This window comes from Parasteatoda tepidariorum, chromosome 9 (genome assembly GCF_982258835.1).
Source record: "Parasteatoda tepidariorum strain Cologne lab strain chromosome 9, Ptep-v5.0, whole genome shotgun sequence".
Classification (NCBI taxonomy): Eukaryota; Metazoa; Arthropoda; class Arachnida; order Araneae; family Theridiidae; genus Parasteatoda; species Parasteatoda tepidariorum.
Window position 1 is genome coordinate 90,506,172 of NC_141763.1, and position 72,089 is coordinate 90,578,260.

General features: G+C 28.6%; 1 protein-coding gene across 1 annotated transcript; it reads right to left on the minus strand.

The window, feature by feature from the left end:
• Window positions 1-1,216: 1,216 nt before the first annotated feature.
• Window positions 1,217-48,251, minus strand: LOC107437266 (uncharacterized). The gene is made up of 3 exons (XM_016049199.4): window positions 47,151-48,251; window positions 15,028-15,200; window positions 1,217-2,332 (listed from the first exon to the last, which is right to left on the minus strand). The coding sequence occupies exons 1-3, from the start codon at window positions 47,698-47,700 to the stop codon at window positions 2,096-2,098; spliced, it is 960 nt and encodes a 319-aa protein (XP_015904685.2). The 5' UTR covers window positions 47,701-48,251; the 3' UTR covers window positions 1,217-2,095.
• Between the last annotated feature and the right edge of the window lie 23,838 nt (window positions 48,252-72,089).

Consider the following 72,089-nt stretch of genomic DNA (forward strand, 5'->3'; position numbering starts at 1 on the left):
TTGACATAAGAAACAAATGACGTCTCCCAGACGTCTTCGTTCACTTATACCGCTTTCTGTTCACTTATACCGCACAAGCCTTTCCACCACGCCTTTTTGTCCACTTTGTAAATCTGGAGAGAAATTGGGCAGGGACCACCTGCTTCCATGTGGGGTCCTTCATGGACACACTGAGTCCTCAAGATATTGGGAAGCAAGAGAACTTTTAATGCAATGACTTCGGTCTTCTTTCTTTGTTATCCTACATACATTTGTATTCGTTATTTATTTCATCTTTCTATTTGTACCTTTTGCCTTGCCATTGGAAATTTAAAAAAATTTTCGGAAGAGGAAAAAATTATTATTACCTACATCAAGAGAGTGGTGCTTTGCCAAAATAAATAAATAAATAATTTGATGCATAAATAATTGTATAAATAAATAAATAAAACTAAAAAAAACATTCTTCAAAACAATTAGAAAGTGATGCTCATTATCATAAATTTGGTTTTGTTTTTAAAAAAAGAGAATTAAACTAAGGAATAGGTTTGACGAAATCTCATTTCTTAGCTTCTAAAAATGTTGGAAATTTTGTTTCAAAAGGGGAAAAAAATATTATTGCCTTTTTCAAGATCATGGTGCTTTGCAAAAGTAAATAAATAAATGAAAGAATATATAAATAATTTATTAAATAAATAAATAAAATTCAAAAAAAGACTTCGTCTGAACAACTAATTACAAAGTAATGTTCAAATTTTAAATGTGGCTTTGTTTTTAGAAAACGAAAACTAAACTAAGGAATAGGTTTGACGAAATCTGATTTTTTAGCTTCTAAAAAATTTGGACATTTTGTTTCGAAAGTGGAAAAAATTATTGACTACGTCAAGAAAGTGGTGCTATTCAAAATTAAATAAATGAATAATTGAATACATAAATAATTGTATAAATAAATAAATAAATAAAACTAACAAATCTTCTTCTGAACAACTTGAAGGTAGTGCTCATCATTTTAAATGTGACTTTGCGTTCAGTAAACAAAGTTCTAAAGTTTTAGTGTTTCAAAGTTCCAGTGTTTTTCGAACAAAACAAAAAAACATGTCCTGTACAATTTGAATTTGATTATTATTTTAAAGTCTCAAGCCTTTCAAAGTAAATTGTGCAAAAAAAAAACCTATCTGTTCGATTGATTCGTAGCTCTAAAAATTATGTGAGTCGTTAGGAAATTAAAACAAAATACTTCATTGTAATATTAGAATTTATTTAAACATGAAATGTCAGAAAGATTGCAAAAGAAAAAAAAATACAAATTATACAACATAACATATAAATAACTTTCAAAACGAAATAAATTCATTTCAATTCATTTTTAATATGATTTCGTCTGTGAATATCTGTATTCACTCAGTAGAAGCATGATAAATGATAGGAATCTGAATGAATCAAAAGTAAATCACGTGACAATCATGCATCTTTGGTTTTTTATTTTTCCTTGACATTGTAAACAAGTTCGTAACACTTCAAGCTCCTCAAAAAAATATTATCTTAATGAAATCACTGGAATGTAAGAGTAAAACAATTGCATCGAAGATCAGCATGTCCCTGGCAAAATTTAAGTCCACTCTACGCTTGAAAGTCCACAAATGTTTACAAACAGTTGAAATGCGAATCTGGTAAAACCAAATCTGTAGTTGGCATAATCTCTCGTAGACAAAACTTCGCTCGAACAAAACATTTCTGGGTAAGATTTCGGAGTAAGATTTTATCCTGACTAGATTATGTCCATGTGGGATTTTGCCCTGAAAGATTGTATCTGTTGAAACCTATAACATCCACTTTGAAAAGCATCAGTCTAAACTCGTACCACGTGATTAGTTTGGCGAATGAGAGTCGACGCACGACACAAATGAATACTGAAGTATATGTGACGTCATTTTCACCAGTGAAACTTAAAACGTGATACGAGAATTGGATTTTTACTTCAGTAACATTTTTTCTTGACTCTTAATGCTAATTTGGAACAGTGCACAAAAAAGTGTATTAGAGCTCATGACAGCCCATTTCGCTCGAACAGAAATTATTCGACAATAATGGATTATTTACAAAAAGGAGAGTGGCATCATGAGGTAGGATTTTGGTGATGTTCGAATGGAGCGTCATCGCATTCATCATCGTCATCTTCACAGGGATATTCATCAGAGTCTTCCATTCCTGGGGATAAGGGTGATGAACGGCCATCTTTAGATTCATCGTCTTCTTTTCCTTCTTTCTGCCCGTCGGAAGGTCGAGTATGTTGCTCTTCCTCTTGCTTCTGCCTTTTGTGTTTGGTTCGCCTGTTTTGGAACCAAACCTTCACCTAAAATACAGAAAAATGATTTTGTAAGTAAAACTCATTAAACATAGCAAAAATCAATTTTAATAGCATGATTATAATAGTTTTAGGAACACAAAGTTAGAACTGTTATAAAAATAAAATAAATAAAAATCATGATGGGGAAAAAAACTGCTAAATAAAACTTGATATTTTTAATTATATACATCAAAATTTGAGCATTAAAAATAAAATTGACGAATTTAACAAAAATTAACAATTATATAGAATAATATGATATAGGCTTACGAGCTCTGAAATTTTAACTTTGATACATGATATCCATGCATCATGCTTCAAATCCAATGAAAATCATGAATTTGATACATTATCTCGTATCAAGTTCATTACTTTAACTAAATTTCCAGCCTAATTAATCTAATTTAAAAAATAAATTTGATTTATGTTATAATAAAGGATCGCTAGAATAATTATTAAGCAACATTTTTCATTATGAGTATTTGTGTTTTTGAAACTACGAAAAAAATATTTAAAAAAAATATAAGAAATCTAATTCATAAATTTTTTGTACTACTAATAAAATTTAGTTCAGTTGATTAAAATTAGATTTTTGAATACAAGTAAATATAATTAGTGCCTCATAAAATTTCTATATTTGCTTTAAAGTAATAATTTTTTTTAAAGCTACGTTACTCTTTTTAGGTTTGACAAAAATAAAATTATTTTTTTACTTAATATTATACTGCTTTAGTATTTACAAGTAGCTCTTCAAATTTTAAACGGGTTCATTATTTTCTTCTTTTTAGTCCTGTGTCATTTGGTTTTTGTCAGAAAATAATCGAAATTTCGATTGTAAAATTCCCCCTTCCGGTAACGAGTCAATAGAAACATAGGTAAAGAGATTTTATTTTATAAATTTTATGTTAGTTATTTAATTTTCTAGTTATAAACTTTATACCAATGAAATACTTTTAAAAAGTACAGTATCACAGTATGCTACGTTAAATTTAGTTGGCACATAGAGAAAAAAAATCTGGTGAAATTGCAGTATTGTACGGTAAAGACATTTCTAGTAAGAAAAAAAAAATCCGGTCAATAAAATCAAAATGCACGACATTTAAACCATTCATTTAACAATTTTTCCGTTCATGAGGTAACGGTTTACCGGAAATTCTGGTTTTCAAAATTATAGTTCTTATTGCCACACATTCAGAAAAAATACAAAATTGAAGTGTAAATTTAACCAAATAAATCATTTTTACGTTGCGTTCTAATGTGTCTATAATAAAATAACCAAATTTTAGTACATTTACCAAATATTATTGCACACAATCAAAATGATATTTTATTGTTAATTTTATCAAAATCATTACCTAAGATATTCGATAAAAATTACCGAGTTTTTTAAAGTACCCTTAGAGCCAGAAACATAGTAGGCTTCACCATATTCTAGTAGTTTTAACCATTCTTTTTTTCTCTATGTGATACGATACGTAGTCTGTGGAAAAAATAATACAATAATTAAAAATGAAGATTATTTTTTATTAATTTTATTTTCCACGTATAGTAATTATTTTTCAATAAATATATTAAAATGAAGTAATTTTTTGTAAAAAAAAAAACTAATATAATTTAATAATATATATTATCAATTAAAAAAACTAAAAAAACAATGGGAAATATCCTTTTAACTTAAACAACAACAAAAAAAGTATCATAGTTTCGCCTATAAGGTTAAAACTATAAGGGCAGTTAGCTTACTCATGCAAGTAGATAGATCAGCGACAGTTACAGTTATGAGATAAACCAATACAAGTGATGTTACTTAGAAAACGATTACCACCTGTAAGATATTATTTCTCGTCTGCCGTATGGTGTTGAGAGGGGAGGCTTGAACTTAAAGTAGGAAAATTGTTAGCAATAAATAAAGAAAGGAAACAATACAGGTAAGTTTCGGGCACGGTGTAAACGGATATTAAAAAACAATACAATAAAAAAAAAGTGCCGTGTGAATCACTTCCGAAGATAGTGGGAAAATGATACTCTATCTTCCGGTTCGAATTTTGTGAAGAGATACAATGTTTGAGTTCTATTAGATTTCCAGTTTAACAAAATTTATATCTTCAAATTTTGATGTCTTAAAATGTTTCAATTTCTTTGTTTGCGAGATTTATATAATCATTTGCTATTTCTAAAAGCAAAAATTCATATTTTCAAGCTATTTTAAAATTTAGCTGTTTATAAAACTTCAATTTTGGGTTTTTAGAAAGAAAATACGTATAAAGTTTGCTGATTACAAAAGAATTACTCATTCATGTTTGAAATATTCATGATGTTGTATTTTTCAGGTTGGATTAGTGAAGATATGCAGCTATTTATTGTAAAGCAAGCACTGTTTTTGAGATTTATCATATTTCCTGTTTACAAAATTGATTTCTTCAAATTTTGATGTGTACAAAATATTTGTTTGAAAAAACTTGCACACCGAAAAAAAAAAAACATTCAAGGAAAAACTTATAAGTTTTACGTATAGTTTCAACTCATAATTTAAGTTTTATGGTTCAAATATTTAGTTTTTAACTTATAGTTTGATCCTTTCATCAGGGACTTATATAGATTTTGTTTACAGTCAAAGAGGAAGCCATATCACGAAATAAATTTTTCGTCGCAAATTCTCTTTCACCTTTATTACTAATTAAAATTTAAAAAAAATATAAAGTGAATTCCGGCCAACCTAGGTTAAGCCATGAAGTTTCAATAGCAGAAAAAAAAATTCAAAATATCAAAATACAAACAAATTATTGAAAGAGAACTTCTCCATTGCGTAATTCTAAATTATCTTCTTATAATTTATTTTCACTTTGATGATTTGAAATTTTTTTTTCAGTAATTGAAACGTTTGTCAGAACTCATTTTTTCCTTCTTTGAAATTTTAAATTAGTAATTGAACTGAAAGAGAATTTACGACAAAATGTTTCTTCCGTAGTATGGCGTCCTTTTAAGATTTATAGTTCCATCGAATAGCTATGTATTAGCAGTTCTGACTTATAGCCATCTACTAGTAATTCTCACTTATGGTTACAGCTATATAGCATGGTAGACATATATAATTACCCTGAAATATTTCCCTTTCTTCACTGAATTTAGCCTTGAAAAGTTTATTTTCTATTTTTTTGACTTACTAATTCTATTACAGTATTTGTCTAACTATTTACATTGAAATATATTGTTTAACTACTTACATTCAAATGTATTGTCGAACTATTTACATTTAAATACGTTGCTTAACTAAGTACATTTAAAATAATTATTTATTTTGAAATTGTCTAAGTAGATTTAAAAAATTTATTTATTTTGAAATAATTTTTTTTCGTTGCTAATTACACATAAAATATTTTTTTAACTTACTTAATTTTATCCATTTTTTTTGTAAGCTTTCGTAAAATATTTTGTTTATTTGAGCATAGGTTATTTGCATACAGCATATTAAGATTGTTATAGGAAACAATCTTTAAAACAATTTTATCCATTACAAATATAAAAGCACATTAAAAAAAAGTATTATTTTCAACACTATACATAAATTTTAGTACAAGCACTCTTAAAACGATAACTATAATTTTATGTTCTATGAATTTTTGAAACATACCTTCTATTGATATATGTCTTAAAATTTGCCAACATTTGGTATATACACTTTTTGAAATGATAACAAATATTTTAAGTAATGTCATAAAATTTACCAATATACTCTTATTAGAGTAATAGTAAATATTTGAAGTGCTATACTATATCAAAACATATTTTCAACAGATTTTTTTAAAAATTTGTTAACATAAAGGATAAATTTTTTTAAGTGATACAAATAATTTAAATATTATAACATTTTAGAACTTATTCTCTGCTAATTTTTTTTTTTTTGAATTTACATTTATTACAAATATTTTGAGTGATAACAAATATTTCAAGTACTACAGAATTTTTAAACACATTCTTCAGAAAGATAAAAATGTCGTAAATTTGCCAACATTTATAATACAGTTTTTGGAGTGCAATTATTTTAAGTAAAGCAGGATTCTATAATACATTCTCTACGGAAAAAAATGTACCTTAATATTTTCTAGCACTTTAAAACATTAAGATACCACATCCTTAAACTAAGGCATAAACCATATGGAAGTATCTTATTTGCGATCGCCGCGATATACATTTTTACTTAAGCGAATCGAAAACAAAATCATAGTCGCATAATGTCATCGATAATTTTTCTTTTCCTAAAAACGCAGCATCTGCAAAAGAAACTTGATAAGCGTCAACTAAACTATGCTCTAAACTTAAGTGGAACAAATCGTAATAACTCTAAAATGTCAGCAGATCCATTAGCCGAATCATCGTCATCGCCTGAATCGGTTTTTCGCGCCATTTGGAGAGATATCGTCTGCGTGAGTTACGGGCATTTAAATTTCATTTTTGGCAACTTTGAAAAAGGTGGATGCAAAAAATCGGCTATGTTCTCATTAAAGAGATAAAAACCTCCATTCGGTACTGAAAGCTTTTTTCATATCTGCGCATAAAGGATCGCAGAACATGATTTTTGCATCAAAAGGTTTTCATTTTTTTTCTTAGTCAAGATGTAGTTCAGCCCTCCGAGATAATTGTAACTGTAACAATTGATGAAGTTATTCGCACCACGTAAAATATGAGTTAGATAGCAATCCAGATGTGTTTATCATTCTTAAAGTATGTTGGTTTTATATTCTCACCTTATTATAAATTATGTGTTAAGTTTTTAAATGATTCGATTTGTCCTTTTGAGTAATTATTGCCAGTTGTTTCCTAAGACGTGTGGCGTTAGAATAAGCGAAACTGTGAATATTAATTTGTTAAATTAATATATTCCCTTGAATTCCTTTGATCTATTTAAAGGTATTATCTTAGTTTTAGTTTTCAAATTTGAATTTTTTTTTATCCTTGATTTTTTTTACATGCATGGCAGAAATGTTTAATGAATTAAGTATGGATAGATCTGTAAATATGAATTTTTGAGATACAATTGCTAAGCAGATATCATAAAATGCAGTTAATTTTCAGCTGCTCATTCTGGCGTCGTTGTTTCCTCAGATTTTATCATTTAAATTTGCATTTTAACTTCTTATATAATCCATTTAACATAAAAGAGTAATTCATTTAATCTAATTTAATTGCTTGTAACATTTACATTTATATTTTATAGTACAGCTTAACTATTCCGAATTTATGCAGAGTTATATAAGGTTTTAACCTACTTTTAAAATGTCGGATATTTAACAATCAAAATACAACCAAGTTCATTGAAAATAATTAAATTAATTATAGAAAAGAAAGTATACGAGTAAAAATCATGCGCAACAATGCAACAATTATTAACTTTATTTTAACTGCCAAAATTGATATTCTGAAGAAAAAAATATGTGAAGAGAAAAAATATGCAAATACAAATATTTTTAAGACTAATGATTTTTCTTGTAAAAAATAATAAAACTTTTTATTCCACTAATATAAGGAACGTAATTGTCTTCGTTAAAAAAATTTTTTTGCAAAAACTTATTTTTAAAGGATTAAATATTGTTTACTAAAATAATTATCTCTACAAAACTCTCTTACATATTAAAATGTAAAGATTTGTTGGTAAAATTCGAATGTATAAAACTAAACAAGAATGTAAAATTTTATCTACAGCTGCAATTTCAAACAAAACGAGGAATTTTTTTTTTTATAAACCTGGCCGTCTTGAAAAAAATATTGAAAGCCATCAACATTTTATGTTTTTTATTAATTTTATGTTTATTTAATTTTTCATTAATTTTATATTTTTAATACGGCTTTCTCTAAGAACAGACCCCATCATTGCCTTACATTTATCGCTAATTCCTTTTTATTTTTAAATTTTCTATTTTTATTTTTCTTAAAAAAAGATAATTTTGTTTAAAAAATTAGAGTTTTATGTTAGAACATTTTGTTAGTTTGATATTTAGAATATAATGAACGATTACTTGTATTTGGAAAATGATTAATTATACTTAAAAAAATCTTGTTAACAGAATGTATAGCATAATAAAAAGTGATAAATGATAAGAAATAATACTGATAAGTAATTTTCTTGTAAACTATATATAATGATAACTTTATATAAGATCAAATAGAAAATAGCTTTTATTTTTCTTATAAAAAAATGATTATAAATGTTTATAATTACATTTGGCAAAATATAATGTCTTTTCTTAAACTTTATTTGAACAGTTTTTTTTTATTAATTTTGACATCAAGTGAGAAGTTATCAATGGAGATAATTATGGTTTTCTGCAAAAATGGGTACATAATCATTATTGAAAGCAATAAAAAAAAAAAAAAGAAGGAGCTTAAAATTCAACTTCCGAACAAATTAGAGTTAAACAAACTCCTAGCGTGGAATTCATAAACGAAAAAGTTTCTTTCAATGATTCGAATTTCTACTCTCGAATTGCATTTCAGCGGGCTGCAGATCTGCCCGGACAGCATTGCAGTATTTTAAAAAGCGTTTTAAATATCTAAATAATGATGCTTTTTAAAGCTTTTTAAGTTCATACTACTTTGTGCATCAGTTTGAAACAGGATATTAAAATAAATGTTCAAAAGACTATATAATCTCTCAAAATCGTAAAGGATAATAAAAAAAATGAAGTTTTTTTTTTGTTTATCTTCATAGTACTTTAAGCATAAATTTGAGACGGGATATTAAAATAAAAGTTCAAATCATCGTATTCTCTTAAAAACGTAAGAGACATTAAAGATACGATTTTTTTTTTCAAATCTTCATATTACTTTACGCATAAGCTTGAGACGAAATATTAAAACAAAAATTCAAAACGCTAGAATCTCTTAAAAACGTATAAGTTATTAAAAATGTGAAGCTTTTTTATTGTTTATTTCCATAATACTTTGCGTATAAGTTTGAGGCAGGATATTAAAATAAAAGTTCAAAACGTCATCATTTCTTTAAAGTATAAAAATATTAAAAAAATGAAGTTTTTTCTTAATCTTCATACTATTTAAGTTTGCATAAGTTTGAGATGAGATAGTAAAGTAAATCTTTAAAACGTCATAATCTCTTAAAAGCGAAAAAAATATTAAAATTATGAAATTTTCTTTCTATTTTTAGACTACATCTACATTACACATCAGTTTGATACGGAATATCAAAACTAAAATTTGAAGACATCATAATCTCTTAAAAGCATTTAAGATATCAAAATTATGAAGCTTTTGAAATTATTTTTTTTTATCTCGAAACTACTTAGTTTCTCTCGTGTTTTGAAATATAACTGCATTAGCCAATACACTAATTCAATTAAAATCATTTGAGACTAAAATAAATTGTTGTATTTTTAGGATCAAGGAGTCCGAAACTTTCTTTGACCTTAATTGATTTTTGATCATTTTTCTTTCAAGGTCCTTTAATTGGATTTTAAAAAGAATTCAAGAAATCTACTATTAATCATCTAATTTAATGATACATTGATGGATTTATAGCTAGATAAAATGTGTAAGCATTTGAAAGTATACCGTCTGAATATGTAGCTAACCCGCAAAAATTTTAAGAGTTTCTGTAAAAATGCAATCTAAGCAGTGAAAATCTTTTTTCAGTAATCATAATGTTTTCTAGTAATCTAAATTCATGGCTAGTTAAACTTTTTACACGGAGAAAAAAATGATCTTAAAATTACCGTACGTACAGTACGGTAATTTACCGTAATTTTTTAATGGTAAAATGACATATTTGGTTAAAAAGAAACAACATAATTCTGGTAATGAAAACCAAAATATACGGTATTTAAACCATTTATTTGGTAATTTTTCCGTTGATAAGATGACGGTACACCGAAAATTATGGTTTTCAAAATTATAGTTCTTATTACCACACTGAGCAAAAAATATAGAACTGAAAAGTGAATTTAACCGAGTAAATGGTCTTATGCCATGTACTAAGGTATCATAATAAAATTGCCAAATTTTGACTGGTTGACGAAATTTTGTCACATATTGTAAAAGCATATTTTATAGTTAATTTTACCACAATCATTGCAAAAGTGCTTTGGTGAAAATTACCGAACTTTTTGGTGTTCACTTATTGCCAGAAACACGGTAAACTCTACTATGTTCTGTTAGTTTTGACAATACTTTTTTCTCAATGTATCAAGAATTTTATAGCGTTATCTTTATCTGCGAAACTTCTGAAATTAAAATTTAAAGATTCAAACCACAAACAAATATAATTTAAATCAACAGATGCTGTCTAATGATGAACATCTTGCCAATTAAATAACAAACTTGCCGGTTAAAGAAATTCTAAGACGAATGTCTTGCCGAGTAAGCAAATTACATGACGAATATGTTGTGCAAAACAGTAGACTAAGCAAAACAGTAGACTAATGTTTTGCCAGTTAAGTAAATCCCAAGATGAATGTCTTTCCGGTAATCGAAATCACAACTAAATCACAAGACAAATATCTTGCTGTTTAAGTAATCACAAGACGAATATCTCGCCGGTTAAGCAATCGAAAAACGAATATCTTGTATGTTAAGTAAATCATAAGACGAAAATGTCGCTGTTCAAGTAATCAAAAGACGAATATCTTGCCGGTTAAGTAACTCATCGGTGATGAAAATATGTGAAGCAAAATATATTCTTTAATTACCATGACATTTATAAATGACATTCCATATCTAAAGGCGTATTTAACCTACATCATTCCCTATTACATTAATTTGATACATAGATCTTGCACAATTCTTATCATAAAATATAATTTTAGACATATAAACTATTCAATTTAAAAGCAAATTCCTTTTAAGTGGTCGTTACAATCTTTTTAAAGTAACAGGTATTTTCAAATAGCGGGTATTTATATTTGCCACGTCTTCCACATAGGTTTGATAGACGTTTAAAATTACTAATTCGTGTAGAGGCTGCATATTGCTGATGGTAAACATTCATTTCCATTTATCTGACTCATAAAAGCTTTAGAGATAGAATGTTATTAGGATGGGCTTTTAAGTGCATGACTCTGTTTAGGTTACCAGATGTTTACAAAACAAATACTTAACACACGATTCATGCCCATGGAATAAATACCCGTTACTTAAGATAATCTGAAAACAGGTAAACGTTGGCTTAAAAGAAGATGCGTGTCTTGAAATTAGGAGAGTAATTGGAAAACGTGCAAAAGTTTTGACGTTCAACGCTTCGAAAAAAATAACCGTTACACAAAAAATAGTGTGTAAAAGCCTTTAAATGCAACAGTAAACAATGAGTAGCTCAGATTATATTCCGTTTTTATGTTTGTACAAGGGCTAAAACAACAATTATCGTAATTTCGATTGTCTTTTTTGCCATAAAGCACTTTTTTTTTGAAATTTTTTTTTTTGAAATTTAGGTAATTATTAAAAATCATAATATAGAAATGAAAATTGTACAAAAATATTTTGTAATACTGCGAAAAGGACATATGGAATAAATTATCGAGATTTTTACAATGGTTCCCAATTTTTTTCGACTATAAAATCTTTAATTATTACCCTTTGCACTGTAAAAAAATCGGGATCAAATTAAGGTATAAAGTACCGGCAATTCGGGTGCATCATCCGTAAAATTGATTCTACCGTAAAATACTATACTATAACTTTTAGAGTTATATTTATTTAATTAAAAGGATTCAGTGTTTTTACTGTAATTATCACTGAAAAAATGTCCCTACTTTTTACTGTAATAATTACACTACATGTAACCACTCACTAACATTTCTCTAATTTTTCCAGATTGATAAAATTATCTGACTTTTCCCTGTTCAGCATGATTTCTCTGTTCTGTGACCACCCTGGTATGTGATCTCATCACAAATCCTATTAAATTTCTTTTTTCGCGCTGGCAATGAAAAAAAAGTTTATTGTCCAGCTAGACGTGATAAATTGAAATTGAACTGTTCATATAAACCAACAAACTGGGTAACTGTGCTACATTTTTGTTTCAATTATGCTGATTAAATTACACATGCAACAGAATAATTCAGAAATAGTTGCATTTGAGCATTAATGATTCCTATTAATTTGCGAAGGTTGCATTTTATTTGGAATAGTAGCTGCATTTTTATGTAATTTTAAACAGTGTTTATTCTATAAAAAATTATTAGTTTTTTTTAAAAAATTTATTAATCTATTCTTTGGATTTCATTTATCTTATGAGTTAAGTTAATAAGAAAAGGAGAAACTTAAGACTGCTGTGGTTTATGCATTGAAGTATGAACTGCGCATATAAGGGTATTTTTTTGTTTCAAAAATTAAATTGAAATAGAAATAAAATGCACTAAAATTGAATTATCTTACTATAGATAAAAATCTAAGGAAGGTGTCGCAGTTTGCCATAGTTGTCCTTGCATTTTTTATTGGTTGGAATCACGTCATTTTTCCTCATTCATTTCATTATTATTTTGGTTATCATCAGCATAAAATTAATAAAAGTCATAAAGACATTGTATTTCTATAAATATTTTTGTATCCTTAACACTAGATTGCCTAAGGAAGTCATTTTGACTGCTTTTTAATTTCAATTAGAAAAGCAATGGTGTATATGTAATGACGCAATTTCTTAGGATTTTGTGACTTTTTGTACAGCATATATTTTTTGTTATTGTTAATATTTACTAATAACTTGTTATATAACTGTAAATAATATAAGAAATATTAAAAATTAATTTTAAACAAATTTCTTTATTCTTTCACAATACAGTCATTTTGACCTCTGTTGGGTAATATAGGTATATAGGGGAGAGTGGGGTCAATTGTAACAGGGTACGATTGTAACAGAGCAAAAATTTCGAGTGTCGGGTTCTAGATTTGGTTCCTATGTGGCGCACAAGGTGTATTTAATAAATCTACATGTGCACCCTTGATGGCAACCATTTTTATGTACTTTTGAAAGAGTTACATCACAAAAGATAATTTCACGCCGCGCAAGTACTTTTTTTGGTATTGGAATATTATATTGTAACAAAGTAATTTTGTTTAAACAAATAAAAATTAGTAACAGAATATGTAAGTGGACACCTTAATTAACATTTCAATAAAAAAGTATTAGTTTTGCTAATTAACTAGCATTGTTTTTAACAAATGAAGCTGAAATGGCGTCTTGGGGACAATTGTAACAATAAGTAAAGGGACGATTGTAACAGCTGAAAATAAATAATCTTACGTTTACAAACCATTACTTAACTCTTTAAGAACCACCAATAGTTTCCTATATCATTTATATTATGTTGCATGTGCATTATTTTATTTGTCATCTTTCACAGCATAAATTAAAATTTTTAACCCCTTAAAGTTAAAAGTTTAACCCTTTAGGTCTCTGCTCATTATTATTTTGACTCCTAAAATATCACTACTATTTTGATCAATAAAAAAATATATCACAACTATGATAATATGTATAATTAAGCATGTTTTAGTTGAATTTATGAACTGTTACAGTTGACCCCGTAAGTGGGGACAATTGTAACAAGTGCACGACTGTCAAAAATTGTTAATAACTAATATAATAACATTTAAAATAAGGTTTTTTTTCTAGTAGAGGATAGTCTACTTTACTCGTCTGTCAATTAATACTAATAATATATTGGATTTTTTGTTAGTTAAAAATAGTTAAGTAAAAAATGTTACAATTGACCCCACTCTCCCCTACTGAATTTCCGTCTTTCTAGTGTTCATTTAAAATTATTTTCCAGTACTGCTATTATTACGCTTTTAATTCAAGAGTTTAACACTAAGTGAATTGTTTTCTTTTTCATTTATTCTTATTATTATAATGTAACTCAGCGCTACATTACAAAATAAAGTTATTTAGAAAAGTGGTCTAACCTTATTAACCGCTTTACTAATATTTTTGTCCAAATAACATTAATATATTGTTATAAATTACAGTTAAAAAGATCAATTAAATAATTTAGAAAACAATCGAACAGATTCATGCACAATGAGAAACAAGCAAAAATAGTATAGAATAAATCCGCCCGTTTGGTAAACGAAAACATTAAATTACGGTTGTAAACGCATCACATTTGTTTGAACAATATAATGTTATAGCAATATAAATGTTATTTCATAAAATGATGGCATAGAAAAATTACTTCTGTTCACCAACAGATCTAAATATTTATAATAATAATATTTGAGCGTAGAAAGTGGAAGCACAAGCGTAAGCCAACAGAATTCATTTTAGTTCAGAAATGTTAAGTGAATAATTTTGACTTGGGTAGAAAAACTGTTTTCTACCAAGAAACAACAATTATTGCGAAGTTGGGGAGCGGGGTTGGGGAGCGGCAGCGAACAGGAAGCTTGGACCCCCTAGTAATGCATATAAGTTGAATGAAATGCATATTAACTAAAGGTATCCCTTCCTTTTCTTATTGCATATTTTTGAAATTTCATTTTAAAAAGCTAGACTAAAACACTTGAACAGTCACTGAGCAAGCAAAATGATCCAAAGGGAAATGTGAAAGCAGCTCCAGTGATTGGCGAGCGCAGCGAGCAGGGCATTGGCCCGACGTCTTAATTACATACAAAATTGTATACTTAAAAAGCATTAAGATCTTTAAAAAGATCTTAATGCTTTTTAAGTATACAATTTTGTCGACAACAAATTATATATTTACCTGAGTTTCTGTTAGATTTAGACTCTGGGCTAATTGCTTTCTTTCTGTTCCCACAACATAATGATTTTTCTCAAAAGCATGTTCTAAAGTTAGGAGTTGAGATGGTGAGAAGGCCGTCCGTATTCTTTTAGGTTTGCGAAACTGATGCAGAATAAAGCTCGCACTTTGTGAACCTAAAATAAAGGAGATAAAAAAAACTGAATAAATATTTAAATTTTAAAAATTAAAATTGGATTAATGACAAAGCACTTTAATTCTTTTCCACAGATTTAGAAATTATTTAATTGTTAGTTTATAGATTTAGAACTACAATGTTAAATTGTAGAAAAATATTGAAATATTTTGTATAATTGTTTTAATAAATATGATAAGAATAACTTGATGATTTTGTCGATATTATAAACTGCTAGACAACTAAATTAATTTGTTGAGCAACAAAAAAAAACTTTATGCATTTTATTTTTGAATTAAATGACAGTTAAAAAATTTAAAAAAGAGCATTATTTCAGATGCAAACAATTTTTTAGTATAAGTTCATGACAAAGTTTTGGATATATTTTTGTAGAGGGGTGGAAATAGACGGTGTAACTTTGTTTAAGCGAGGGGTTGCAAATATACAATTTCAACAGCTTCATTTATTAAACAAGATAATAAATATTAGTAAAATATATTAATATTTATTAGTAAGGTAATATAGATTAGTATATGAGTAAAATTTAGTTTCATTAAAATTTCAGAATACAAAGAGTCAAAACAGCAAACTATACACATTTAAAAATTCCGAAACAAATTATGGTAAAAAGGACTGGCACTCAGGGTGCCAGTACTTTTTATCATAAAATATATTTTTACCGCTAAGTTTACGGAACAAAAAAATTACGCACCTCAGATTTCACAATATTTTTTTTTAATACTAACTGTAAATCACTGAATCACTGTGATTAAATGAATATTACCGTAAAAAGTACTGCATAAAATTTTACGGTAAAAATTGATTCAACGGATCATGCACTACAGCAATTTGATTTAACTAAGTATGAAAAAAATCTGAACATATTCATACACATTCAATATTTTGCAAAGTATGAACATATTCATGCGCTGTTCAATAACTATGGCTGCTTGAAAAACTAAAGGGTGGGGATAATTGTCTCTTTTTTTTTCTTCTTTTTTTTTTTTCTAAGAGACGAAACTCTGTGAGCAGTGAGAAGAGAAGATTTCCTTTCCATAGTTCAGTTCAGTAACCACGAAAATGTTTAAATAAATCTCAAATTCACATTCTTCAATTTTAATTAATAATTGATGCTATTTATGAATTAAAAAGAATTTACAAATATTAGAAAATTTGTTTTTTTTTCTTCGAATAACACCTGCCTTGGATCCCCTAGATAACTACAGATAAAGTTGATCCCCTTCCTAGAAATGAGGGTCCCAGGGAAAATGTCCCGTTTGCCCTACACTTGCATTTCTATTGTTGCATTTTAATTCACCAGTTGTTTTATAATGATCAATTTTTTTTAAAAAACTAAAGAACAAATATTTCGGCATTGAAATGTAGTGTAATGCAGGCGTGACATCACAACAATCATGCATTTATGTACCACATTTCAATATCAATGTAATTTATGCTAAAAAAATTCTACATTCACCCCCGCAAACAAATACTGCACCCAAGTCAGAAAAGTAATAAAAAGTGAAGTCATAAAATAGAAGCATAGATGAACCCATCATCCATATTAGTAAGTCACGACTCCCTCTATGAACCTGTTTATCTATTTAATGGCGCCTTAATAATGCCCGGGCCGCAAGAGGTTGTCAACAGGTGTTGTGCTAGGCATCTGCCTCTTCAACAAACAAAGGCCCAGATAATTTTGAGTGAGGGGCTGCTTGCTTTTCTATTGATACACACTACAGATGGAACAATTACTATGCAAGAGACAAATGCGTGCAGACGATATCGCATTGATTGAGTTGCAGACGTTTGCTGATCTGAAATTTTGTTTTAAATCCAAAAAAAATTATAACTAAATATCGTTTGCATTTTAACTTCTCAATCATGCACATTGAAAATTTAAAACAATCATACTTATTATTATTATTAAAAGTGATTCAATATTCAAATTTTTATTTTTATGCATTTTCCGTAACATTAATACACGTCAAGACTATAGTAAATTTCGTTAATTGTATTTTGGATTTTTGGAATAATCCATTCGAAGTAGAAATATAATTCTAAAAAGTTTCTGCTCCGAAATTTTATTTTAAGGAAATCAAAATTCTATTAGTGGAAAATCTTTTGCTTTTTCTATTTACAATCATGCATATTAAATAAAAAATTATTTTATTATCATGAAAAATTTTACTATAGCACAATTTTAGCTTATTAACGCTAATCTAAATATCAACACAAGTCTGAACTCTGTACTGTAATTAATTTAGTTATTTGTATTTACCTTTCAGTTATTTGTAGTACCATTTGTAGTTACCTTTCAAATAATTCATAATGTGTAAAATTAAATATTAAGAAATTCTAAAAATAGACAATACTTTATTGTTCGGTATGAAACCAATAAAAATATTAAAAACTAATTTATTTATTTTATTTACACCGATTTTTCAATCACTCTTTCATTTATGAATTGTTAATGACTGAAAAAATAGTTCTTGAAATTATTCAAATAGCAAATATGCTAAAAGAAATATCAGAAAATTGCGAGCTTAATTATTGCCTATCATGTCTGCATCAGTTTTTTTTCCTTTAGAAAAAGTATAAAATTGCTTTTGTGAAATAAAATGTGATTTTTAAATAAATGTAATCATAAAGTTTGAGATCATTAAAATGATAAATTTTGAGCTAAATTATCATATTTGATACTAAATGACGCCACTGTCATGTAGTGTCTAAATTAAAAAGCAGAAAGTGAACAATTGAATCGACAGTTTGAATATTTTAAACTATATTATCAAATTTGATAATAAATGACGCAAAAAACAGAAATTGAATAATTGCATAAACAAAATCTGAATATTTTAAACTATATTATCATATTTGATACTAAATGACGCCACGGTCATGAAGAATCTAAAAAAAAAATTTAAAAAAAGGAAACGGAAAGTCAATAATTAAATCAACAAAATTTGAATATTTTAAACTATATTATCATATTTGATACTAAATGACGCCACGGTCATGTAGAATCAAAAAAATAAAAAAAATAAAAATTAAAAAAAAAATTTAAAAATTTAAAAAAAAACAGAAAGTGAATAATTAAATCAGCAAAGTTCTAATATTTTAAACTATATTTAAATCCACTACTTAATTTCCACCAATTTTAATTTATTATTAAAAAGTCCCAAATGGCATTAATTTTAAAGGCAGAATATATAAGGCCATGTAAATTATATTTATCAGTTAACAAAAATTTACCCTTTCTCACGCCTGAAACTCACTATTGATTTTATATTTAGTGGTTCTAATTTTACTGCTGTTATTTATGCTGCTTTAAACAACGTTTTATATGCCGTAAATAAATTTGCAAGCGCAACCGGATAATAACAAACCCCGGAAGTCGCATCTGTTCTCGCAACTAACATCAGCTAAGATTTAAATCTTACCATTAAAACACTCGCTTAATTAATGTATTCATCATGAAAACAATAAAATTAGTGTTGAAACAGAAAAATAAATCTTTCACTTCGAGTTTTTACACGTTTATCTTTCTGCATATCTATGCGAAGTCATAAATTATAACTGCCCCAACAATAATACAAATATTTTCAATTATAAATCAAAATACTGTTTATACAACAGTCTGGATTTAATTTTTAAATCCTTTCATTATAAATTTCATAATTAAAAATCATATTAAAGCTTGCATAACTAAATATTAGGCAGTTATCAATATAAATATGTTTTATAGTTATCTATATAATATAGAAACTTTTGGAAAATGGGATTACACCGGGTAGCTAAGATTCGATGACCTTAGACCACTTAGACCAATTCACTGCCAAATTTATTCGAGGTATTCATTGTTAAGTTGTGTACAATATGTCAACAATGAAAAGTCATAGATGCACTACTTTTTTTATATTATTTTTTCCTAGGAAAAGTCAAATCACCCTGTCTTACTCCACTAGTAAAACCGGGTGTACATGAGAAATTTAGAAATACTAGAATTTAAGTGAAAAATATAGCAGACATTTTTATTTTATAGGACAATTTAAGACTATTGTGAATGTGATGTGATCATATATGGCAGTACTTTTACTTTCGTTACTTGTACCGCCGGTACAAGTAAAAAGTACGTACTTTTACTTGTACTTCGTTACTTTTTAAATTCAGTACTTTTACTTGTACTTTCGTTACTTTTTTAGGGAAAAAGTAAAAGTATTTGTAACGGAAATATCGAATGAAATCGTTACTTTTTTCTAAAACTCGGTAAGCTCGGTAAACTTTAAAAAAAAAAAAATATTAAATTTAAAAAAAATAATTGTTTTTTTTTAATTTATAAAATTAATGTGCAATATATATGCATTCACAGCTAACTTCGTGTTTAAATACCTTCTGTTTCAACTTATACTGCACATTCAATTATTTTTTACTAGCTCAAAGATCACAAAGCTATCTGAAACCCCGTGTTTGCTTTGTTTACGTTTGTGTTTTTAAAACGCGTTTCTATAGTGTAAAACAATTTTAAATCAATGGTAATTTAAATAAATAAAAATAATAAACTTAAAATTAAGATTAATAGATAAAATTTCTTTCTCTTGCAAATCCATAAAAAGTTTGATATTAAAATTATATTTGATTTTAAAATTATATTATACGATTATATTATAAAATTATATTATAATATTCTACCGAATTTAAAAATAAATTAATATCCATAACTTTCAAAATTAAAAATAATTAAATAAATAACAACAATTTTGCAAAAACATTAAAGAACATAAGAATATTTTTCAATAAAATTTAGGTTACTTTGAATTTTCGATTTCCTAGAAATGTACTTTTAAATCGTTACTTTTTTTGTTCAGTACTTGTACTTTTACTTGTACTTTTTACTCGTTACTTTTTTAAATAAGAACTTTTTACTTTTTACTCGTTACTTTTTTTAAAAATACTTGTACTTCTACTCGTTACTTTTTAAAAGTAACGTTGCCATATATGGATGTGATTATCTTCTTCTTCTGTTGCACTGCAGCTTTTCTGAGCCCTGGGGAAGAACAAAACCAGGCAGTACTCGAGAGGACAGGACATCGAAATGTAACAAAACAGTGCTGCAATAATGAAGCAATTTTTATTGTTTGTTAGAATATCAGTCTTAATTTAACGGATAATAAGCTGGACACCATTCTTATAACTGTAATGACCAATAAATAAAGATAATTTTAAAAAAAAAAAGAACATTAGAGAGTTGACATAGCAAACGGATTACGTTCATTTCAGCGACAAACACTTCATCGACAGGCTGTTTCATCAACACTACTTTGCTCAAAGACTATTTCGTTCGTCATTTCGTCGACAGGGATACGAAGTCGGCAGGATTATTTCGTCGAGAAGCCATTTCATCCACAGGGTCATTCCGTCGATAAGAAACTTCGGCCCACAGTGTCATTTAGCCTACAGGGTCATTTAGTCCAGTTAGATGAAGTGATTTTCGATTAAATGAACCAAACCCAAGTAAACATATCAACACAGATGCCGTGAAATTATCAAAAAGAGCAATCCTTAAGGTAGGTAGGTCCTTCTTTTTGACTAATGGAGTATAATTTAGAGTTTGCCCGCTGGAAAACAATTAATTTTGACACAATCGAGGCACCTGGTCTCAACCCACTGCTCTGTCTTACTCCACCCCCCACCCCAACGGTCTAAAACTATTTCTAATTGTTGTCAGTACATTTTTATTGGTTAGTAAAATCATATGGTAGGATACTTAATTATTAAAGAAGCCAGGCAAAACTTTTGGTCTGTCAACAACTTAAAATTAAGGTAAGTTATTACGGCGTTTAATGTAAGTCAGTTTTTATCCATCATTTAATGCTTCTATTTTGATTATAGATACATTTAATAACTTAAAACATAAAAGTGTTGGTCCTTTATTATAATATAAAGTGCTCGCATAATAGAACATTGTTATGCAACAGATGATGAGTCACAACTGTTAAAGAGTAAATGAAATATATTTCTTTTGATAAGTTATATTTATTTCTAAATAAAATTTTTTATAAGTGTGTGTTTAATTAAAAATGAATACAAAATGATTAAAGTTCTAAGGCAATAAGTAGGAAATAACTTTCCGCACTATTGCTTCGTAATTTCTTTGGCGAAAAACATTTCATAAGTTTTATTGTAACCAAAAATTTAATAAAAACTTCAGAAATTTTGTGGATGAATTTGCAATAGCAATTACGAAAAACAAGAATTTTAATTGAATCGGAAACTATATATGTCAAGAAGAATCCATATCAATGCAATAAAAAATTTTTGGGATCTCTTAACTGAATAATTTTTAATTTCAATGCAACAATCTGTTTAATGAAAGAGGATTATACAAATCCAACTTCAAAAATTTAAAATTTCCATTCTTATCTTAACGAACACGCGTATCCATACACGGAGGAAAAATTTTTAATAAAATTGCCGTATTGTAAGATAATTCTGGTAAAAAAAGATACCTAATTTTAGTTAATAAAGCTAAAATACATGGTATTTAAACCATACAGTTGGTATTTCTCTGTTCAAATGGTTACGGTTTACAGAAAACTCTGGTTTTTTAAAAATTATTGCTTTTATTACCATACATTTAGTAAAGAAATTCAAATTTGAATTGTAAATTTAACAGAATAAAGAGTTTCCATGTCATGCTTTTAGGCAGGGCTGTCAAACTCAAAAGCTAACTTGGGCCAAATAAACAATGCTTAACTTCAGGTGGGCCGCAAAAAAAAATCAATGTTCATAGAAACAAATATTTTTATTTTGAATTGTAATAAACATATATAAAGTTAAATTATTGTTTACGTCCTGATACTTGACATCTCTTCTCTGCTATTATCTTTTCTACTTCGGGAGAAATTTTAATGGCCGAGTCTACTTTCGAAATTGACCCAACGTGAGAGTTATTAATACGGTTTCGAACAGGAGATTTATTTCCATTCATAACAGAAAATAATTGCTCTCACTGATAAGTACTTCCAAACATGGAAATAATTTCATAGGCGAATTTTCGAGTATTTTCATACCTTCCTGGTAAATATTCGCGAGATTTAGACACATCCACTTCAATGAATTTTGCCTTCAAATTTGATTCGTACTGAATCTCAATCACTTCCATTTGTATATAACTGGGTACTGGGTCTATATTTATTGAGAAAATCGAAGAAAACAAACAAAATTTGTCTTCCAAAGAATTAAAATCTTTAAACCATGTTTCAAATTCTGTTCTAAGATTTGAAATTTTTTTCTGTGTATTTTTGATACGATGCAGTATCATCTACACTAGATTTATTCTTGTTGCACGTCGGGAAGTGCGTTAAATCTTCATTTTTCAGTTGCCTTTCCCAAAGAAATAGTTTACATTTGAATGCTTTTTTAATTATGTCAAACATGTTCGTAATGATCTGATCCTTGCCTTGTAACAATAAATTTAAATCGGATAAGTGCTTGGTCATATCAACCATAAAAGATAAATCTTGCAACCATATTTGATCGAAGATCAAGCTTGTATCTGGATTTATAGTTTGTAAAAACTTACATATTTTTTCTTTCAAATCCCAGAATTGATTGAGAACCTTGGAGAAAGATAACCAACTTACCTCGCTATAATAGGATAAACCTGATTATGTACTATCTAATTGATAGCTTAGTGTGAAACGAACTTCATTTCAGGCACTTCGAATTCTACATTATCGAGCGGACAATTTAAAATGATCCATATAGTTTATAAATAAAGTATAATATAATTTTATATGCTGGTTTCGTTTCTAATTCACATTTCTATTTTATTTTTACTTTGCTTCGGATATATTGACTGGGCCACAAAAAATGTTAATTTCGGGCCGCATGCGGCCCGCTGGCCGCAAGTTTGACACCCTTGCTTTAAGGTATCATGATAAAATTATCAAACTTTTGCACATTTATCAAAGTTTATCCCAGGTTATAAAACCATATTTTACTGATTATTTTACCAAATTCCTTACCAAAACTCTTCGGTAAAAATTAGCCAGCTTTTTGGTGTCCCCTTTGAGCGAAGAAAAAAAAGGTAAATTCTACCATATTCTGGTAGTTTTGAGTTTCGACCATACTTTTTTCTCCACAGTGTAAGGGGAAAAAGTTTGACATCTAGAGGCAGTAAAATTTTGTATTCAGTAAATGGTTGACAAAGCTGATACTGAAGATCCTACATCAACGTTCCTGAATTCAATCATCCTGAATTCATCAAGAAAGCAGGAAGATTAAATGCTGAATTAAATCATACATCGTAGTATTTTGCGGGAATCTCGGGTATAAATTTAGTTTTGATTTCTTCACAACTGTAAAATCATTTTATCTCGATGTTCAGGAATCTTGTTTCATTCATGTGGATGCCTTTGTCCTGGTTAAAGAGGTGAGTTCCTAGTTATAGAAGTGAGTTACTGGTTATAGAGGTCAGTTCCTAGTTGAAGAAGTGAGTTCCTAGTTGAAGAGGTGAGCCTATTTTTGAGCACTCAGAACATTCCGACTTTTTCATATTTTTAATTTTAGAAGCAAATGATGTTTTTACTTTATTAAAAATTACCTTTCGCTGTAGTTTCTTGTAATTATTCATTTATAGACACCTGTAATCAACTTTAGCAAATACGATAATTTAATAAGTCAAAATAATAAAATGTAATTAATAAATTAATAATACGTAAGTTCAATTTAGAACGATATTAATGTTTTAACAGATTTGAGCTATATTATTGTTTAATACGTTTAAAATTTTTAAGCAAGAGATAACGAGACTTTTAGAGTAGCACACTTCCTATTATAATAAATTCCTGTTAAAAAAAATAAAAAAAAACACCTTATCAGACGATGACAATTTCAAAGACGAAATTTGAAAAGATAATTATTTAGCGGATAATAAAATGGAAAATTCTCAGTGCAAAAATAAATAAATAAATCAAGGGAAACGAAAATAGACTACCGCTTGAGAACATAAATTATCCTTTAATTAATATCTGAAACTTTATATAATAGAATGTTTCTATTTCAATTTTTTCTGGTAGCAATTGGATTGTCATTCTTGACAAATAAAAATGAAACATTCGTTTTCTGCACACGTCTTTTGCCCAAGATAACAGAAACCTTTTCGAATTATTTATACTTAAGAGCACGATGCCAGATTGTTTTTAAACGAAATGAAATTATGATCACGATTAAGGAAAAGTTTCATATTAAAAGATGATTTATAATGGAAGTAGGTTTTGAAACTGCCTACCTCTGATATTAACTGGAGCTTATCGTTCCATCGATTTTAATGCTTGTTTCGACCACTCAAATGTCTTGGCGCCGTTTTTCCATATACCATAATTTTCGCAATTATTCTTCGCATAATCTCTCGCAAGAAAAGAAAAAAGAAATCATGAGGAATTTCGACAAATGGGGACCTGGATAGCCTGATCGGTAGGGCGCTGGGCCCATGTCCAAGAGGTCGTGGGTCCGATCCTTGCCCGCCGAAGACTCCCCGTGTAGTAAATGGTGACTGATGCGCGTTAAATCTGTCGAGTCTCAAAGTCCTCCATGTTCCCATAACAAATCAATACATCTGGAGGTGCTGATCCAGGAGTTTTCTTGTCTTCTGGATTGGTTCAAAATTACAAGGCTACGGAGTTGAACATTAGTAGTAGCAAACCCATGAAATTGGGTCGGCTGTTCAACGACGGTTATAAAATAAAATAGAAAATGGGGAGCCAAAATGGCTCAGGGGATAGAGCGTTCTCCTTCCAATGCGACGAACCGGGTTCGAATCCCAGTCGATACGAATTCCGCATCCAGATTGCACCGACCACACTGCTGACGTGAAATATCCTCAGTGGTAGACGGATCATGAGTTAGAGTCCCCTTGCCGTTAGGCTAACCGTGGAAAGTTCTCGTAATCTTCCTCTCCATGTAACGCAAATGCGTGTTAGCTCCATCAAGAAGTCCTCCACGAATGCAAATTTCTCCCAATACTGGATCCAGGAGTTCCCTTGTCTTCTGGATTGGGTTCAAAATTACAAGGCTACGGAGTTGAACATTGGCAGTCGTAAACCCATGAAATCGGGTCGGCTGTTCAACGACGGTTACGAAATAAAATAAAATAGAAAATGGGAAATCATTCGGCCATACACAGTAATTTGTTGTAATTAGTTATTAAATTGTCAGTAAAAAAAAATGTAATGAAAATTTTCGTCCAAAAAAGAATCAAATTTGTTTTTCCATTTACCATATGATTTGTCACTGTTATTTTTAAAATAGTTTACAGTAAAAAACAATAAATAAATATATTAAAAAATTCGGACAAAAAGAGAATGAGAAATAGTTCTGCAGCTAACCATATATATTTGTTCGATTTTACATTTCGATAAGTCCGCTGAACGAAATTTAAAGTAGAGTTTTGATCATTAGAGAATTAAAAATCGTTTTACCATGTAGTATAGTTTATCTTTGTATCGAAGTTATGGTCTGTGGTCTGTGAAAAAAAAATGTAATAAAGAATTTCCACGGAGAGTTTCGAAGAATAATTTGTCAAAATTATTCTTCGAATAACACGTCGTGTGCTATGAATTGTCAGAAATATTTAACTAATAGCCTATTCCCAAAGAAACGAAATTAAGAATATTTTCTAATAGGAAATGGTTTAGCCATTTACCACAATTTGAAGGAAGAATTTTCCGAATCGTGAGTAGTCAAAAAATATGCAATAAAGAAATTTGACAAATATTGAGAAGGGAATTGCTTTGTCCTGTACAGTAATTTGCCAGAGTTATTTTGTATTTTGCAAATAGTTTATATGCAAAGAAAGAAAATAAAAAATTTCGTCAAACTGGAATTGGTATATAATTTTGCCATTTACCAAATATTTGTGGGCGTTATTTTTTGAATGGTCTGTTGCCAATAATAACAAGGAATTTTGACAAATAAAAAATAAAAAACTGTTTTTCTACGCACAATTTGTGCGAATTATTTTTCGAAAAGTCTTCAACCAAAAAAATGAAATTAAAAATCAACGTGATAAATAGATATTGGCTACATATCAGTCAGAAAAATAACGCCAACAATTTGTGGTAATTGTGGTAAATGGCAAAACGATTTATCAATTCCAATTTGACTAAATTCTTTGCTATTAAACTATTAGAAAAAGATATCCGACAAATTATGGTAAAGGGTAAAGCGATTTCTCTTTCTGTATTTGTCAAAATTATTACTAGTTTTCGCTGACCGACCATTTGAAAAAAGATTCCTTCAAATTGTGATAATTGGTTAAACCATTTCCCATTTGACGATATTTTTTGCTTAATTTTTTTGGGAATAAGCTATTTCAAAAAGAAAAGTTACTCTCTATCTCTTATATCCTATTCGGTTCCCAATCAGATATCTTACTCTCTATTTCCACAAATTTCTTATAGCATTCCTTTGGTCACACGCCATTTGCAAATTATTTGTTAATGAAGATAGCGTAATTATTCCTCTTTCTCTATGTGCCGTAATTCTTTCTAACATTTCCTGTCGGAAACATACAATAAATTGTTGTCAATTTTATAAAAACCGCTTCTGATTCTCTATTTTTCCCAATCTCTTAAATTATATTCCTTTGGTGGAAAACTATTTAAAAAATAATTCTGACAAAATCGTAAAATGATCTCTCATTTTCTATTTCTGGAAACCATTTAACACTTGTTTTTTCTTCTTTTTTTCACAGATAATGAATTCAAACAATAACTGCAATAATTGATAAATTATGGCACATGGTGAAAGATTTTTTTATTCTCTAATAGTCAAAATTCTTAAATTTCGTTCGGCGTACCCTACAATGATTCGTTGCAGTTCTGTTATTTTTCAAATAGTGTGTCGGCAAAAAATTTAATAAGAATTAAGACGAATACAGAAAGAAAAGATCGTCTTGTCATATACGATAATTTGTAGCTACAATCTATCATCTACCTATAAATCTATAGGTAGATGATATAGGTAGATACGATCTATCTGCCAATCTATCTATATAAATATGTAATTTTGTTTTCAGTTCTTGAAATCTATTATCATGACAAAAAAAATATTTGAATTAAATCTTCGAAGTAAGAAAAATGAAATTTATTTAAGATAAAAAAATAATTGGCTATCACCACCAGAATATTTTTTCTTTACTTTTTTGTTTTTTACTTAAAAGGATTTAAATTAATTTTATATAAATTTTCTTACTACAAAGAACATCAAGAGTTAAATAGAGATTTCAACTCTTGATACTAATTATTAGCTATCAGGAACAATTTTTTTTAAGTCAGCAAGTTATATAGTCAGCAAGTGAATATAGTTAGTTTTCAGATTGAAAAATAACGGCAGCAATACGCTAAAATTATCAGTTACCCTTATCACAACGACCAAAAAATTATAAACTAAGAAAAATGCGAACATAAAGCAGGTAATAAAACATTCTCATATCGCTTTTTTTCCTTATTTTCATGGGTAAATGATCTGATTCATGTTACTACATGGTTTTTGATAACAAGAAACCTATGTAATTACACTGATTTTTACCATTTGTGATAAATATCTCTTTCTTTACAATGGTGAACGTGTTTTCTTTTATCAAAATTATAAAGTAGTTTCTGTTTTATGTTATGTTCAAAAATGATACTCTCCATTTTGAATTTATAGTTTTTTTTATAATTTTTCTACCAAATGCGATGCCAAGTTTATCAAAATTCATTAGGTACTCAACTTATAGATTACATACATAACGAAGATTATAAATTGTACTTTTTATATCTGACGTTTCAATGATTATGCTTGAATATATAGTTTGATTTATATCGCATTCCTTATACTTTATGTGCTATTATATATTATTGTTATATAAGAATTGCTGAGAGAAACGTGAAAGATAATCAGATCGCAATAAATTTGTAGCATGTTATGCAATTATAATACGATATTACTCGTACTTTTAATAAGACGTGATAAAATTCGGTAAATGTGGTAAGATTACCTCGGTTAATGTGATAACGCAGTCTGGAGTTGCTTTATAAGTCATTAACTGTAGATGGAGTTTCTATCTAGAGTAAAATTGATGGAATTATCGCACTGAGAAAACAAGTATGTTCAAAATGTCAAAATTTGGTCAAATTTTCTGGCTCTAAAGGAACGAAAAAAAAAAGATAATTTTTGCAGAAGCGCATTGTTTATTATAATGGGGAATTTAAAAATAAAATATAATTTAATAATACGCGATAAAATTTGGTAAATGTGGTAAAATTTGGTAACTTCATCATTATATATACATTTTATATGATACTGATTTGTGAAGGACTTTTTTAAAAATGAAACTAATTTGTGAGTGAATGTTTATTTGACACAAATTTGTAAAGAGCTTTTTAGTGAAACTAATTATTGAAGAATTTTTTGATTGAAACTAATTTGCGAGTGACATTTTATATGGCACTCTATTTGACATTTATATGACATATTCCACTATACTCTTTAAATAGGTGAATGCGATACAAAAGTAAAATCGTTTGTCATGTATTTTTATAACTGAATTTTTAAGCAAAACTAATTTTCGAAGAATTTTTTAACTGAAACTTATTTCTGAGAGACTTTTTATATGACGCCAACTTGTGAAGTACTTTTCAAGAAAAACTCATTTGTGAATGACTGTTTATCAAACGCAGGTTTGTGAAGAACCTTTTAGTGAAACTAATTCCTGAAAAAGTTTAGATTGAAAGTAATTTGTGAGTGATGTTTTATATGACACCGAATTGTAAGTTATGTGACACGAATTTAGTTGTATTGTTGTATGACACTAATTTGTAATCGATTTGAGAAAAACTTTTAAATTTTAAGTAATTTGTGGAAAACTTTTTAAAGTACTTTGCGAAAATTTAAAAAATTCAAATTAATTTAAAGGACTTATTAGTCAACGCATATTTTTAAAAGTTTTAAATGACACTAATTCGAGAAAAAACTTTGCGTAAAACTAATTTCTGAAAAACTTTTTGTTTGAAACTATTCGGTGAAGAAAGTTTCAAGTAAAACTTATTTGTAAAAGATGCTTTAGGTAAAATAAATTTTTTTAAGTATTTCATATTGAAACTAATTTGCGAAAGAGAAGCCTTTTGCGAATTTTTTTTTAAATAAAATTAATTTATGAAAACTTAAACGGTACAAGTTTATGAATGTTCTTTTATATGACACTTATTTGTGATAAAAACTTTAAGGGGACAAACCTAATTTTTGAAGAATTTTTTGATTGAAACTATTCTGTAATTAATTTTTTTATGAATTTTTTTTAGTGAAACTTATTTATAGAAAGTTTTCTTAATTAAAATTAATTTAAGTGAAACTGGTTTAGGAAGGACTTTTTAGGAAAAATTGACTTTCGATTCCATTGCGTGGTGAGTGAGGAGAAAAATTACAAAAATCTTTCAGGAATAGTTCGAAAGTAATAGAACTACAATTAAGAACTATCGATTTATGAGTATGGGATCACAAAACATGTTTCAAACGTTTTATAGTCGCGTGAGGGTGGAATTAAAGCGATAATATCATTAAGAAAAAATTATCGCCAGTCAAAATGTTGATTACTTTCCCAGTAACTGGAGTGCTCAAATTTCAGAGGAGCTCTGTGCCTAATGTCTACTTAATTTATCGTTATTTTCTCAATGAAGCAAGCAAAATTTGTCAACAATCAAAATTTCGACCACTTTTCGATTTTAAAAAAATTTCTTTCTCAAAATTAAAAAGAAGAAAATGACTAAAAAATATATATATATAAAAATTAAGAGCTTTTTTTCAGTGAACTAAAAAGAAGAAAACAATTTTATTTTTGTCAGGCCAGAAACGAATAACGCAGGGTGAATCTCTTACGTAATAAACTCTAATCACCATCGAAAGCTTTCACCACGTTTTTCGATAGCGATGCATCTAACATTTCAAGTTTTTTGTTTCGTCAAAAATCGAATTATTTTAATAAAAAACGTATATCGTGAAATTTTGACTTCTAAAATTCCTTCATTATTAAATGTTTTTTTAAATGATTGAACAAATATTTAATGAAAATGAAAGCAGCATTTATGACTAACTTTCCTTAACTATTCTCTTAGCGAATCATTTGAAATACTTTTAAGGGGAAAAAAATGAAGAGACTATTACCAAAATAAATCATTGAGTACAATTAAAAAAATTAGAAGCGACCACTTCCTTCAATAAGGAATAAATGGAAATACTTTAAAGAGAAGAATACGAAGAAACTACTCTTATAATGAAAAATCGGAAGTATTTTAAGAGAAGACTACTTCGATAACGAACCATTGAAAATAGCGTAAGAAGTAAAATAAGAAGAAATTACTTCAATAACGAATCATTTGAAATAATTTAAAGAGAAAAATACACGATGAAAATACTATAATATGAAACATTAGTAATATTTTGAAGAGAAAAGTAAGAAGAAACTATTCCAATAGCAAATCATCGGACGTATTTTAAAGAGGAAAAAAAAAAGAGACCTCACCAATAAAAAAAAAATCATTGGAAACATTTTAACGAGAAAACTTAGAAGAAACTATTCAAAAAACGAATCATTAAAAATATTTTAAAGAAAAAATACGAAAAAAAAATACTTCAATAACGAATCCTTGGAAAATTTTTAAAGAGAAAAATAAGAAGAAAATACTCCACTAATGAATCATTAGTAATTTTTAAAGAGAAAAATAAGAGGAAACTATTCCAATAACAAATCATTGGAACAATGTTAAAGAGAAGAAAACAGACCACTCACTTATGTAACAAATCATTGAAAACATTTTAAAGAGAACAACACTAAGAAGAAGCAATTCCAAAACTGAGTCATTGAAAATATTTTAAAGAGAAAAATAAAAAAGATCACTTCAATAACGAATCATTGGAAAGATTTTAAAGAAAAAAATAAGATGAAAATACTCCTATAAAGAATCATTGGAAATATTTTAAGGTGAAAAGTAAGAAGAAACTATTCGAATAACAAATTATTAAAATTTCCACTTCATTAGCGAATCATTGGAAATATTTTAAAGAGAAAAATACGAAAAAAAAATACTCTAATAACGAATCGATTGCAATATTTTAAAGAGTAAAATAAGAAGGAACTATTCCATTAACAAATCATCTGAAAGAGAAGACCACTACAGTAGCAAATCATTGGAAATAATTTAAAGAGAAAGATAAGAAGAAAATACTCCAATAATCATTGGAAATATTTTAAAGCAAAAACTAAGAAGAAACTATTCCAGAAATGAATAATTGAAAATATTTTAAAGAGAAAAATAAGAAGAGACCACCTTAATAACGAATCATTGGAAATATTTTAAAGAGAAAAATAAGAAGAAAATACCCCAATAAAGAATCAGTGGAAATATTTCAAAGAGGAAACTAGGAAGAAACTATTCTAAAAATGAATCATTGAAAATATTTTAAAGAGAAAACTAAGAAGAAACTGTTCTAAAAATGAATCATTGGAAATATTTTAAAGAGAAACATAAGAAGAAAATAACTCCAATAATCATTGGAAATATTTCAAAGCGAAAAGTAAGAAGAAACTATTCCAAAAATGAATCATTGGAAATATTTTAAAGAGAAACATAAGAAGAAAATAACTCCAATAAACATTGGAAATATTTTAAAGCGAAAAGTAAGAAGAAACTATTCCAAAAATGAATCATTGAAAATATTTTAAAGAGAAACATAAGAAGAAAATAACTCCAATAATCATTGGAAATATTTTAAAGCGAAAAGTAAGAAGAAACTATTCTAAAAATGAATCATTGGAAATATTTTAACGAGAAAGATTAAAAGAAAATAACTCCAATAATCACTGGAAATATTTTAAAGCGAAAAGTAAAAAGAAACTATTCCAAAAATGAATCATTGGAAATATTTTAAAGAGAAAGATTAAAAGAAAATAACTCCAATAATCATTGGAAATATTTTAAAGAGAAAAGTAAGAAGAAACTGTTCCAAAAATGAATCATTGGAAATATTTTAAAGAGAAAGATTAACAGAAAATAACTCCAATAATCATTGGAAACATTTTAAAGCGAAAAGTAAGAAGAAACTATTCCAAAAATGAATCATTGGAAATATTTTAAAGAGAAAGATTAAAAGAAAATAACTCCAATAATCATTGGAAATATTTTAAAGCGAAAAGTAAGAAGAAACTGTTCCAAAAATGAATCATTGGAAATATTTCAAAGAGAAAGATTAAAAGAAAATAACTCCAATAATCATTGGAAATATTCTAAAGCGAAAAGTAAGACGAAACTATTCCAAAAATGAATCATTGGAAATATTTTAAAGAGAAAGATTAAAAGAAAATAACTCCAATAATCATTGGAAATATTTTAAAGCAAAAAGTAAGAAGAGACTATTCTAAAAATGAATCATTGGAAATATTTCAAAGAGAAAGATTAAAAGAAAATAACTCCAATAATCATTGGAAATATTCTAAAGCGAAAAGTAAGAAGAAACTATTCCAAAAATGAATCATTGGAAATATTTTAAAGAGAAAGATTAAAAGAAAATAACTCCAATAATCATTGGAAATATTTTAAAGCAAAAAGTAAGAAGAGATTATTCTAAAAATGAATCATTGGAAATATTTCAAAGAGAAAGATTAAAAGAAAATAACTCCAATAATCATTGGAAATATTTCAAAGAGAAAAGTAAGAAGAAACTATTCCAAAAATGAATCATTGGAAATATTTTAAAGAGAAAGATTAAAAGAAAATAACTCCAATAATCATGGGAAATATTTTAAAGCGAAAAGTAAGAAGAGACTGTTAAAATAACAACATCTCAGTCACGTATTGAATAAAAAGGTAACGCCTCCTTTTGCTTATCACTTTCAACAATCTCTAGTTTGCCTGAGTGCGATTCTTATAATCTTTAGGATTGTTTGAATAAGATAGGTGTTGAAATCTTTTGACACGCCTACTTTAAGAATCTGTCTATATCGGAGCTTCTCCATTTCGTTTTTAATGAATGACAGGCAATTTTATTTTTTCTCTTCCAACTTTGAAATAAGAATGCAACACTCTTAAATAGGGAAACTAATTTTATTTGTATGGATAAATGAATTTTAAGATTCCTAACTATTGCAATTAAAATGCTATAGCGGAATCATCTCAATTTGTATGAATATATAGAATTTTAAACATGTAACCATCTCAATGTCTGTAAATGTTTGAATTTCATGCCGTGTGCGAAAAATGTAACATGAATAGGTAAATGCAGTTTGGTTATAGCAATATCAGGGAACGTTGTACGAAGTTGAAAAAAAAATTTTTTAATTGTACTTGCATAACTACAGAAACTTGTCATCATTTTTAAAAACTTAAAATTTCCACTATTAAAAAGCTGATGAGTAAGTAACGCAAAGCTGAAAGTTTTATATATGTAAACTTATATACATATAAGGAGTATGTAACCTTATATATATATAAGGTTACATACTCCTATGTCTGTATCTGTAAATTTAAAACTGGTCACACTTTGTTGTTTAAATTTCGAATTAGTTTTGAGTAATTAAATAGTTTATACCGACGGTTTTTCCAATTTTTAGAAAAACTTATTGCAGTAAAAACAATTTTTTGCCGTTTTGTATTTTTATGCGTGAAGATTTAAAAAGAAAAAAAAAAAACTTTTACCTCAGTTTTTTTTAAATTTTGAAGTAGTTTCGAAGTAATTAAATAATTTATACCGACAGACTACCGGTTTTTCCAATTTTTAGAAACACTTATCGCAGTGAAAAATTCGGAACTGTCACACAATATATATTGATAAATGAATTAAAAGGCGGAACTGTCACAATATATATGGATAAATGAATTAAAATTCGGAATTGCCACAATATATATGGATAAATGAATTAAAAGGCGGAACTGTCACAATATATATGGATAAATGAATTAAAATTCGGAACTGCCACAATATATATGGATAAATGAATTAAAATTCGGAACTGTCACAATATATATGGATTAATGAATTAAAAGGCGGAACTGTCACAATATATATGGATAAATGAATTAAAATTCGGAACTGTCACAATATATATATGGATAAATGAATTATACGGCATGAATTAAAATTCGGAACTGTCACAATATATATGGATAAATGAATTAAACGACGGAATTGTCACAATATATATGGATACATGAATTATACGGCGGAACTGCCACAATATATATGGATAAATGAATTAAAAGGTGGAACTGTCACAATATATATGGATAAATGAATTAAAATTCGGAACTGTCACAATATATATGGACAAATGAATTATACGCCGGAACTGTCACAATATATATGGATACATGAATTATACGGCGGAACTGTCACAATATATATGGATAAATGAATTATACGGCGGAACTGTCACAATATATATGGATAAATGAATTAAAATTCGGAACTGTCACAATATATATGGATAAATGAATTAAAATTCGGAACTGTCACAATATATATGGATACATGAATTAAACGGCGGAACTGTCATAATATGTATGGATAAATTAATTGAAATTCGAATCTGTCACAATAAATATGGATAAATAATTAAAAGACGGAAGTTTTAGAATATGTATATATAAATTAATCATTAATCAAAATGCAAACTATTGGAATATGTATGGATGAATAAATTAAAAGGTGGAACTACCAAAATATGCATAGATAAATGGATTAAAATAAGGAACTATCACGATATGTATGGATAAATGAATTAAAAGGCAGAACTGTTACAATACGTATAGATAAATGAATTAAAATGCGAAAATATTAGAATATGTATGGATAAAAAAATTAAAACGTGAAACCATCGCAAAATGTATGGATAAACGAAATAAATGCGGAACTATCCCTATACTTCAAAAAAAAAAATTAAAACAAAAAGGCAGAGCACTTTAGTTAGTATGAAGCTGAAAATGCTAAACTTATATAACAGTTTAAAACATACAAATAAATGTAAAGTAGCGCATGACTTAAAATAATAAGGCAACGTAAAATAATAAGTATTTAGCTTAAAATAATATGTGACGCTATAGCAATATTTTACTAACTCAAAACAGGGCTATAGATTCAAGAGTCAAAGGAAGTCAGATTTAAAGTTTAAAAAAATGTGCTCGAATCTGGTGGTTAGTTATGTCTTATAGATAAAAACAAAAAGTAAAGAGTTTGATCCCATGAAAATTATGTAGACATAAATTTAAAATTATATTTTGCAAATTATTTGAATTATTAAAACTTAATGAATCACATTTGAACGTCGTTGAGAATTAGTATATCTGAAATATTGAAAAAGAACACAGATTTACATTGAAGCTATTCATAATTCGAAATTATTAAATAGACTACATAAAATATAATATTAAATTTTATAAATTCTAAATCCAAATTTATTTAGCTAAGTTACTAAGCTAACTAAATATATATGTGAATGTATTTAATTTAAATATTCACGAATCTATTTTTTTTTGTCATAAGACATTTATAAATATGCGCGTGGAAACGAGATATAGAACTGTAGTTATTTTCTTACATTGGTTTTGCGGAATATAATTTTTTTTGTACAAATGTTTTTGTTAAAATATATTTCTTCAATAGTTATGCCATAATCCAAATTGTGATTTTAAATAAAGTACCTTTTAACATTAATTGTAAACTGCGCAAAAGAAGAAAAAAAAACGGACCCATAGTTTCTGAGAAATTGAATTTTACAAAAAGTCGCATGTTTAAAATTTGATTTCTCAAGAACTATACAACCGATTTCGCACACATTTTGTGTTTTGTCAACTAAAATTACATACTTTAAAATGACGTAAAAGATTGTACAACTTACAATTCAAATTTTTTTCGACTATTATTAAATTAAAAAATAACAAATAACAAATATTTAGTAAAAACTAATTTTTGAAAGAATTAGTTTCGGATGAGCGAATTTTATAGTTGTATGTAAAAGTTTTTCAATTCACATAAAAATCTCTCGAAATGTGACAAAATACGCTAAAGTAAAATTAACTGTAAGGGGTCCAAACTTTGGACCGCTCTCTTGACCCAACTATTATGAAGATATTTCGCAGATTGCGACTACTCTTATATTCTGGGGGTCAGAAATCCAAATCCGTTGTAAAAATGGTATGTTTATTCAGAGAAAGTATGTTTTTTTTTGTCTGATTTCGTAACATAAAATATCGTCTGCACTTATTATTATATTTGAGGTCCCCCCCCCCTTAAGTCCTATAAGATTGAATCCTAGAATGTGAAGATTCGATAATTCAATCAAAAGTTATTCAGGGTGGTCTTTTTTTGGCGCATTGTACGTAAACAAATAATAGAAATATATAATTTGAAATTAGCAATCACATAAAAATTATAATATTTTTTTAAGGTTTGGTGGAAATTTTAATTGAATATAACTAGGAGTCGAGCTGTCATGAAAGCTCAAAATCAAAGCTACGAAACGAACATTTAAACTACAACTCCACAACTTTGAAAAAAAAAAACTAATTATTCACTAAAAAGCGTTATTTAATACGAAGAATAACATTTCGAAGAACAGTCTTAAAAATATAATTCTCCCATCAAAAAAATTATTTAAAAATTTGTAAAATGTTTTTTTTTTTTCAAATTACTTTTAATTTATTTTAATATATAAATATATGAAATTCTAACTTGAATGCTTGAATAAATCGTCGTCTTAATCAAATATATTTGAGTGACATTAAAAAAAATTAATCTAATATTTTAAATACGTATCTTCCTAAAACGATAAATATCGTTTGCGAAATATGTATTATCGCTTGCAGAACTGTTGTGTAACGAAATGAAATGAAGTGAAATAGATAATTTCAAGAAATGGGCATTATTTTTTCCGCACTCGCTGCTGTTTTTTCTTTATTAGTGTCAGATATTTTTCAGAGATACAAAAGTATTATGCATTATAGTGACAAAATGCTTATGAATTGTATTAATCCCATACCAATATTAGGAAAAAAAGATAAGAAGTAAAAAATACCTTAATGATACATTTGATAACAGGCAGAAAACCTTAATGATACATTCGATAAGAAGCGTAGATTTCTTAATGATACATTTGAAGCTACCGCGATACTCTGCAATATAAGGTGCGTCATGACACCTTCAGTAAATCATAGATCATTCTATCATATACCACGTGAGTTATAGTGCAAAGCTAACGCTTAAAATTTAGTTTGTAATGCTGATAAAATTGCATCGTTATCGATCATAGATAACAACTAATGAGCTAAAAACGCTATTGAAAATCTAAGTCATCCTTGTTTCTTTGAAATATTCAATTTCGTACAATTTGAATATTTAATTCAGGGCAAAATATTTCAGGGCACCTAGTTATTCAGTATCGCGTGAGGGACAATAAGCGAAAACAGTACACCATCCACAAAATGTTTGCGTACACTGCTAAATATTCCGGATCAAATTCTGGAGGGGGGGGGGTGATACCCATACCCATAGTGTCAGTTCTTTTTACCGTCAAATTCATTTTTACCGCAACAACAAATTTGACGTACCATAATTTTTTCAGTAATAATTGCAGTAAAATCTCTAAATCGCTCTAAGTAATATTGCCGTAATATTTTACGGTAAAATGGATTTTACGGATGATTGCACCCAAAGGGCCGACACTTTGTACCGTAATCTGACCCGGAATTTTTGTAGTACATGAGCAAGGTAAAGTTGGACAAAACATGTTCATTTTCACTTCTCTTTCTTTCCTATACAAATGCGTGATTAAAATGGTTTTAAATTTTATTTCAATTATAAATTAGCCCTTATATTTTGAAAAAGAATATTACTTAAAGAACTTATTAGAAAAAAAATAACTTTTTCAGGAGCAAATTCATGAAACGTCACATTTACAACCTTCGATTAACAACCTTCTGAGATATGCTTAAATACACAAAAAGTAAAAGTAACTTTAAAGTATCGGAACTTTTGACCACTCTCCAGACTAAATATCTTGACCCTATTTTTTTTTTAATTGCGGCAATTCCCCCCCCCCCCTCAAGGTTCAAAACTCCAACCCCGTCGAAAAAAAGGTATGTCTTATTTAGAGAAAGTTCGTTTTTGTTCATGATTCTGAAACTTAATTAAAAATTTACACTAATTGATGAACATATTTTAGGTCACCCCCTTAGACAATTATGAGAGACACGTGAAAATAACCAATCAATCGAACAAAAGTTATTCTAGGTGATATTTTTATTTTATTTTGCGCACTGTATACTCGTATAAGATGAAGTTACGATATTTTTCCAGAGAGGATTTCATTAATCAATTTTTTTCAAATTAACTATTATTCGACAGTTTTATAGTTTTCAAAAGACATACAATAGTTTAAATCTGAAACGCTGAATATTTCACTAGAAATTATTTCATGAAAAATAACAAAATAATTTTTTAAAGCTAGTTTTTGCTCATACGGGATACTTAAATTTTGGAGGAAATTAAAGATAATCAGCTTTGCACTAAAGCACAGTGTTGTAATGAAACATGCTTTATACAAAATCTTTTTACACATCAAAAATTTAAAAAAAAAAAGTTAGGCGTACATATGGGGCTATTAAACTAAAAGGTTTCATTTGGTTTTCCTTGTTAAAAATAATGATTAGAATTAGGGAAAAAAGAAATTCTGTGCATGCATAGCTTTTTTTCATTATAAAATTTTGTAGTTTATAAGTAGACAACATGGACATGATGAGTATTTCAAATTGCGATGAAAAAAATAACAGTATATGCTAATTTGTTACTCTGCAAAATGACTTCTGGAACTTTCCTGAAAAGAAAACGGTACCTTATATGGCAAATTCTAATTGCTATAATGATATGGTTTTCTTATATTGATAAAAATCTTATGATAATCTATTTATAAGGAAAATCTTTAAACTTTTTATGGCATTTTAGTAACTTTTAATACATAATTGAATTGCCTTTTTTATTGTATTGGTTTTTAGTAATTGTATTGGCTTTTTCAAATTAACCAGAAAAATCAAGATGACCCTTTATTAAAATTTAATGTTACTTTTCAGCAACATTGATTTAATTATGCGAAAAATAAATAATTTTTTTTAAAATTAAACAGAACACTAAAATTAAACTTTAATTACGGCTTGCATTTAAATTTTATTTTAGAGATATCTTGAAGATTTATAATGTCCATGTAATAGAAACAGCGTTGAAATTAATAGTGGCACAGTAATAGAGATATAGAGATTAAGCATCTCTGGTAATAACGATAGTGTGTGTTTAGTACTGTAATAAATATATTTAATTGATACTTAAATTTGTCTACGCACCATAATATATTGTGGCTCAGAAGTAAGGCAACAGAAGGAAACATGTTGTACAGAGAGCCAAAGTAACGGACCACTCTGAATAATTTTTAATCTAATGATTGAACCTTCACGTTCTAGGATTTAATCCTAAAGGTTCGAGGGGGTGACCTCAAATTTGTTAATTAATTATTGCAGACGATAGTTTCAGTTACGGAATCAGACACCAAAAAAAGCACTCAATCTGAATAAACACACCTTTTTTCGGATTTCTGACACCGCAATCTGGAATATATGGTCGTAATAGTTTTGCCAGGAGAGCGGTTCAGAATTTAATTAACTTAATGTTTATTTTAATTTTGCGTTTTTCGCCATATCCCGAGAGTTTTTTAAGCAAATTGAAAGAAAGTTTTGCACACAATTATAAAATTTGTTTATCCAAAGATAATTCTATACAAAAAAAATTTTACTACCTTTTTTTTAAATTATTTTATTTAATAATAGTCGAAAAATGTTTGACTGGTAAGGTATTCAATTTCTAATAAATTTCTTCAAAGCATCAAAGTTTGCATGGTAAAATACAAAATTTGACCGAAATCGGTTGAATAGTTCCCGAGAAATCAAATTTTCAATGTACGACTTTTTTTCAAGAAGGGGCTCGGTACTTGTGGAAGGGGGTTAATTTTATTGAAGAGTGAGGATGTTTTTGTTCATGATATCATTTGTCGGGAATACTTTTTTTAGATAACAGTTATATATAATTTAGCAAAGGTACCAGGAAATTATTTAAATTATAACAAAGAATATAACGTAGTTTTAAAAACATTGATACCGGTAATATTGTTTAAATAGAGTAATAAAAATATTTGCTTGTTAAATTCAATATTGAAGTTTGATTTTTTTATCTCATTTTCTTCGGTAGTAGGGTTCTAAAATTACCAATAAAAAAGAAAAAAGAAAGGAAAGAAAGTGATGGCGAAATGTATAGACAATCCCTTTACTTTTCCTTCCTTTTTTTTTAAATCAAACTATTTGTAATTAAGGAGCAAAACTAGTGCAAAAACATGATTTGGTGCAAAAATTTTAAAAAAAATGAGTTTATTATAAATTTAAAATCCCTGTAATCCTAGCTTTCTAGAAATACTTCACTTTTGTTTGGGCTCTAATTATTGACTAAGTTACAGCAGTTCTTGTGTAAGGTGATAACAGTGGATAGACTAATAATTTTAAGTCTTTGAATGCGTTCATCTCAAAATCAGAGTTTTTTCTTATTTTACACCACCTTAAACTTAATATCTCATGCTATTTTTTAAAATAATTGTCCATAATTTTTCATGAGTGTTCATGATTATTGGACACATGTTTCGAACTACATACTAAGAGAAAAATATAGAATTTCATTTTTTATGCATGCTTTTTCTCAAGGAGAAGTGTAGAAATTTTTAAAAATAAATATTTTTTCCTTAACCCATTGGTATATGCACCTGCTTTTAAGATAATAGTTCAAAACATAGTTCATAGCCTCCTAAATAAAATCCTCAAAGAATTTTTTGTTTTAGGCGAAAGAAATTTTATACAGTGTTTAGCGTATATGCAAAAGAATGTCTTTTTTTTAACCAAAAATGACCATTAATAAAAAAATTATATTAATAATACATAAGGCCGGGGTAGCCTGGTCGGTAGGGCGCTGGACTCATGTCCAAGAGTTCGTGGGCTCGATACCCGCCGGCCAAAAAACTCCTCGAGTAGTAAATGGTAACTGATGCACGTTAAATCTGTCGATTCGCAAAGTCCTCCATGTTCCCATAACAAATCAATACCCCTGGGGGGTACTGATCCAGGAGTTTCCTTGTCTTCTGGATTGGTTCAAAATTACAAGGCTACGGAGTTGAACATTAGTAGTCGTAAACCCAAAAAATTGGGTCGTCTGTTCAGCGACGGATATAAAATAAAATAATAATATATATTTTGCTAGTTTTAAAAGTTTTTACGCATGATAAAATAAATAAACTAGTTTTTAGAAATTTTATATTAATACTTTTTAAAAAAATAATGAAACTAGTCGGATACCATTAAATAAAGTATTTAGCTTATTAAATTATGACAAAATTTAAGCTTACTGTTAGTATTTGAATACGATGGAATTCATATACATAATTATTACAAGAATAACTTCCCTTATTATTGACCATTATCAGGCTCTTATTTATTTATTTATTTTCAGCAAACGCAAGAAACCATACGTGGCAAATTCGATTTGACCAAGTACGCAATTTAGAACTTAGAGAAAATGAGCTCTAATGAATCTAGAATAAATCACGAAGTTTCAAATGCTGAAGAAAAAAAAAAAAAATCCAAAATATCGAAACGCCTTCAAATTAGGACAGGATATTTCAGAATTACGCAGAGGGGAAGTAATCCTGTTGTAATTCGTAAAAATATGGCTTGAACTTTAAAAAAAAAAAATTAATAAATAAAAGGAAAATTAAACTACATTGAAACAGAAATTGTCATAGAAAGTTTCAGCCGCGTTGTAGCACCCTAAGAAGACGCCATACCACGAGAGAAATTTTTAGTCGCAAATTCTCTTTCAACTTAAGAACTACTTTAAGGTTTAAAAGTATAGAAAAGCGAGTTCAGACAAACCTACACTGTTTGAATTTTCATCCTAAAATTGTGGTAAAATACCTGGTAGCAGTCTGTCTGTCCGATTAACCGCAAACGGTAAAGAACATTTTTTTCACCTGCATGGTTTTTAAACCGTTTACAACTAGTATGATTATAAAATCATGAACACAAAACTATACAAATTTTTAACCATTTACAACTAGCATGGTTTCAAAACAGTGAAAAAGCAATTCAACTGGACATAGGAACTAGGCTTTACGTTTGGTAATGGGAATTGGAGGTAATGGTAAACTATTTCTATAAGAACAGCAAGGAGGGGTCATTACATAAATTCATTTTCGTGTATTATTACAGATGGACATTATACAGATAAGTCATTAAACAAATGGAATTGGAAAGAGATATTCCCATTGTTTAGCGTAAGCTAGCAAACCATTTTTGTTTCTTTCACCCTCCCTCTATTTTAAGTGTTTATCAGTAGATCTTTTCAAAATTAATATTGCTTTTAAATTTTTGATCAATTAAGAAAAGAAAAAACTAATCGGAAAGGTTTACAGACGAAAGAAATTTAGTCTTTCCCCTTTTTTATGAAGTATAGATAAATAATTTTTAAGATAAAAAAAATAAGTATTATTTTTATTAATAAACTTTATTATAATAAACTTAGTTTTTATTTATGTATTAAAAGAGTAATAATAATAAAAAATAATAATAATTTCTTATGCAAAACTATAAATATATATCAATATATTTAGAATAATAAAGCTGTAAGTTGTTACTATGTTCTTAACTCATTAGCTAAAATTGAATGCATTTAATAAAATTGATAGATTTTTTTTCCTCTTGCTGGTTTGTTACAAAACACTTGACGAAATTACGTGTTACAGATTTTTGTTTGTTAGAGTTTTTAGAAGGCCGTGCATACCCTTTATCCCTATAAATGCACCCTCTTTGCCCTTTTTTTGAAAACAAGCCACCATCCGTTAAAAATATTGTCTTTTCATTTATATTCCATTTTTTAAAAAAGTTAATTCTCTGTTTAAATAATTACACACTGGTAAAATTATCTGTGTTCATAGGTTTAATTCTGATTAGTACAAATTCATTTTGTTAAGATTAGTCTCAAATGGTTAAATTTATATGGATTTTTCTTTTTTTGTGGAGAACGGGTACATTAATGAATTTTTAAGTGATTAAAAATTTTAATATTACTTTTTCAATAAATATTCCTTTGTTCTAGAAAAGAATTGCTCCTTTAAATGTTTATTTTCTCATAATTTTCAGTTTAAATTATAGAAAATAAGTTATTTATCAATTAATCATTTTTTTAGTTTACCTTTTTTAAAAAATTGGGCACAGAGAGCTTGCTTTAATAATTTTTTTAATGAATTTTTTTACTATAATTTTTTTTCCTTCTTATTTTGACATTAAGTGAGAATTACTTTTTGAACATATATATATATATATATATATATATATATATATATATATATATATATATATATATATATATATATATATATATATATATATATATATATATATATATATATATATATATATATATATATATATATATATATATATATATATATATATAAAGTAATATAATAGGGTAATTTAAAAATTATTGAGGATCGAGTTCATTTATTACATAATATTACACATTTTGATACATTTTTACTGTGTTAAGTGAGTGCCCTTTCAAAACTTAAAGTGCCCTTTTCTGTGAGAAAGAACTCTGATTTTAAAGTTACACTTCTTCGATTAACCTGCTTTAAATTTTTGCTGAAGATAACAAATGAAATAAGATAAATTATTTTTAAGAAAATCCTATATTTAATTCTCGCTTCAAAGCTTTAGAACATCAGCAGTTTATGTTATTCTTCTTTACATAGTTTATAAATGTTATTAAGAAAATCCTATATTTTATTCTCGCTTCAAAGCTTTATGACATCAGCAGTTTATGTTATTCTTCTTTATATAGTTCGTAAATGTTTTTAAGAAAATCCTATATTTTATTCTTTACATAGTCATTACTTGGTAGTGTGATTTTTTAAATATTATGCTATTTTGTATACATGAGTCTATCCAGACATTTTGTAAAAGGTCCTGTTTTTGTAAAATTGTGAAAAAATTACTCCTAATTTGTGAATATAAAATAAACGTTAAGTCACATTCTTTCAGCCAGGGCCCTGCTTTTATGAATTTGTGCAAATAGGGTCCTGTTATGGCAAAAAACTTTTGAAGGAGTTTTTAAATTGTAAATAGATACAAGATTATGCTCAACACTGAAAAATTATAATTTAAAAAAAATAAATTTTCAAAAATAAACAGCAATTGCTGCTTCTAAATAAGAGATGCAACATACATATATTTGGTATTTAGCCTATACTGCTGAACGCAGAATATTCCTTTCGGACGAAGAATGGAAGAATCGTCTGCCGAAGACAAAACTTAATTCGTTTAAATCTGTCTTTCTTGTTTTCCCCCCTGGGAAGGGTTTATTCGATTACCAAAACAATAATGAAGATAAACAAATTTGTGAAGGGTCCAATTAAAAGATAAATTATTTTGTGAAGGGTCCGTTTTTAAGTTAAAATAATTTGTGAAGGGCCCGTTTATAAGAAAAGATATTTTGTGAAGGGTCCGTTAACGGACCCAAATTTCTTTTAAACAGACCCCTGATATATATTGTCTTAGGGAGTGAGATGGAATTTCAATTTTCAACATTTCAAAGCATTATTGATTAGATTATGTATAATTGTTTAAAAAATATACTTCTAAAAACTTGTTCTTTTAATGCAAAAGTAAGCTAAATAACAACGCTTCATCAGTAACTAAGTATTCTTGACCAGTTTCAAAACTTGAAACAGTTTAAAAAATAATTTCAGTTCAAAATTTGAGACAGTTACGGGGAATAATTTGTAACCGTGAAAAAGTTTGGTAAATTAGCATCTTACGAAAATAAAGTCATGTTTTTTTTTGTCATTATGAGATTCGGCCAGTTTTTCTAAAAAATAAACGACTAAGTTAAAATTAAATAGCTTTTTTTTCAATGGTTTGTGAAATTTATTAATTTATAATTAGTAATTATCAACTTCCACACTTATATATAACCCTATTTACCTTATATTAACACTCCATTTTACAAAAACAGTAAAAATATAATTTAATTAGAGAAAACGAACTATTAAATCACAAACTATTATAACCACGGCACATTTTCAAAATATTTTTCTTACGAAAAATATATTTACAAATAAAGTTTTAATATTTACAGTCAATTTATGTTCAAAATATTAATACGAGTAACAAATTTTTTAATGGTGTAAAATTTATTATTTAATTTTAGTTTCATTTCAGAATCTCTTAATGTAAAACGTGAGGATTAATTTTGACGAAATATTTATAGACACGTCTGTTTTGAAGTTAATTTTAACAAATTTCTCAGTAACATATGTTTACCTTATATTAACACTCCATTTTACAAAAACAGTAAAAATATAATTCAATTAGAGAAAAAGAAAAAAACAATTTGTAATTAAATCAAATTATTATAATCAAGGCACATTTTTAAAATATTTTTCTCGCTAAAAGATATATTTTTAAGTAAAATTTTCATAATTACACTTTATTTACTTATAAAATTTTAATCAGAAATTATTTAATGGTGTAAAATTTAGAATTTATTTTTAGTTTTATATCAGGACATCTTAATGTATAGCGTCAGTTTTAATTTTAACGAAATATTTATAGGCACGTTAGTTTAGAAGTTCAGTTTAGCAAATTTCTTAGTGACATATGTTAGCGTATAGTTCGAAAGTTATTTTGGACAAATGTCTAATTGATATAAGGAAGTGTAAAGTTTGAAAGTTAAATTAATGAATATCTTATTGAACTATGCTAGTGCAAACTTTAGAAGTTAATTTAACGAATGTCTTATTGTTATACGAGAGTGTAAAGCAAGATTGTAATTTAAATACTGCAAATTATTTATAGACAAATGATTTTTACTGTTAATAGTTAAAACTATCATATCGCTTATAAAGATGTTATTTCAATATTTATCAATATTTAGAGCATTTACGATTTGGATGTCAATTTAAATTTGTCAGTTCGACTTTGATTGCTTTCTAGTACGAAACAAAGTATTGACAAATTTACAATTAAGTAAAAACTACTTTGCTTAACTCCCACTTCATATATATATATATATATATATATATATATATATATATATATATATATATATATATATATATATATATATATATATATATATATATATATATATATATATATATTAGGTTTTAACATTCGTTTTTTTGCATGATGTTCCACTTAAAAATGGCATGAAAGAAATATTTTAACTATCACAATTTATTTATCGAAAACATACAGTATTTCCAAATTTACGATTAAGGCCCTTGAAAATTTCTTTGTTTCACTATCACTTCAATTTTTAAAAAAAAACACGCCTTAATACTAATTCATTAAAATCTCATTATTCATTAAGGCTAATTCTTCACTAATTCATAAAAATAAGTTTTCACATTTATTTACATGTCTTTGTTTACCCCCCCCCCCAAATGTCATTAGTAAAATATTTTAGCCACTACTATTTACTAATCAAAAATAAATAATATTGCTAAACATACAATTAAGGTCGTTGAAAGCTTCTGTATTTAGACACTGATTCAATTTAAAAACAAAACGAACTTCATCACTAAGTACACAAAAGTAGGTTGTTAGATTCTTTTTTCTGCATTATTTTTTCCCCCAAAAATGTTATTTCAGAAATATTTTAGCCACTGCACCTATTTTTTCATCTGGATATAATCAGTTTTGTAATTGACGAACTAAAAATATATTAACTTAATAAATTAAAATATATTAAAAATAAATTTTTTCTAACTCACCTTGCGGTCTGTAAGGTAAAATTCTAGGCTGTTGCCTAGACATCATCCATGTATAGGAAGGATAGTCCCTGTTGACCAGATAAGAGGATAATGGATATTGTCCATGGCAATGTCCAAGTCCAATGGCTGCTCCATAAGGAGACATCACAGATGGATATGGCAGAGCACCATGCTGTCCATGGGGAGATAACATTTCACCTCGATGTGCATATTCTGGTGCTCTTGTTGGTGGTATCCTTTGGGGAGTATATTGTCCGTAACTAGGATAAAGGTCTTCACCAACTCTATAAAAAGGTGAATTGCTTGATGTTGTAAGTTTTGAATGACTGTGTGCTGGTGGTGGTGTCAAAGTAGTCACTTCGCCGTCAGAGCAATGGTCATCGTCTTCTGGAACAGGAGGACTTTTATTCTTTGATGATGGCTCAAGACCAACGATAGATTCGATAGAAAAACCTAATTTTGGCTTATTAGTACTGGTTGCGGTTCGGTGAGAAGGCAACATGGCTGCTGGAGCCAGTGGCATCATGCTGGTCTTCAAATCACCTCTCATGGGCTCAATAAATTTCACAAAATTTTATTTGAAAACGATTTTTTTTATTTAAAGAAAAGCAGACGATAATTAGTTTCTTGATTTCAAGCACAGATTCATAGTTTTTAAACTGCGTTCAAACACAAGTCAAAGTTTTAGTAGAAATAAAATAGTTTTGAATGTAATTTTTCTTTTCTTTATAATTTGAAAACGATCTCAAAGTAGATTTATTCCATTTGTAACGAACAGATGATTTCAAGCAAATGTTTAATTCAGAGTTATGCGATAAAATATTGCTGTTTTTCTTTGCGAATGGAAAAGTCTGAATTGAAAAAGATTTTCCGTAAAAGAGAAGTTGCGATGTGCGCACGATTCACCGACAATATAAGACCGCTTTGTTGCCGGATAGGTTGCGGAAGTATGACGGGAGAAAAAGTTAGAAAGCTAAGAGTACGCAGGCGCTGAACGTAAGGACCGAGTTACGGCATTTACTTAACTGCCATTGGCAGAAAACGGAGAAGCGGAGGAACGCAACAAGTTGAGCTCCGAGTAATAAAAGAAATAATTTCCAAGTTTTGAAGACGACTTGTGTGGCGCCATCTAGTTTATTCAGAAGAAACTCGGTAAACAAATAATATGTAAACAAAATCATAAACAATACTTCTTATCTTATTTATATTCATATTATTATTATTATTATTACACAAATAACTTTTTTTTTAAATGCATGTATTTAAATATGTTTCAGTATTTAAATTTGTAGGCATAAATACAAAATAGTTCTATATAAATATATTTAAACGCAAAATTAATAAATTACGAATTACGACTGAATTTTCCATTTTTACTTAGCAGAAATTTAAAAATAAAACTTTGTAAAAGAAGTTTCAGAAGAATTAAAATTTTTTAATGTTTCGCAGGTGTGAGATCATCCTGTTTATTGTTAGCGTATCTAACTTTTGGTTTCAAATTACTTAATATCTTCAATATCTATGCAAAAACTAAGAATAGGATGATTTATTATTAGATAAAAAGTTATTAAGGGTCTTTTTTCATATTTCACGCTTTGCATATTTTACTACTAGTATATTCATTGAAGTATAGGAATAGATGAAATAAAAGAATGTATATTTTGCGAAGTTTCTTTAAAAAAAATTGGTTAGAAGTTGTACCATAATATCGATGAACTTAAAATGTTGTACCATGTTTCGGTTCAAGTTAAATCAATTTTCCGGTCAAATTGAACCAATTTGACCTTGAAGTATTATTAAATTACCGACAAGAAGAACCAAGTGTCTGTTTTAGTTGAAGCAATTTTTCATTCAAATTGAACCATTTTATCATTTAATCAAATTCAAAAATTACTGAATATATTTTTCAACTTATCACCTTATTAAAGTTGAATCATATTTAAACAATCTTATGGTTCAACGTTCCTAAGTTTTTGACCGTGAATGATAATACCATTCGAATAACAGGGGGTGACTAAAATAATAGAAACACTTCTTATACTCACGCATTTTTTCATATTTCTTAAGAAATACTTAAAGAATCATTTTATAATTTCAGAAGTGTTTAGATTATGCGATTTCTCAAACATATCAATGAAGTTTAAAGCTGTTAGAGATTTGAGGGGCCAACAATAAATTACGAAAAAAAAAATTGTGTTTTGAACGCCCTTTGTCAAAAGATATAGTAGCAATAAATTTGTAACTTTTAACAATCAATTTGGATATTATATGCAATAATTGTATAAATTTTCCTAACCCTAGCTTAAATATTTATGGACGTATGAAAATTTTTATAAAAAATACTTTTTTTGTCTCATGTTTTTTTTTCTTCTTTTGCTATAACTTTAAAAATATTCCAAAAAATTAAACAAAATTTTCAGAGCAGTTTGAAATTAATTACAAAATAAATTTTTTTGAATTTTCACTTCAAAATTTTAAAAAATTTCGTTGAAAAACTGTTTAATATATCAGTAATTAAAGTAGATCTTTTTGTACTACGCATGAAAAATAAAACTTTTTTTTTCTTCATAATTTTGAAGAGAATCGGGCTTGACAACTAATAAAAAGTCTTATTTGAACGTCTTAAAAATTTAAACAGTTTCAATCAATTTCCTAAGTAGTTTTTGCACTCTTTAAAAGAAAGCTCAACATGATAAGGGGTTTTCTACAAATATTATTCATGAGACAAAATTAAATAACAAATGATAATACCTTCCAATAAATGTTCATACACCAAAATGTCAGGGCCGGATCAAGCGTACGTGGGGCCCTAGGCCATTCAAATTTTTGGGGCCCTTAAATTAATTTTTTTTTCTCGTATATTTTTCATTTATTCAAATATAAAAGTATTTATATATCTTTTCATTCAAGAAAGACAAATTTAAAATAAAAATAAATAATAATAAATTAAATTTTACTTTATTTTGTTAAATTAGAACTAAAATAATTATCGTATTTTATTAATATATATTTGAAATTGATTTTTTTCTAAAAAAATCATTGTTTTTCTTAATTTTTTAAAATTTAATAGAAAAGAAATTTTTTTTAAGGGGGCCGCTAATCATTGGGGGCCCCAGGCCATGGCTTAGTCTGGCCTTAATGGGTAATTCGGCCCTGCAAAATGTGATTACATAAGGAACGAAAACATACAAAGGAAAATATACTTTTATGGGGGATGACCCCAACAAAGCCCGTGCCATTTTTATTAAACCTTGCTTAATAGTACAAAATGAAATTTGTAGAATACGATTCAATGCAAAATTATGAAGAGAAAAAAAAAATTTTTTTTTCCGTGCAGTATAAAAGAATTAATTTAATTACTTCTATCTTGCGCCATTATAAACAAATTTTTCAGCTATAATTTTGTAATTTATTTTAAACTGCTCCTAAAATTTTGTTTATTTTATCGAACATTTTCAAGGTTAACGCAAGACAAATAAAAACTACTTTTTTTATAAAAATGTCCATATTTCCATTAATATTTCAGCTAGGTCTATGAAATTTTGTGTAATTGTCGCATATGCAAACCGCAATAATTACCACTCGTTACAAATTTATTGCTACAGATTTTGGCACTAGGTGTACGAAAACACTATTTTCCGTTTGTTATCAGTTCTTGGTCCCCCCAAACCACCAAAAACTTTTAATTTCATTAATAAGTATAAGAAATCGCATTGCCCAAGGACATCTAAATTTATAAAATGACTCTCTAAGTATTTTTTGAGAAAGATAAAAAAAAAAAAAAATGTGTTAGTATAGAAGTGTTCCATTATTTTGCCCAGCCCCAGTATATAAGAGCGTTCACTGTTTTTCGAAGAGAAACGTGTTATTTCTGGTATCGATGGAAATTAAAGGTCAATGGCAGTAGCGCGACTAAACATTAAAAAATGATGATTTTAAAACTTGTTTGTTAATCGCAGTAGGCGTAGCGTCAAAGGAGTATTGAGGGGCATGTGCTCCCCCCCCCCAATTATTTGCCAAAAGGCAAATTTTTTCGCAGTTGAGACGTAATTAAAAAATAATAATAATTTTTTTTTTCATAGCTGAGCAAAAATTAAGATTATTACATCCACTATCCCATTTCCCATCATCCCACTTAGTTTTGAGCCGTGATGGCTCAGGGGATAGAGCGTTCGCCTTAAATTGATGTGAACCGGGTTCGAATTCTAGCGATGGCTGGTAGATGCGAATTCCGCATCCGGCTTGCACCGACCACAGTGCTGACGTGAAATATCCTCAGTGGTAGACGGATCGTGGGTTAAAGTCCCCTTGCAGTCAGGCTAACTGTGGGAGGTTCTCGTGGCCTTCCTCTCCGTGTAATGCAAATGCGGGTTAGTTTCACCAAAAAGTCCTTCCTCCACGAAGGCAAATTTCCTTCAATACTTGATTCAGGAGTTCCCTTGTCTTCTGGATTGGGTTCAAAATTACAAAGCTACAGAGTTGAACATTGGTAGTCGTAAACCCAAAAATTGGGTCTGCTGTTCAACGACGGTTATAAAATAAAATAATTAAGACATGGGTCACGCGCCCATTTTCTGGAATGTACTCGTCCACAAGTTTGGTCATTCTTAACAAGATCGTTTGTTTAATTTAAAACTTTGAATTTTAATCCTAGAAAGAAAAAAAAATTATTTTAAAAAATTGCTCTTTTTTTTCATTTTTTTAATAAATTGCATTTCTTTTATGGTACGTGTAATATTTTAATTTCAAGATTACAGAAAAATTATTGATTTAAATTATAATATCACACTAATGTTGAGTAATAAAACATAATTTTGCTTTACAAATAAAATTAATAAAAGATAATTTTATTTTACAAATAAAACTAATAAAACATAATTTTATTTTGCGTACTCTATTCCAACGGTTTATATTTTTACATGCTTGACAGTTTTGTGCATTTTGGTTTTAGTGTAAATAATTGTGTTCATACATTGACTACAGTTTGAGTAGTTACTTTTATTTAAGTTATACGACATTTTTAGTACTTTTCCTTTAACGAACTTTGAATAAGAAATAGTTTTGCTCTAAAAGTTAAATAAAAATGCATTTAGATTAAATGTTTTTCATTTGATTTTGTAAATATGTTTTTAAATGCTGTCATTTCTCTCCAATAAGCATTAAAGATATATGTTTAGCGTTTAATATAAGCAATATTGAGTTTATAATTCCTTTAAAATCTCACAATTGTTTTCGAATGTAAACTAGAATAACTCCTTTAATTTCTTTTTACATACTTTATTCAAACGGTTCGTATTTTTAACTCAAGTTAAAATTCTTGATGGTCCCATCAACACATTTTGATGGTTTAGGTTGGTTTCAGTGGAATTCACGATGGTCCAACATCATTTGATGGCCCCCATCATCCAACATTTTTCATTATGAGTTCATGGCGTTTGATAATGCAACAAACTTCCATCATTCCACGATGGTGAATGCTACTTTAATACTATGATGGTTAACCATCAAGAGAAGTTTGATTCTCGTGGACCAACAATCCATGATGGTCCATGGTGGTTCCAACTATACATTTCATTGATGGGTTAGTGGGAATTCTTGTTGGTTCTCAGGAATATACCATCAAAACAATTTGGTCTTTTTTAATGCTGGATCATCATAAATCAGACCGAATTCCTACATTGGGGTGATGGTTATTCATAATCGTTCCAACATTCGATTTCTTAGATAATATGATGGAAATTCGTGGTGGTCTGTGATGGTTCCAACTATGCATTTCCATGATGGTTTAAGGGAAATTCTTGTTGGTTCTCCGGAATATATTAGCAAAAAAAATTTTTTTTCAATTTCGGATCATCATAAATCAGTACGAATTCCTACATTGAGGCAATGATGGTTCAAGATTGTTCCAACGTTTCATTTCTAAGAAATTATAATGGAAATTTCTGATGGTTCACATTTAACAAACCATCAAAACAAATTGCTGTTTGTATGTTGAACCATCATAAATCAGTTCGAATTCCTACATCGGGGTGAGGGTTACTTATGTCGGTTACTATCAAAAATATAATGGTTCATGATGGAATTATTGATGCTTACCATCAAGATTATGCTGATTCTTCAATGGAAAGTCATCAAAAATATTGACATGGGAATGACATGGGTTCCATGAGCTTCAGAACACTTACTCTCAATTTCTAGAGTTAATTTTTGAACAAAAAATGCTGTAATCATTCTCGAACGCGTTTTTCAAAAACATACATCATTATAATCCTTCAACGCTATAAAATTTCGCCAATTCGAAGTAGAGTCAAGCTCTCGATCTATCTTTGGCGACCTTTCCTAAGACCTTTAATTTCATTTTATTCAACTATGACAGACAGATATTCAGAAATTATTCGAAATATACTGGAAAGGACGATTTTCAAGATAAATTAGATACTAAGTTCTTTATTAGGCCCTCAAATAACTAAACTTCCTAACAGGAAACTTTTGTTAAAATGTACTACGTTTTTTTTTTATTTTTATTTTTTTTTTTTTTTTTTTTTTTTTTAGTAATTTATGCAAACATGGGTACTAATTGTGGGTTATCATTAAAAATGCTACCACTGGTAATTGTTCGGTAAAACAATGTCCTAATTTTGATTTTGTCCTACAACTTTTGAGGGCTAAAATGAATTCCATATTTGTATTACTTTTTCTGAATTTAATTATTCCGAGATTAATTAATTCATTAATTATAGGAAAATATGGCGCTTCTCCGAAAAAATTAAAATTATTCCAGGAGTAATTAATTCATTAAGCATAAGAAAATATGGTGCTTCTCCGAAAAAATTGTAATTATTACAAGAGTAATTAATTCATTAATTATAGGAAAATATGGTGCTTCTCAGAAAAAATTAAAATTATTACAAGAGTAATTAATTCATTAAGTATAGGAAAATATGGTGCTTCTCCGACAAAATTATAATTATTCCAAGAGTAATTAATTCATTAATTATTTAGAAAATATGGTGCTCCTCCGAAAAAATTATAATTATTCCAAGAGTAATTAATTCATTAATTATTTAGGAAATATGGTGCTTCTCCGAAAAAATTATAGTTATTCCAAGAGTAATTAATTCATTAATTATAGGAAAATATGGTGCTTCTCCGAAAAAATTATAATTATTCCAAGAGTAATTAATTCATTAATTATTTAGAAAATATGGTGCTTCTCCGAAAAAATTATAGTTATTCCAAGAGTAATTAATTCATTGATTATAGGAAAAAATTATATTTATCCCAAGAGTATTTATTGAGAAAAGCTTTGCTATGTGCGCATTTAAAAATCTCCTTTTTTCTCCTCTGTAAGCTTCCCATTTATTGAAAGAAATGGGGGTGTTTGAAAAGGGGGGGATTTAATTTTTTATAAATAGACAAGTGAAAACGACAAGTAAAACCGGTGTATTTTTATCCTCTGAATTCAATGAGATCAATTTTGAAACGATCGTACAAGTGTTTTAGAAGATATACGTGTTTTATATACAAAGAGTATTTGTGAATATTTAAGCATCTGATATAGCTATCTTAATAAGTGAGACATTGTATCCTATGTATATTTTTATGCTGGACGGTAGGAGACTATAAACAAGGGAATAGAATACATAATTCAAAAGTTAGAAGAGTTTTTACGAATAAAATTTACTTCTTTTAACGCGTACTTGTTTATACACGTACTTATTTATGCACTTTATATTGCTATCCAAGAACTATCTGAACATGTAAGGTACATTTTGCGATGAAATTGTTTAAGTTGAATTTAATGGTACCAAAATCTCTAGACGATGTTACTAAAGTTAAGAAAACAAAAGCGTTTTATATACAAACAGTACAGCCTTGTATTTGTGCCTATTTAGGCATCGGATATTGCTATCTGAATAAGTAAGGTATTGTAGCCTATGTGTACTTTTATGCTGAATGATAGGAAACTATAAACAAGTGAATAGAATACACACTTCAAAAGTTACAAGAGTTTTTATAAATAAAAAGTACTTTTTTTGACATGTAGTTATGTATATAACATACATTGCTATCCAAGAGCTATATACAAAGGTATATACATGTTAAGTACTTTTTTTGATGAAATTGTTCATGCTGAAATTAATGGTACCAAAATCCCTAGACGATGTTACTAATAGTTTAAAAGTCAAAAGCGTTTTATATAACAAAGAGTACAACTTTGTATTTGCTCCTATTTAAGAATCTGATATTGCTATCTGAATAAGTGAGGTATTGTAGCCTATGTGTACTTTTATGCTGAATGATAGGAAACTATAAACAAGTGAATAGAATACACACTTCAAAAGTTACAAGAGTTTTTATGAATAAAAAGTACTTCTTTTGACATGTAGTTATGTATATACCTTACATTGCTATCCAAAAACTATCTGAACATGCGAAATACTTTTTCTGATCTAACAGTTCATGTTGCTTTTCTTATAACTTTTAAACTACAAGGTCGAATGTGTTAATTTTTTGGGTCTCAGTAAATTCAGGGAAAAAAACACAACGGAAACCATTTCTCACTTTCTCGTATAAAAGAAATTAAATTCTTCCTCTCAAATCACTCCAATTTCCTTCAAAAAAAAAGGGGAAAGTCACGGTGGCTTAGGGGATAGAGTGCTCACCTCCCAAGAGGTGACCTATGGTCGATGCCAGCGTTGACTATTTGATTCAAATTCTGCTCCCGACTGGCATCAACCACAGTGCTGACTTAAACTATCCGCATTGATAGACTGAGCATGGGTAATAGTCCCCTTGCCATCAGGCTAACCAAAGGAGGTTTTTTCTACATGTTTTCTTCTCCATGTAATGCAGATGCGGTATAGTTCCATCAAAAAATCCTCCACCAAGACTATTTTTTTCTAGCGCTTGATCCAGGAGTTCTCTTGTCTTCTGGATTGGGTTCAAAGTTACAAGGCTACGGAGTAGAACATTGGTAGTCGTAAACGCAAAGTTGGGTCGACTGTTCAACGACAGTTATAAAAAAAAATTTAAAAAATAATGCATATCTATTCCATAAGCATATATTGGAAAATCCAAAAATAACTGTTGAACACACAGACAAATAGTAGGTAATAAGGATAAATAAAAACGCTTTAATTATAAACTGCAGACAGTTGAGATTGCAAATTTGGACAGAAGGCTGTGTAAACGCGTAAAATTAATGAGCAAATATCTACAAATTATAAACAAATTCTTCAATCTGAAAAAACTGGAGTTGCATAATAATCTCAATTACTGATACAAATAAACTAATTATTAGTAAATATTTCGAGAAATGCTACCGTTAAAGGATGGAATTGAAAACATTTACGAATGGTGTCTGGTGAAAATTGAATTAAATGCCTTTTTGTTCGGCTTATATATTTATTTAGTTATTTTTAATGAAAAATACCTCTCGATGCTAAGCTTTTAATTTAGGACACAGCTTGAAATGCATAGTTAAGAAAATGGACTCAAGTCGAAAAGTGTGTGTAAGAAAAGGAATTACAGTCTTTCAATGTCCAATCCAAATTTAACAACTAAGCCAAGAATTCCGAGCTATAACTTTTCCTTACATTTTTAAACACTGAACATAATCATTAGGAACAAAGTCCCAGACTTCAGTATATTACAGGTATCACTTCTCAGATATTCAATACACAAAATGATAAAGTGGTTTTAAAAAAGTCTAAATTCGTACAATTATGAATCTATAGGACCCGTAGCAACTCTGTAGAAAGAACTAGTGACTTTAAATATTCTTTTTCTTAAAAGACTGACTCTAAAAAATGTACTAAGTAAATAAGATACATGGATAACATCTCATTACAAATTTATTTATATTAATTTGTTTTTTGGAAAAAGAATGGAAACACAAAATAATAAAGTGGTTTTAAAAAAGTCTAAATTCGTACAATTATGAATCTATAGGACCCGTAGCAACTCTGTAGAAAGAACTAGTGACTTTAAATATTCTTTTTCTTAAAAGACTGACTCTAAAAAATGTACTAAGTAAATAAGATACATGGATAACATCTCATTACAAATTTATTTATATTAATTTGTTTTTTGGAAAAAGAATAGAAACACAAAATGATAAAGTGGTTTTAAAAAATTCTAAATTCGTACAATTATGAATCTATAGGACCCGTAGCAACTCTGTAGAAAGAACTAGTGACTTTAAATATTCTTTTTCTTAAAAGACTGATTCTAAAAAATGTACTAAGTAAATACGATACATGGATAACATCTCATTACAAATTTATTTATATTAATTTGTTTTTTTGGAAAAAGAATGGAATCAAATATTACGTCGATTTTTTTAAAATTCGAGCAGTGTCCATTTTTTACATTTTTTGCATTTCGAATTGTGTCCTTTTTCGTAAACAAGCATTTCGAACTGTGCCCTTTTTCTTAAACATGCATTTCGAATTGTTTACATTTTCCTAAACACTCATTTTGAATTGTGTCCATTTCCTTAAACACGCATTTTGAGTTGTGAACATTTTCTTAAACAAGTATTTAAAATTGTATCCATTTTCTTAAACATGTTATTCGAAATGTGTCCATTTTCTTAAACATGCCTTTCGAATTTTGTCCATTTTTTAACTTATGCATTTTGAATTATGTCCATTTTTTTAAACACTCATTTCACGTTATATCCATTTTCTATAACACGTACAATAACAGTTTCGAACTGTGTCTAATCTCTTAAAAGCGAATTTTTAAATTAGTCTATTTTCTTAAACACTAATTTGAAGCTGCGTACAGAATTTAAGAAAAAAAAAACTCACCGTGGTGTTGTGTTTTTTCTTTCTGTAAAATAGAAAAAGGAAATGGTTAAAAACCAAATCTCATTATCATCTGTGCATTCTTATTGGCCAAAAAAATAATATGATAGGATCGAAATTGCTACAAAAGATCGTAATATCTTTGTTTGCCATCAGCTTGAAATGAATAAAAGTTATAATGATGTTTATCGGTAAATTATTTATTTAGCTCTTATTTAACAATATTTCTTTCCTACTTGGATTATAGAGTTATTAAATGAAATGCTTAAATTGAAAGTTTTGTTCATTTATTAAAGTAATCGCCTATATTAAACAATAATGGCACAACATAATATTATGCAAGATTTCATGACGAAGATTTTTAGTCATCGTTTTACTATTGCTGAAAAGTGACATGTTTTTTATTATTTTCATTTACTTTTGAAATAAATTTTAGTAGAACTGTATTCCATCAACGTTTAATTAATTGAAAAAATTAGTTGGTGGTTTAAAGTAAAAGTGATTGGGGTTAATCACTCGGATTGGTGAACGAAGCGAGTAGGGAACGTGCTTCTTTTTTTCTAAAAAACAAATCAGCAATGAATTTATTTAATATTTTATTTGCAAACGATTTTTTCCCTTTTAAGACAAAAAAAATGGTTTACAAAATGCAATGGATAGAATACTATTCAAAATGCCATAAAAATATAAATTCCAATAAAAATATTCCGTAAATTAATACTTTTCAAATTGAGTTATTCTACGCGCATTTTATCTGAACTCTAAAATGATGTAAAAAGGTTTTTGTAAAAGTTCACGCCAATAATACGGATGCAGGTCTTTCAGTTCAAGTAAAAAATTACTATAATAATAATTTATCGCGAAACTTAATTGGGTAATTATCAACATAAACTATGATTTGTTCTAATTTAACCTAACAATAGGCTGATAAAATTAAGAATTAAGAAAATATTTAAATAATTGTCTCGGGTTGTACCACGAATTAATTCCATAAATTCAATAAAACAATTGTTGAAACTTTTTCCCCGTTTTCGTAATCTTATAATTGAGTTCAAATGTATAAAAGAACGAAGGGTGTTTATAACAGTCGTCGCCATTTTTTACATTTTCCTAAACAGTTCTGTAATTACGTGCCTCATAGCAATTGGTCACGCCAACTCTAAATAGCGATAAATACGGAATAAATAAAAATGTATTCGTTTTGAAAACAATCTCTGAATCAATCAAATGTAAAGAAACAACTTTCGGGTCTGAGTAAAAAAATGGCTGATATATTAATCGTGATTCACGCTTAAGTTTGAGAGTAGCATACCAACAAATTTCTTTCACTTAGAAAAAAAAAATCGTTTTCATCGTTTAGTTTCAAAGTAATCGTTTTCTTTTCCATATTGGTAGAAGAAAATTAAATTCTGTCATTTTACAATCAAGAATAACAATGATAAAAAAATAAAATTAAATAAATAAATAAAATATCGCGAAACAAGCACGATTAAAAAACAATAGAATCACTGATCCGTGTATGTAATGAAACAACTCAACACTCTTTATTGCTTGTTGATGCAAACGATTTTAGAAATGTAGGGAAAAAAGTTTAGTTACACGACGATTTTCACACTGTCACGGAATGTTTACGAACGTATTTAGTGGCCTTCAAGAGTGTAATTTAGTTACAGAGCTGTTATCACTTTCTTAGGTTCTAATGACAAAAAATGATTCGGCAATTCATCATGTGGAACAATAACTCAATCTACATAATTGATATAATTCTGTTTTGAATAATTAAGAGAGTGGTGAGAAATACTTCAAGATTGTTTTGAATTGTTGAACAATGTGTGCTGAAATAAAAAAAAAAGTTTTAAGTGTATTGTTCTATAAACGGCAATGAATAAATTGAGAAATTATGCCCTTAAAAAAGAAATTAACACTATCATTATTCAGAATTCTGTTATAATTTTTTTCTTCCAAAATGTGTTTTAAAGCCCTTTATTCTCTATTTAGTTACAAAAAATTGTAGATACATTTTACTGTATACTTTTTTTTTTGCATTCTTTATTTTGCGATTGAATTGTATAATTGTTAGAACGAACTAAATGACTCTGGAATAATGGTTATCAATAGCATAAAAAAAATGGTTCGATAACGTTTGTCCATGCCTTCTTAAGGGACAAACAAGAATCAAATTATGGCATTCTAAATTAGGGAGAAAGATATAGTCATCTATGGCTTTCTTCAACATAAAATTATTCATATATCTCTTGGGCAACTATGTTTTAAATCAATTTCTAATTTTGATTTTAGAAGTATTTTAGTGTAGGAAGTCTCACCTCGTATTTAGCTGCTCACGATAACTTCCATATCTGCTTTTGCAGTTCCATTTGGATTGTCTCGCGATTTGGGCTTGCGCCCTCACTTTTACCTATGAATTTAGTCTAACTTTGTAAGAATGGTGGTATTCTTTTTTAAAACGAAATACTTAAAAATGTGCATCACATGCACCCTACGAAACCTTCGATTCACATGCATTTCATTCTACTTTTATTCATTACAATTTGATTTATATGAAATTCAATTGCACTTGGAAATTACAGTTAAAACAAATAATTCATTGAATTTTCTTATATATCCAATTCTGAATCTCAATTCTAAGTCCTTTATTCGATAAACTCGTAAAATGTTGTTGTTACTTATGCCACTTGCCAAGCTCAGCAAGTCTGCTTGAAATCAAGTGAATTGTTAAGGCAGAGGGAGCGTTTCTTGTTTTTTTTAGTGGCGCCATCTATGGCCAAGAATACGACTTCAGCCATACACAAATCACAGCCCATTTTACAGGGAGGACCCAATCATATTCCATTCATTCATCCACAGATCATAATTTTGACCTGAAACAGAGAACGATCAATCTCAAATTCAGCATACCCCAATAGGTATTGATTTGCAATGAGTAATTGGAGGATTTTGTAACTCTGACAGCTGTAACGTGCACTAAGCACTATTTAATACACGGGGATTCTTCAGCCCGTGGAATTCAAACTAGCGTTCTCACAAATACGAGGCCAACCATGCTATCCTAGTCCTGTAAAATATATAAGAAACCATAAAAAAGGCAGGAGCATAGTTTGCCAATTTTGGCAGATAAAACGTCGTATAACTCTTAATTATTATTAAACCTGCATAAATCGATAACTAATACAAAAATATAGCTCACTCACTCTGTCTATATGAACTGTTCACTTTTAACCATCAAGGATAATCAGGTGAGCCATGATGGGAGGTCACTGTGACCTCCCAAAGAGTTTCCTGGCCATTCGGCATATTTACGAAATTTAATTTTCTATCTCTTTTTTTTATGAAACAAATAAAATTAGCCAATATTACAGCTTTCTTTCACCTTTTTAAATAACATGAAACAATTCTTATATCTTATTTAACAAACCTAATCCCAATCCTGGTCATTGAAAAGCCCTTTTTTCAAACACTAACATTCCGAATACTAAAGAGCCAGTTTTATCAGAAGTTGAGAGACCTGACACCGATTAGCTCATCTTCAAAAATCCCTTTTCACATTGTTTTATGAAAAAGAAAACTTCCAAAAATTCAACAGTGAATTGAATACAGTTTGGTTTGTAACATAGGCGAATCTTACTTGAAGTTAAAAGAAATATTATCAATTGTAATTACATACTGCAGAAATTTGCCTTAATTTTTCAAAACTATACATAAAAATTTCTATTGTAAGACTGATTAAACAGCACAAAGTTGAGCGTTTAATTTGTGGAAGTTTTTTTTTATTATCTCTATTGAAAAAAAAGTTACTGCCTTCATCACCACCAATTCAAAAAATTTTCGCCTTGCATGGTTTTCACTGTCATAATTCATGAACTATGTTAAATAGAACAATAAAATTTTTTACACTTTTCTAGAGAAATGAAGATGATTTCAAAACACAAAAGAACATTCTGATATCAAAACGTTATTGATGTGATTAATTTTGGGTCCAAGTCGAAGATTTCTTTTTTGTGCCACGGAATTCAGTTTAGTAGATACTAACTAAAAAAAGGAAATCATGATTTTTTTTTAAATTTTTATTTATTTATTTATTCTTTTTTTTTTTTTTTTTTTTTTTTGCAGACATGATTTCGTATGTCTGTAAATGAGTAACTCGCCTCACTTTGTATAGTTTCGAATTAGTTTTGAAGTAATTAAATAGTTTATACTGAGGAACTGTTTCGAATTTTTAGAACAACCGATCTCGGAAAAAATATTTTTTGCCATTTTGTATTGTTATGATTGAAGATGAGGAAAAACTGTGTATGTCTCCTACATAATATGTATTTTATTCATCACAAAAATAATTTTAAGAACTAGAAAATAAGAAATTAAAATCGCTAAATTAAATCGTAATCCACTTTATAAAATAAAATTTTATGTTCATTTTATCACGTTTTTTTTTTTTTTGAAGAATTAACATCGAAGCATTTTATAGAGCTAAAATTAAAAAAAAATAACCGAACAATTTTAACTAACTTCATAAAGTTAGTTAAAAATAGAAAAAGAAAATGGTAAACTCATCAATCTAACTAGCAGTGAAACTTTTTACCGTAGCGTGGCGCTGAACTCATTTGGGTAAGAGTTTTGCAATTTAGTCAAGCTTCGCAAAAAATGAATGCATTGTTTTTTTATGCTCAAGCCTTAGAGTGCTGAAATTTCATATAGATTTCTTTGCGCTTATGATCTTTGATTACTTCCCAACTTATTGCTCAGGTTTTCGTTGCGCAGAAAATAATCGTAAAATGATTTGAAAGAGGTAAAATTACCACATGGTAACAATAAATGAATGGCAGAAGCCTAGAATTTGAACTGACAGTTTTAATCTGTTTATGATCGGGGTGAAAAACAGAGAAAAATCGTTTTGTTAACAAAATAGCGTTAAACCGTCAAATATACAGAGAAAATCTTTATAAGGAGCGAGAATTTTTTACAGTGCATATTATCAAAAAGCAAAAATGACTGAAATAATTGTAAGAAGCATAAATTGCGAGGGTGAAATATTGTCATAAAAACTAAACATTTATTTAACCGACTAATCTATATCCTGTTTTAGAAATAATATAGAATTTATATTAATTTTTTCATAGAGTCCAGCCAAATATTGTTAGGATTTGAGTAAGCATATAAAAACCGAAACCTTCTTTTAACAATAAATTTTCTAATTTCTCATCTCAGATGAGTTTAAATTCTTCAATAATAAACATGCATAATTCTAAGAACAGCGTTCCCATAAAATAAAATTGCAACCCTTTCAACAATAAGAAATAAGTTATTATTTAGACTTGAATGCAACAATAAAATATATTTAAATAATAAATCTGGTAAAAATTCGTTGCTAAATAAATAACGAATTACCGAAACTTCGGATTTCAAATTGGCTTTATTTATAAAGATGCAATTGTAATTAAGATGCGCATTTCGAAAAAAAAAATTACAGACGGATTTAAACAAAACAAGGATATGGAAACCTTTTATGCAAATAGTGCCCGTATTGTTTGGCGAACTTTAAATGTAATGTGTAAACAGTCTGAAATTAGAGCGATTGTCTGACTTTTTGTTCTTTGTTTTTTTAATTAATTCAATGCTCGCATTAAGTTAATGATTACTTACCAATATACATTTTTTTGTTCCATATAATATCTCATCAAAAATTTGTTTGTTCAGAGAAGATTATTTTAAGAAATAAATTGAAAACGATTCTTCAAAAGCATATAAAAACATAATAATATGACTATTTGTTGATGCAAATTCTCAGCTTTTCGCTTTAATTTTTTTTATTGTATTATCAAAAATGCCATTTGAATTTAATTCTAGCGAACAAATAATAATCGTAGCCTATTTCATAGCTATCTTATAGGTTGGATTAAATTTCCATTGCATGTAATTAAAAGGCAATACCTTTGGCAAATAAGGTTATTAAGCAAGCGATGCATAAAACGGTAAAAAATATAGCAATTGTAATTTAAAACACCATCATTCAGTTTTAAGGATTGTTTTTAAAAAATATTAATATCGAGTTTTCCTGGAATATGGCAAATAATCAAAATTGAAATATCTATTTTTATTTCTGTTTCGGGTTTTAGATACAGTATTCATGGGAATCAGTCCAGATGTGAAGATGAATAAAAAGCAAATTTCGAATCTAAGATCTATCACGTATAAAGTAAAATTAGATCAAATGGTGCAAAAGTTGGGGAGTGATTTTGTTTTTTTGTAAATAGATTTTTCTTAATTTGTTTCTGACAATTATAAAGGGTTTTGAGTTTTGGTAATTGCTGAAGGTAGGCAAAACCAAAATTGAAAGATTTAATCATACTATTTTAGATAGAAGCAAAAGCAATTTTAATTTAAATCGAACGAATTTTCTTTCGTTAAAGGAAAATACGTTCAGTGAAAATAATTTTAATTTCATTGAAATTTTATGAAACATTCTTTACGTAATTTAATGAGTTTTTCAATAATTATTTTGGATAGGAAAATGCAAAGCTCTTAAAAAGTGAATCATGTTACAATTAACTAATTATAACAATACTAATTAGTTTGGCTTTAACTTCGCACTAATTTGATAAGAATAAAAATATTAATACTTATAACTATTAATTATTTCCTCCTTAAAAAATGATGTACAGATAACAAAAAAAATTGGAAAATTTGAGTAGTAAATATTTACAGAATTTATATTATTAATTAAATCAAGAAAAAGTAACTATAAATTTTACTTCGCTAATTAAATTTTATTAATTTAAAATTGATTTTTTTTTCTCAAATAATACTGACAAAATTTTGAATTTCTTACTTTATTTATTTAATTATTTTTTAATATTTTAATTTTGAGTAATTAACTAGCCACAATTTTAAATTAAATATATAAACCTTAAAAAGCAATTGGGGTTTAAAAGATTTTTATTTATTTTTTATTGTTGTTGTTTTAACTTTGGAATGTCTTTATTATTAATCTATAAAATACAAAGTAGTTTAATTAATATTTTCACTTCAATAAATAACATTTTATTTACGGTCATTTGACTGCTTTGCTTAAATATGGTAAAATAACAATTAAGTTAATTGTTACGTAACTATTTTTCCGAGAAATTTCTAACAGTGCAGCAATTTGATATTTTGAAAATATTTTGTGGTATATTTATTAGATTAAATACTTATTAAGCGTTTTGAGTGGAGAGGAATACTACTCATTTAAAACGTTGCTCTCAAGATTAGCTCAACTTTTCACAAATATATATAGCAGGTGATCCACTAGATCCACTACCACTAGAAACATTTTTTCAGCACTGTTTTCTTAATGCTTATTAAAAATCAGATACTTTAATCAGCAACATAATTAAGGAATCAGTAATATATAATTATTAAATATTCATAAAAAATTTTTATATTCGTCGTCGAACAGCAGACCCAGTTTAGAGTTTACGACTACCAATGTTCAACTCTATCTCAATTAGTATTGAAGTGATGGTATCGTAACATGAGTTTTCGTTTTTTTTTTCTTTCCATTGCCAATGGGTAGTATTGAAAATATTTGGATAAATTCTCCAAATTAATGGTTTTTGAATTGTAAATATTTTTTTTATTCAAACAAAAACCACTCTAAATACAGATGATAAAACAACCTTTCCACATTTTATATCATTAATTTAAATGCTCATATATTGAATATTTGAGTTTAAAGGTACTGTGAAATTTCTAGGGAGCGACCACTCTCTGTTCCACAGTAGGGGAGAGTGGGGTCAATTGTAACATTTTTTACTTAACTATTTTTAAGTAACAAAAAATTCGATATATTATTAGTATTAATTGACAGACGAGTAAAGTAGACCATCCTCTACTAGAAAAAAAAAATAAATACCTTATTTTAAATGTTATTATGTTAGTTATTAAAAATTTTTGACAGTCGTGCACTTGTTACAATTGTTCCCACTTACGGGGTCAATTGCAACAGTTTATAAATTCAACTAAAACATAGTTAACTATACATATTATCATAGTTGTGATATATTTTTTCATTGATCAAAATAGTAGGGATATTTTCGGAGTAAAATAAATAATGAGCAGAGACCTAAAGTGTTAAACTTTTAACTTTAAGGGGTTAAAAATTTTAATTTATGCTGTGAAAGGTGACAAATAAAATAATGCACATGCAACATAATATAAATGATATAGGAAACTATTGGTGGTTCTTAAAGAGTTAAGTAGTGGTTTGTAAATATAAGACTATTTATTTTCAGCTGTTACAATCGTCCCTTTACTTATTGTTACAATCGTCCCTAAGATGCCATTTCAGCTTCATTTGTTAAAAACAATGCTAGTTAATTAACAAAACTTATCTTTTTTTTTTGGCATGTTAATTAAGGTGTCCACTTACATATTCGGTTAATAATTTTTTATTTGTTTAAACAAAATTACTTTGTTACAATATAATATTCTAATACCAAAAAAAGTACTTACGTAGCGTGAAAATATCTTTTGTAATGTAACTCTTTCAAAAGTGCATAAAAATGGTTGCCAGCTGGGGTGTACATGTAGATTTATTAAATACACCTTGTGCGCCACCTAGGAACCAAATCTAGAACCCGACACTCGAAATTTTTGCTCTGTTACAATCGTACCCTGTTACAATTGACCCCACTCTCCCCTATAATAGTCATTAATGGCGGTTGGTCTTTCTTAGAGGGGTTACTTCCATTTCCTTCAAAATGTTATTGAAGGTATACGATTTTTCGCCATCGATTTTAATTTTATTCAGTGTAATTTTCACAGTGCGGAAATGCCACTTGTTTTGGTTTCATGAAAATCGGATAGAGGAATAAAATTTAAGGTCTATAAAAATATCCTTACTGATATAATAATGAGTAAAAAAACAAATTTACCATTTATGAAAGATAGAACTATTTTTAAAAAAATACACAATTATGTTTTTTTTTTTTAAAGTTTGAATTTAAATTTAAATCGTAAAAATTAGTTAGATTTAAAACATGAGAAGAGATTTGTGTATTTAAAATGCTTAGTTTTTATTTCTAAAATGATTTTATTTTTCTAATTTAACTTTCAACTCTAAAAATAAATCCTTGATAGCATTGTCTTTAATGCACTTTGACTGCAACATGACTTTGAAGAGAACGATCGTCTAAATAAGAGCCTTGTACAAATATTTTGAATACATTTTAATTTACTTACACTGGAGAGCCATTACATTATGACCACCCTGCTAATAACAATGTAGGACCACTTTTAGCCCTCAAAACTGCTAGCACCCGCCGTGGCATTGATTCCACAAGGTGCTGATAGGTAGTCTGAGGTATCTGGTACCAAGCGCTCACCTACTGGTCCTGCAATTCCCTCACATTGCGAGGGGGTAGCGTGGCAGCACGAATTTGGTTTTCCAAGTAGGACCACAAATGCTCTATTGGATTAAGGTCAAGTGAATTTGGCGGCCAAGACATGAATTGAAAGCCACTGGAATGTTCCTCGAACCAATCCATGACGATTCGATCCTTTTGACATGGTGCATTATCCTGTTGGTAAACACCATCCCCCGCAGGAAGAACTGTTGCCATGAATGGGTGAACCTGGTCTGCAACTATGTTCAAGTAACTTACAGGCGTCAGGGATTGTTCTATGAGGATTATGGATCCTAATGTGCCCATTGTTCCTGGGCGAGAAACCATGGAAAACTGGGCGAGCCCATTGCTACAGATGGAGGGTGGTCATGATGTAATGGCTCTTCGGTGTATTTGTTTTGCTAATATTTTTTGTTTCGATATTTTTTCGTGTTTCCTTTTTTCCCCCGACCTTTTCCGCATTTGGTTCAGATGCTTGCCCGGTCTCTGGGAAAGATGGTCTTTTCTAAAGGTTTTCTTCTTCACAAAATCTATGGAGAAAATTCCTTGTCTCCCAAAATGGGTCTTAAATAAAGGTGGTCGATGGTCACCACACAGAGGTGGTCTTTCCTGGAGGTTTCACAGTAATATGTAATCATCAATACTAATACCGAAAACTGACCGTGCCCCGAGGCCCCATAATGGATAAACAAATAAGAAAAGGGAATTAGAAAAATTGAAATGTATATGCGACGAAAAATAAATGACATACAAACACAATTTAAAAGTACACAGAGTAAGACTTAAACGCCCACATATAAGAAAAATAAATAAAGATATAGTTACAGTTAGAATAACCAAATCAAAATAAATTGTCAAACCATTAAGAAAACTGTAGAAATATATCAAGTGCCCTTTTTGAAAATTTTGAAAAATAAAGCAAAAAATATTCAATTAGTAAAAATTTTAAGAAAGTGCTGGTATTTATATGCTTCAGAAACAAAAAATCCTAAATCTCACTGCATAAGCCTATTTATGCGGGCTTCAGTATCGGTCGAATTATTTGAACGTCTTTAAAATACTTTGAACTAAAATATTATAACTACAGTATTTAAAAGGAAAATTATTATTCTCTAATGTAATTTTGAAATTCTCGATAGCTGAAAGAAAATCTGCTTTATTATTGCAAATAAATTTAAACCTAATCATTTAACCAATCAAAATATTCTTAAAAATTTTAAAGTATAAGTTGGAATTACAATGTGTTAAGCTAATAACATTAAACTTAAAATCTCTTCTTTTAACGTATAATCCGATGAAAATTTTTTGGTTTAATATCAAGATCTAAAAAATTAGGGCCATTTTCATCACTCCTCAAAAGTGAAATTGCAACACCAAGAAATAATGCACGTAGCGTCATGCAAATTTCAGGAGCGATAGTAGTGAGATGGATATGCAAATGATTAAAAAAACAGACTAATAAAATCATTATAAAGCAATTTATTCAATATCTAATGTGGCCACCTCGGGCAGCTATACAGGCCTCAATCCGGCGAGGCATGCTATCAATGACTCCATTGATGGTTGCCTGAGGTAACCTTTGCCAAGCCACATCCACTGCTGTGCGCAGATCATCGATGGTTTGCGCCATTGGTCCTCTGTTCATGCCACGTCCAATGAGATCCCATAGGTGTTCTATGGGATTCAGATCTGGAGAGGCTGTCGGCCAGGGAAGGATGTCAAATCCAGTCAGGCTGTTAAGAGTTCGCCGTGCGACATGCGGCCTGGCATTGACTTGCTGGAATACCGTGTTGGGTGCGCCCTGCAACAAGGGCAGAACAACGGGATACACAACTTGTGTGACGTAGCGGTCCGCTGTCAAATTGCTGTCAATGTGTACCAGGGGCGTTCTGCGATCAAACATTATGCCACCCCAAACCATGATGCCCGGTGTAGGACCGTTGTGACGCTCAGCGTAATGGGTTGGTTCGTAGCGTTCTCCGGGTCGCCGCCATACCCGTCGACGGCCGTCATTTCTCCACAGACAGAAACGAGATTCATCCGTGAAAAATACCCGATGCCATTGGATGGTCCAGCTACGATAACGATGACACCACGCCAGGCGTCTAGCCCTGTGTAAAGCGGTCAACGGTACCCCCGTTGCTGGTACCCGTGCACGTAACTGTACTTCATGCAATCTGTTGCGTATGGTTTGGGTGGACACAGATCCACCTGCTCCTGAAGGCAACCGGTTTCGGATGGCACTTGCCGTGGAGAAAGGGTCTCGAATAGTCAACTGGCGAATACGTCAGTCTGTGCACTCTGACATGCACCTGTGCGCACCACTTCCTCTTCGGCGTGCACGTAGACCTTCCTGAATCCATCGTGTGACACAACGTTGGATGGTACTCACGTTGTGCCCAACACGAGTTGCTATTGCACGCAGCGACAAACCAAGTTCATGGGTTCATACGGTCACGTTCCCCGGTCGTTAACTGATGGTATTGAGCTCGCCGACGTCTCAGAGGCATTTTCTACGCTTTTTCGAAAGTCGCAAATGCTACGCAAAACCTCAGATGCCGTTTATGAGAAGGGAAAGTTGCTGGCCTTTATAGCCCGAATATGCGTACCACGTGATCAGATGGGTGCGCAAATTTAATCATTTGCATATCTATCTCACTACTATCACTCCTGAAATTTGCATGACGCTACGTGCATTATTTCTTGGTGTTGCAATTTCACTTTTGAGAAGTGTAGTTTTCATAAAATAAGTTCTTTTGGATAAATATCTTTAATTAAATCAAAATCATTTCAGCCAAAAATAATTAAATCATCAATAAATCTAAACCCAACTAATAAATTATGTCGTAAAAAGTTTTGTTCATAAAAATGTAAGAAAATATTAGCAAATGCACTTAAATAACAATTTCCTATTGAGATACCTTGAATTTGTCTGTAAAAACAACTACTACCACTAAAACGATAATTTTCAAAAATGTTTACATTACATAAATTAATCCAATCTTCCTTAATGTCCTCATTACTCAAATAATTATCAAGAATTTCTAAACAATTATTACTTAAATCATTGTGTGGTATACTCGTAAATAAATTTTCAAAATCGCATGTAAGAATAGTATTAATATTATTGTAATTTAAATAGTTAATAACATCTTGGTTGTTATTTGTAATAAAATGCTCATCATTTGAAATAATTTAATTTTATTTAAAATAGTGTTTAAATAATTAAAAACATTCTATCACGAAAAACAGAATTATAGCATCCAGTACTGCCAGTAACAAATTTAAATTTAATCGGTGTTTTGTGGAACATAATTGTTGAAAATAAATAAGGATAATTAATGCTATTGATTTTTAAACCTATTTACTTGGAAAAAGCTAAAATTCGATTGTCGATTTCGTTCTCAGAATTATTAATTTTGATAAAAGTACTATTGTTTTCATATTCTTCGCTCATTAAATTTCTAATAATAAATAAATAAATAAAGCGAAAATTATCAGATGCTTTGTCAACAACGCAAATAATAAAATTATGTTTTAATTCCTTATTAGATTTAATAATATTAGAGTTCAAATAAAAACCCTGTTTTTTCTTTTATATTATTGTTCAAAAAATTTAATTTGAAATTATATAAAATGAAAAATTTCCATTCACTAAATCCCTCTATAAGCCAATTAAATTTTCTTGAGCATTTTGCAATGAAACAAACCAAATCCTTACTGATTGAAGCAAGAATAACATTTAAGAGATATTTTTTTTCTTGGTCTAAACATATTCCCAAGTCCCATGAGAAATCTTAAATCTTTATTTCTGATTAAGTTAAGGTCTCCCGTGACAATGTGCTTGAAATCATTATTAACAAAATCCTTGAAATACTCTAGCTCACATAAGCTTTTCTTAAATGTTTATTCACTATAGGGCCTCGGGGTACAGTCAGTTTTCGGTACAACTACAGACGACAAAAAGGCTCCTGTGTATCGGTAGGCCGGATGAAGTGCTGTCTTGCTAACACACATATCTGAACCGCGATGGCTCAGGGGATGGGGAGTTCACCTTCCAATCATGTGAACCGGATTCGAATCCCGGCGATGACTGGTCGATACTAATCCTCATTCAGCTTGCACCGACCACAGTGCTGACGTGATATATTCTCAGTGGTATACGGATCATGGGTTAGAGTCCCTTAGCTGTCAGGATAACCGAGGTAGGTTCTCGTGGTCTTCCTCTCCATGTAACGTAAATGCGGATTAGTTCCATCAAAAAGTCCTCCACGAAGGCAAATTTCTCCCAATACTTGATCCAGAAGTTCCCTTGTCTTCTGGATTGGATTCAAAACTACGGAATTGAACATAAGTAGTCGCAATCACAAAATTAGTTCGGCTGTTCAACGACGGTTATAAAATAAAATAAAATGAAATACTCAAGAACTTTCTCCTATGCTGCGGCTCATAAAGCAGTTAGCAAAATATGAGAATTAGGTAGTGAATGTGATAATTTTCATTTAAAGGAAAAATTATCGCCAAATTGGCGATTTTTTTTAAAAAAAAAGTTTAATAACTTTATAAGTTTAATAAGTTATTTTTCAGTTCTAAAACCCAGATTATTCTTCATTACGAGATGATAGTATATATAGTTTGAAATAATCTCTTTGCTTCAAAAAAAAAGGCACTTAAACTGTTGCTTTTTTATTTTCTTTGGTGACAGCTCTTCGTAAAACCTTGTT

What these genes read in the sequence shown, in the direction of transcription:
- LOC107437266 (XM_016049199.4), bottom strand. Translation starts at nt 47,700, where the DNA reads ATGAGAGGTGATTTGAAGACCAGCATGATGCCACTGGCTCCAGCAGCC. An exon ending in TTTACCTTACAGACCGCAAG is followed by an intron (nt 15,201 to 47,150) that starts GTGAGTTAGAAA and finishes CCTTTATTTTAG; the next exon opens with GTTCACAAAGTGCGAGCTTT. An exon ending in TAAATCTAACAGAAACTCAG is followed by an intron (nt 2,333 to 15,027) that starts GTAAATATATAA and finishes TCTGTATTTTAG; the next exon opens with GTGAAGGTTTGGTTCCAAAA.